Below are 72089 nucleotides of genomic sequence, written 5' to 3'. Positions count from 1 at the left end.
TGCGCGCACGGTAAAACTTACCGTACGCGCACGGTGACGTGCGCGAGCGCAATTCTGATTGGTTGTTAGATGTCAGTAAACATTAGAATCGGTCGAAATCAGGAAGTGTCGGCCACCATTTTGTCTCTCGCAGTCTGAGGTAATGAAAACCAAAGGGGGAAATCGTGAGAAGGGGGCAGGATGGACAGGTCCTGACCCCCTAGCCTTTGTCAGGGGGTCATTGAAGGACCCCCAAGGGTAAAAAAAAACCTACTTTTTTCGCAAAAAATCGCGGGGTGCGCGCACCGTACGAGCACGGCACAAACAATGCATCGTGGGCGCTTGGTGCGCAAAGCGCACCAAGCACCCACAGCACGCGCACGGTGCGCGCACAGTGAAAAAACTTTAAAAAAAAAAAGAAATACATAACTTAGCATTTAAAAAAACGTACAAATTCACTGAAAAAACCATAGGTTTCACACACGTTATAGTTAGGAATTAGCATTTAAAAAACCTTGCAAATTCAATTAAAAAACCATAGGTTTCACACATGTTATAGTTAGCTGGACATTTCACTCGTGAAAAACCATTGAAATTCCCCCGTTATAGTTAGTGCAGGCAACTATAACTCACGCGACCGCAATCCTCTGCTGATGACGTCAGATATTACATCACTGATGACATATGTGTCTTTCTGAAAAAAAAATATTTGTAATATATGTATAGCTAAAAATTAATGGAAGAAGACATGGGTAAATAAGTGTCTAAATACAGTGATGTAATATCTGACGTCATCAGCAGAGGATTGCGGTCGCGTGAGTTATAGTTGCCTGCACTAACTATAACGGGGGAATTTCAATGGTTTTTCACGAGTGAAATGTCCAGCTAACTATAACATGTGTGAAACCTATGGTTTTTTAAGTGAATTTGCAAGGTTTTTTAAATGCTAATTCCTAACCATAACGTGTGTGAAACCTATGGTTTTTTCAGTGAATATATATATATATATATATATATATATATATATATATATATATATATATATATATTACCTACTGGCGGTCGCCAGTAGGGTAGGTAGTTATAGATAGGACCTAGTTTCCATAGGAAACTCATTTTTTGTTTTCGCAATAACTATGGCGCCGGTTGACGAATCTTCGCGAAATTTTCAAAACTTATGACCCGTTAAGGTCAGCTCCTATCCTGAAAGTTTCAGGGTGATTCGGGAAGCGGGGGCCGAGAAAAAAGGGGGGGCCCAAAACGTGTTTTCTTCATGTTATTTTCCATATGAAACTTTAGACACGGTTACAGCCAAAACTGCTGAACGGAATTACACCAAATTTGGCAAAAAGGTAGCCCTTGGTTCAGAAAGAGACCTTTTTTTAAATGGTGTAAATCCGTTCAGTAGTTGCTGAGAAAATAAAAAAATAAAAGTTTTGATATCTATGGCCGCGGTGGATCCGCGCACCCTGCCGATCACGAGCTGCAATCTAATTGGCTGTCAATACTTCAAACCAGGAAGTGTTGGCAGCCATCTTGTGCCTCTGTAGAACCGAGGCACAAGAAATCAGGGAAACAAATGCAGAAAAAAGAAAAGAGGGCAGGGTAGAAACACCCTGAACCCCTAGGCCTGCTCAGGTGGTCCCACAAGAACCCCCAGGGCCAGGTCCTGGGGGATGGGGTCCCCGGGGCCAACAAAATAGGAAAGGAAGGGGTCCACACAGCTCCCTTTTAAAAAAAAAAAAGACCGGCATCGCGCCAGAGGCCCCGCCCCGTCCCTGCAGCACTCTGCAAACGTGCCCCCAGATGTGTTGTAAGATGGGGAACTAATTCCCCTTGAATACTGGGGGTCCCTGGGGGCCAACTAGCCCACCAGGAACCTCCAGTATGCACCAGGGAGCTGGTTGCAGAGAGGTGTTCAGAGGCCATGCCCCTTTTTGCACCTCTCTGCAACGCAGCTCTGTGGTGCTTACTGGAGGTACCTCGTGGGCTAGGTGGCCCCCAGGGGCCCTCAGGGTTGAAGGGGACTTTATCCCTCAACTTAAAACATGCCATGGGGCACGTTAGCACAGTGGTGAAGGGAGGGGGTGGGTCCTGAGGTGCCATGTGTGCAAACACGCCCTGTGGCACGTTTAAAGTTGGGGAATTAATTCCCTTTCAATCCTGAGGGCCCCTGGGGGCCAACTAGCCCACCAGGTGCTTCCAGTAAGCGCCACTGCACTGCGTTGCAGAGAGGTGGTGTAGGTCATGCTCCTTTTTACACCTCTCTGCAACGCAGCTCTGTGGCGCTTACTGGAGGTACCTGGTGGGCTAGTTGGACCCCAGGGACCTTCAGGATTCAAGGGGACTTAATCCCCCAACTTAAAATGTGACACGGTGCGCATTTGCACAGTGGTGAAGGGAGGGGGCGGGGCCTGAGGTGACATGTGTGCAAACACGCCCTATGGTGCATTTTAAGTTGGGGAATTAATTCCTCTTTAATTCTGAGGGTCCCTGGGGGCCGACAACCCCACCAGGTACCTCCAGTAAGCGCCACTGCGCTGCATTGCAGAGAGGTGGGCCAGGTCACGACCCTTTTTACACCTCTCTGCAATGTAGCTCTGTGGCACTTACTGGCGGTACCTGGTTGGCTAGTTGGACCCCAAGGACCGTCAGGATTCAAGGGGACTTAATCTCCCAACTTAAAATGGCCACAGGGCGTGTTTGCACACATGTCACCTCAGGCCCCCCCTCCCTTCACCACTGTGCAAACGCACCCCGTAGTGCGTTTTAAGAGGTACTTTTAATCTCCCTGCCCTATTATGTGCTAGGGCCTTACAGAGGAGGTCATGCTAATCACAGAGTACCCTAACGCATAGTCTTCCCTAGTGTATGTAGGTGTTTTCACTGTATTCTAAGTGTCTTTCAGCATAGCACTGGCTCTAGGCCTGGTTAGTCAGAGTCAGTTACCACCAGTACCCGTCTGAAAAAGTTGTGGGCACAAGATGATTTTGGAACAAGGCCTCTTTCTGCTCCTCTGTTGGTTCTTTCTGCATTTCTTTTGCTTCTTTCTGTGCGTTTTATCTTCTTTCTTCAAATGTCCTACCTCTGTAGGCATAGTTAGAAACTAGCATTTGAAAAACCTTTAAAATTCACTGAAAAAACCATAGGTTTCAGGCACGTTATAGTTAGAAATTAGCATTTAAAAAACCTTTGAAATTCACTGAAAAAAACATAGGTTTCAGGCACGTTATAGTTAGAAATTAGCATTTAAAAAAACCTTAGAAATTCGCTGAAAAAACCATAGGTTTTAGGGAAAGTTATTGTTAGTTGGACATTTCACTCATACAAAACCAGCGAAATTCCCTCGTTATAGTTAGTTCAGCTAGATATAACTCGCGCCCCCGCAATGCACTGCTGGTGACTCCACATATTACATCACTCATGACATGGTCAATGACATCACTGATGTCATCACTGATGTCATCTCAAATGACATCACTGATGACATCATCCATGTGGTAAATTGATGCATCTTTACACACCCTAATATAACCTTTGATACATCCACTCTAAATTACAGACTGCCATTCTCAAAACCATAGGCACTCCAACAGCAATAACTACATACACACTCACTGATTCTTAGGTTTACACACATATCCACTCACTCACCCATACAGTCACTCATACTTATGGTCTCTCAGTACAGAACTATCATATGCACTCATACACCTATATAAACACTCACACACCACCACTCATCTATAGAGGTACTCACACACCTACTCAGTCATGCAAATAATTAATCACACTGCCATTTACTAACCTATACAGTTGTACACTCACCAGCTCAATCACTCATACAAATACTAGCACATTGTTACGCTCTTATACAATCACTGATACAAGCCCACACTGATCCATACAGCCACTCTCACAATCACACACTCTCACTTATAGCCATTTATATACGCCAACACACAAATATACTGCCTTTCTCATATGTAGTTACTCACACATGTACCACTGAGATATACTTTCACTCACTAACACACCCATACACACACTCACCCACCCATACAGTCCATCACAGATGCACTCTTGAAACAATGCACCCAGTGAATCACCCACTCACACATCTATGCACAGAGTCACACACACCGCACTAGGGGTGGGCGGAATTTGCGAAATTCACTTTCGCAAACTATCGCGAAAATGTTTAAAATCTCCGCAAACACGCGGAAGTATCGTGAAGACGCGAAAGTTTTTTTTGCCCGTTCGCGGTATTTTCTGCATGATCACTGCTCGCCAACTTACCCATGCGGTTGCTCACGGGTGCGGCCATCTTGTTTTCACTTGTCCCACCCGCTCGCATTCAATATGATGTGCCCGCGTCCTCACGCTCTCGCTCGCGGTGGAGAATGACGTGTTCGAGATCTCAAGCATCTCATACTCTTGCGGTGCATGATCGCGAGAAGAAAGACGTGATCGCGCGACGAATGACGTGATCGCGTGACAAATGACGTTAATGTGGGCGTGAACTGTCGCGAGACAGAGCAAATGGCTACCAACAATCCAACATCTCGTGGAGAACGCGACCGGATCGGGAAAACTTGTCGGCGGACGCGGGAATTCAGGTAAGGCGATCGGGCGCACGTGAGAATGTATTTTTTTACAGCACGAGCAAGGAAAAAAATTTCCGGTAAGATGCGGATTGCGGATATTTTTACATTTTCGCGCTCTCCGCGGAACGCAAACATTTCAAATTATCGCAATTTCCGCGAGCGGAACGGAATTTTCACCCAGGCCTACACCCCACCCACATAAACACTCGGGCACCCATACAGATACTCAGACTGCCAATCAATAACCCATATAGACACTTATGTAGCTATTCACAAACTCATGTAGCCGCTTACACACCAACAGACAGACGGATACACACATTCACGCAGTTTAGTCACTAACCCATGCATTTAGTAAGACACATTTAATCACTTACTTAGAAAGTCAGTCACGCACCTACTAAATCCTCCATTCAGACACTTATACACCCACTCATTCTTTAATACACCTTGGCATATATATATATATTACCTATTTAAACTTTAAAGAAGAACAGTCACTGGATGATGTAATCAGTGATGTCATCAGTGATGTCATCAGTGATGTCATCAGTGATGTCACTGACCATGTCATGAATGATGTAATATGTGACATCATCAGCAGTGCATTGCGGGGGCGCGAGTTATAGTTAGCTGAACTAACTATAATGGTTGGAATTTCTCTAGTTTTGTACGAGTGAAATGTCCAACTAACTATAACTTTCCATAAAACCTATGTTTTTTTCAGTGAATATATATATATTCACCGAAAAAACCATAGGTTTCATGCCAGATATAGTTAGGAATCAGCATTTAAAAAACCTTAGAAATTCACAGAAAAAACCATAGGTTTTAGGGGTGTTATAGTTAGCTGGACATTTCACTCGTACAAAACCATTGAAATTCCTCCGATATAGTTAGTTGTACTAACTACATTTCGCGTGCCCGCAATCCACTGCTGATGATGTCACATATTACATCATTCATGACATGGTCAGTGACATCACTGATGACATCTCAAATGACATCACTAATGACATCACTGATGACATCATCCAGTGAATGTGGTGTGGTTCGTTATTTAAATATGTATTATCTATATAGAAATTTGCATTGAAGAATGAGTGGATATATAAATATATAAATATCTGGATGGAGGATTTAGTAGCAGTGTGATTGACTGTTTACTTGACTAATTTATAGTGTCTCACTAAATATATTGGATAGTGACTAAACTGTGTGAATATCTGTATCACTTTGTCAGTTGTTGTGTAAACTGCTTCTCCAGTTGGTTACTAGCGATGTGAAAGTCTATATTAGTTATTGATTAGTTAACTGAGTATTTATATGGGAGAGTGAATGTGTGTGTGGTTCAGTGGGGGGTGTGTGACAGCCCAAAGTTGTGTGAATAGTTGATTCAGTAGGTATCTGAAGCTAAAACTACATGTTATAACAGTTGTTTGGGTGAGTGAATATCTTTATGGGTGTGGTGATAAGCAAATATATGTCTCAATGGTACATGTCCAACAAACTAGAAAAATAAAAGCCACTGTATGTGTCAGTTGTATATAAATAAGTATACATAAGACTCAGTGATTATATGAGTGACTGTATGGATAACTGTATACTTGTAATAGTGATTTTATAACACACTCGGTATGAGTTACTATCTATATGAATCGATGAAGTGGTGTTTGTATAAGTGTGTAGCTAAGTAAATGTAAGTATGAACCATTGTTTGCATAAGTGAGTAGGATGACTTCATAAGTGATTAGGATGTTGCTGGTGTGTAATGTCGATATAGGTGTATAAGTATATTTGATAGTGTTCTATTGATCTTTGACAGCATGTATGAGTGAATCTATAGGTAAGTGATTAGATGTGTGTATAGATCTAGGAATCACTGAGTGGGTGTTTAGAAACTTGTATTGGTGTGTCAATGGATTCAAATATGGCACTCTATTATACAGTGAGTGATGAAAGGTTATACTAGTGTATGATGAGGTGTATCTGATTGTCACGTGGATGTTGTCATCAGTGATGTCATCAGTGATGTCATTTGAGATGTCATCAGTGATGTCACTGACCACGTCATGAATGATGTAATATGTGACATCATCAGCAGTGGATTGCGGGCGCGCGAGATGTAGTTAGCACAACTAACTATATCGGAGGAATTTCAATGGTTTTGTACGAGTGAAATGTCCAGCTAACTATAACACCCCTAAAACCTATGGTTTTTTCTGTGAATTTCTAAGGTTTTTTAAATGCTAATTCCTAACTATATCAGGCATGAAACCTATGTTTTTTCCAGTGAATTTCAAAGGTTTTTTAAATGCTAATTCCTAACTATATCAGGTCTGAAACCTATGGTTTTTTCAGTGAATTTCAAAGGTTTTTTAAATGCTAATTCCTAACTATATACAACCAAAAGAAGTACCAAAGCTGTTCCTTTGAGCAAATGAGACGAACCAAGGGGTGTACAAATGACCGGTGTGAATAACACTAAGTCGGATATGGGAGCCCTCATACAACCGTCTGGATGTTGTGCCTCACGCACCCATCGGGATGTAAAGCATCATCATCGGGCTGCTCCTACGTCGAGTCGGCTGGTGCAATACCCGACGGGCTCTTTTGGGGAGCGCTCTTATGGAGATCTTTTTATCCAGACAGCCGTTAGGTGAGGTGGGAGTAGAGGGCTCTATTGTAATGTAGATGAAAATGTATAGTGGGGAAATATTAAAATAGGTAAGGGAGTGCTGTCTCAATCAATTTATTATGAAGCCTCCTTACCTAGTTAAAAATTATGTGAGGTGAAGTGTAGATGCCTAGAATTATGTGCTAGGTTGTCAACACTGCCTCATCTGGGGTCAACATGTTTCTCGCTCTAACTGAGAATTACTCTAGCGATTCATCAGGACCTATTATATTCTATCTACATATAAGCTGTACATCAAATTTATAGTCAGCATTCTTATAGATTTTACCTGCAGCTCGGTCTACCTATAAAAGAAGGAAGGAAGACCTGGATGATTAATGAATGCATGAACACAGTATATTGTAGTTACAAGGTGCGTCTCGTGAGCAAGATTTGTGCAACTGTAGTGACGGTGCACACTAAGCGTGGTGATAAAAACAAAAACAAAAACACACAAGCCATGTGATGTGATCACTCCATAATGTGTCGTTTGGTTCAAAACAGTCTTTTAAAACACATAACAAAAACGTGCTCTGCGCACTTACCCTATCAGATTCATAGGATAGCGCACTGCAGTTCCTGGTAGGCAACGCAAGGGGTTCCTTGCGTTCTGTAATAGTATATTAGAAGGGCGCTGACAGAATGGCATAGTAAACAATAAATCTCCAGGGTAGTATAGACCCCTTCTCTTATATTCTGGCACATACAGTATAACTTATCTAAACCTCCCCACAACTGGCCATCGCAACAAAACACAACAACAAAGCTTAAGTGTAGAACCTTGTCATGGTGAAATATAAAACCCTTTCTCTAGTTTTGGTCACATAAGAGGTAATGCTTCCTTATAGCTTCTCACCAGAAGTATCATCATAACAAAGCCTTTCGATGTGGTTCTTATATCAGGTAACCCTTAGCCATGGGAAAATAAAGAGCATAAGTGAACTTACTGACAGGCCGAGTCCGCGTCTCCGGTCGACCTACCCCGCTCTACCAGGACTGGGAGGTGGAGTGTCGCGTATCGCGGGGATTCAAATAGGATGTTCTCCTGTGTCGGGCGGAAGTGGAGGTCGGCGCCATTTGGCGGTGATTGGTTTTGCGCTGAAGGCTCATGATGGTCGCCATCTTGGGTGAGTATTTTATTGTTGTTAGTGATAGCGCAATTCAACACGAGTCAGTGATTAACCGGTATTAAATATTTTGATGATTCGGTCAACACTCCAGGCTTTGCCTTACCGGGGACAATTGCTACATAAACGGGTTGACACTGCAACTCAACAACCCGTTTATTTCGTTAATAAATCATCTAAAAATAAAAATAAAAAAACTAATATTCAGGGGGAAGAGAAGAGTGCGTCGTCCCTTAGCCCAAATCCATAGTTCTCGATGAGAGGGCAATATATGCAGGGGAAAAGGGCACCTTGGCGTGGCATTAGGAGTGGTAGGTCTAACACGGTCGCGTAGAGGTGTGATATAGCACTAATGGTCACTGTAGCAATGTGGGTGTGACTCAGGGTGGTTTTAGGGAGGACCATGGGATCGCTTCGTTAAGACCAGTGGTGTGGGACCCCAATCTGTACACCCACCTTTGTTCTTTCACCAATAGGGCATCTTTGGTAATGTTGGGAAAGGATTCCAAAATTAACCATGTAAATGAGTCTGGTGTGTGTCCCATTTCTTGGAAATGCATGCACATTCTGGTGTTGGTTCTTTTGCAGCGAAAGTTGCTGCGGTGTTCCGTAATGCGTGTTTTTATTGGGCGGGTTGTCATACCAATATATTGCAATCTGCAGGGGCATACAATAAGATACAAGCAGTTTGCTGTATTGCAGTTGGTATGGCGACGTAATTCCCACTTGAAGCTATTGTTGAATTGGACTGACTTGTGTGTTGTAGTTAGGGGGCACACAGAGCAGGATCCACAAGGGTAATGCCCACTGACAGGTGGTAGGTTCCATAGTAGTCTTTGGTTGGGGGTCCCCTGTGTACGTGGGCGGGTGTGAATCAGTGTATCCCTCAAGTTTTTTGTGCGTTTGAACGAGAACCTGGGAGCTTCAATGTTCATTGTGCCCGTATTAAGTATGTTCCAGTGTTTTTTGATGGATTTAGTGATCTCATTGGAAGCTGGAGTGAATGAGATAACACAGGTAAGGACATCGGTAAGGTTTTGTGTTTTAGGTACCAACAGTGCTTCCCGATGGTTATTGCGTGCTCTCTTATTGGCTAAGGCAATATGTTTCTCTGGATATTCACGCGCTCTCAGGTAGTTAGCCAATTTTTTTGCTTCCAACCTATAGTCAGATAGATTACTGCAATTACGTCTCACCCTAAGAAATTGTCCGACAGGCAAGTTATCTTTCAAACTCCGTGGATGGTGGCTGGAGTAGAGTAACAAGCTGTTCCGATCTGTCGGTTTCTTGTATAGAGATGTGGTAAGAGTACATCTGTTTAGACCAATATTCAGGTCGAGGAAAGGAATGTTCTTTTCAGAGACCGTGTGAGTGAACTTAAGGTGTGGATCAAGGGTATTGATCCAGCCGCAGAATTCAATACTGTACAAAAGGGGGTGGTGATGGACGGAGCATCAGAACCAATCAAACACTCACACCCAGTCAACAGATCTGGGTTTGATCCATCACCATTCTTTAGCCCACTCTGCCACCCCAGTTTAGACATGACCATATGCAAATCAGTCTGACCCTGTGCCTCATGGGAACAGTCCAGCCCGAACTGCCAAGCCATGCCTTCCCTGGACCGGAAACAAGCTTCCTGGGACCGGTTTCTGGCATTTCAGCCGTCTTCAGCCAGGCTTGCTTGAATCCAGTGGCAAAGTGAGCAAGGGACTCACGTCTGAGCATACCCTGCCAACTTATGGCGAACAAAGCGGTACAAAAGGGGGTGGTGATGGACGGAGCATCAGAACCAATCAAACACTCACACCCAGTCAACAGATCTGGGTTTGATCCATCACCATTCTTTAGCCCACTCTGCCACCCCAGTTTAGACATGACCATATGCAAATCAGTCTGACCCTGTGCCTCATGGGAACAGTCCAGCCCGAACTGCCAAGCCATGCCTTCCCTGGACCGGAAACAAGCTTCCTGGGACCGGTTTCTGGCATTTCAGCCGTCTTCAGCCAGGCTTGCTTGAATCCAGTGGCAAAGTGAGCAAGGGACTCACGTCTGAGCATACCCTGCCAACTTATGGCGAACAAAGCGGTACAAAAGGGGGTGGTGATGGACGGAGCATCAGAACCAATCAAACACTCACACCCAGTCAACAGATCTGGGTTTGATCCATCACCATTCTTTAGCCCACTCTGCCACCCCAGTTTAGACATGACCATATGCAAATCAGTCTGACCATGTGCCTCATGGGAACAGTCCAGCCCGAACTGCCAAGCTATGCCTTCCCTGGACCGGAAACAAGCTTCCTGGGACCGGTTTCTGGCATTTCAGCCGTCTTCAGCCAGGCTTGCTTGAATCCAGTGGCAAAGTGAGCAAGGGACTCACGTCTGAGCATACCCTGCCAACTTATGGCGAACAAAGCGGTACAAAACGGGGTGGTGATGGACGGAGCATCAGAACCAATCAAACACTCACACCCAGTCAACAGATCTGGGTTTGATCCATCACCATTCTTTAGCCCACTCTGCCACCCCAGTTTAGACATGACCATATGCAAATCAGTCTGACCCTGTGCCTCATGGGAACAGTCCAGCCCGAACTGCCAAGCCATGCCTTCCCTGGACCCGAAACAAGCTTCCTGGGACCGGTTTCTGGCATTTCAGCCGTCTTCAGCCAGGCTTGCTTGAATCCAGTGGCAAAGTGAGCAAGGGACTCACGTCTGAGCATACCCTGCCAACTTATGGCGAACAAAGCGGTACAAAACGGGGTGGTGATGGACGGAGCATCAGAACCAATCAAACACTCACACCCAGTCAACAGATCTGGGTTTGATCCATCACCATTCTTTAGCCCACTCTGCCACCCCAGTTTAGACATGACCATATGCAAATCAGTCTGACCCTGTGCCTCATGGGAACAGTCCAGCCCGAACTGCCAAGCCATGCCTTCCCTGGACCGGAAACAAGCTTCCTGGGACCGGTTTCTGGCATTTCAGCCGTCTTCAGCCAGGCTTGCTTGAATCCAGTGGCAAAGTGAGCAAGGGACTCACGTCTGAGCATACCCTGCCAACTTATGGCGAACAAAGCGGTACAAAACGGGGTGGTGATGGACGGAGCATCAGAACCAATCAAACACTCACACCCAGTCAACAGATCTGGATTTGATCGATCACCATTCTTTAGCCCACTGGATTCAAGCGGGCCTGGCTGACGACGGCTGAGATGCCAGAAACCGGTCCTAGGAAGCTTGTTTCCGGTCCAGGGAAGGCATGGCTTGCCAGTTTGGGCTGGACTGTTCCCATGAGGCACAGGGTCAGACTGATTTGCATATGGCCATGTCTGAACTGGGGTGGCAGAGTGGGCCAAAGAACGGTGATGGATCAAACCCAGATCTGCTGACTGGGTGTGAGTGTTTGATTGGTTCTGATGCTCCGTCCATCACCACCCCCTTTTGTACCGCTTTGTTCGTCATAAGTTGGCAGGGTATGCTCAGACGTGAGTCCCTTGCTCATTTTGCCACTGGATTCAAGCGGGCCTGGCTGACGACGGCTGAGATGCCAGAAACCGGTCCTAGGAAGCTTGTTTCCGGTCCAGTGAAGGCATGGCTTGCCAGTTTGGGCTGGACTGTTCCCATGAGGCACAGGGTCAGACTGATTTGCATATGGCCATGTCTGAACTGGGGTGGCAGAGTGGGCCAAAGAACGGTGATGGATCAAACCCAGATCTGCTGACTGGGTGTGAGTGTTTGATTGGTTCTGATGCTCCGTCCATCACCACCCCCTTTTGTACCGCTTTGTTCGCCATAAGTTGGCAGGGTATGCTCGAGACGTGAGTCCCTTGCTCACTTTGCCACTGGATTCAAGCGGGCCTGGCTGACGACGGCTGAGATGCCAGAAACCGGTCCTAGGAAGCTTGTTTCCGGTCCAGGGAAGGCATGGCTTGCCAGTTTGGGCTGGACTGTTCCCATGAGGCACAGGGTCAGACTGATTTGCATATGGCCATGTCTGAACTGGGGTGGCAGAGTGGGCCAAAGAACGGTGATGGATCAAACCCAGATCTGCTGACTGGGTGTGAGTGTTTGATTGGTTCTGATGCTCCGTCCATCACCACCCCCTTTTGTACCGCAGAATTCAATACTGGCTGACATCTCTCCTTTCCATAGTATCAGGATGTCGTCAATGAACCTCTTCCAAAGATATATGTCGGCAAAGAATGGATTTGAGTTATGGAAAATATTGCGAGTCTCAAAGTCAGACTTGTAAAGACATGCTAGACTCGGCGCAAATGTGCTGCCCATACAAGTGCCTTGTGTTTGTTTGTAAATTTGGCCTTTGAATTCAAAAAAATTTTCTGTTAGGGCTAATGTTGCGCAATCCATGATGAAGCTAATAGGGGTGTTATGATCCCAGGGGTCATGATTGAGTACACTTTCCACCACGTCAAGTGTAGCCGTCTGGGGTATGTTAGTGTATAGGGCCTGTACATCTAGGGTTACCAGTAATTTAATCTCATCCGTGGAGGGTAACCCTATCAACAGTCGAAGCAGGTCTGAGGTATCTTGTATATAAGATTGGGTTTTTTTGACAAATGGTTGGAAAAAATGATCGCAGAATTGCGAGAGAGGTTCAAGGACTGAGTCAATTCCCGATACTATTGGCCTGCCAGGTACGGGGGAGATCCCTTTATGGATTTTTGGAAGGGTGTAGAAATATGGGGTCCGAGGGTTCTTTTTTATAAAGAAAGCGGCTTCTTTCTTGCTTATCCAACCTTGGCTCTCAGCTGAGAAAACCAAGGCTGTGATAGTGGTCAATAGTCGCTGCGTGGGGTTGTGAGTGACTGGAGTATAGTAGTCCCGGTCACTTAGTTCTCGTCTACATTCCAGTTCGTAGTCAGTCGTGGCCATAATGACTGTCGCCCCTCCTTTATCTGCCTGTTTTATGGTGATAGATGTGTCACTGGATATATTTTTGATAGCCTCAGTTTCTGCATTGGACATGTTGTTATAATGCCTTGACATTGTCATATTAGACAGATCTTTAAGTACTGCCTGTTCAAAGGTAATGACCTCAGGTGGGACCATGCTTGTGTTGGGGGTGAAAGTAGATTTGTTGTGTAATCCACTGTCTGTCCGTTGGGTAGTTACCGTGTCTTGGAAGAACGATTTTAGTCTGACCTTACGAAAAACTGTTGAATTTCACATTGCTGTTTGAACAGGTCTATCTTTGGAGTTGGTACAAAGCCTAGGCCTCTCTGTAATACCCTATGCTCAATTTCGGTGAGGTTCCTTTGGGAAAGATTGACTACTAAGTCTTCTTTTTGTTGTTGGTGTAGCTCTGGGTTTCCATGGTTTTCGGGGTATCCTCCCACTGGATTCTCGTTCCTTGTGGGGTTGACTGATTGTTTTTTCTTCTTTGCCGCGCCCTCTGCCCCAACCTCTGGTTAAAAAAGGCTGGTTGTACACCGGGGAGTAGAATTGGGGTGGGCCTTGTGGTGGTATAGGATATTGTGGTGGACCATGGGGGTGTATGGGGTATGCCAAAACGCAGGATTCTGGAAAGGACCCATCTGAAAGTTTTGGTAGGTTTGGTGATTTCCTTTGCGGAATGTGTTGTAGTTCGCTGATTCGGAACTAGAGTTGCTGTTACTTGAAGACCCTCGTCTGGAGGAGTTGGAGCCTGAATCTCCTGAATTGTTTGAGCTAGGTGGTATAAAGTCTTTTTTCAGGTAGGGATAGACTTTTTCTTTATCGAAACTGCTCACATCTTTCTGTAGTTTCTTAACTTTTTGTTTCATTAAGTACTCGCGATGTTCAGCCATTTCATTATTAATTTCTGAGAGTTTCGTCTTATAAAGTGTAGATACGGTTGCGCTTTTTAATGCGCTTTCTGCCAATTGGATTCTCGCCAAAAGTGCCTCTGCTAGTCTTTTAGCAGTGCTGATAATCAAGATAAGGAGGTCTCTGGTACATTTCCAGGAAACCTGGGACCAGTCAACTTTGAAAGTGCCATCCTCTAAAAAGATACGACGGAAGATTTTAACTATTAACCCATTTGGGGCAATATTAGCCCTCAAATATTCAGTCATGAGGGCTCCGTGGAGGGTGATCTTGACCCATTCTCTTTTCATTGAGGATAGGGATTGCCAGTCTTCCGACTGGCTCCCTGTGGCTGATCCTCCATCGGCTCCCAGGATAGAGGGGGCGCTCAGGATCTCATCGGCAAAGGCTTCACCAAAACTTAGCCCTTGGCCCTCCATTATTGTAGATTATAATAGTAGGTATATGCCCATGAGTCTATGGTGGATGTAATCGTATGGAGTGGTCTAAAACGGTAGCTCTTGTGTGACCGCAACCAGTTGTTGCAGCTTAGATATGGAGAACACGAAAGAACATTAAAAAAGGGGGATATACACAGGTTAACCCACCAGAGAAAGCCCCACGGATATGGATCCGTACATGAGATTCAACGAGAAAAAAGGGGGGGCGGAAAGGGCTTTGGAAAGAAGGTCCAGCTAGGTGAGCCCTACAATATACAACCAAAAGAAGTACCAAAGCTGTTCCTTTGAGCAAATGAGACTAACCAAGAGGTGTACAAATGACCGGTGTGAATAACACTAAGTCGGATATGGGAGCCCTCATACAACCGTCTGGATGTTGTGCCTCACGCACCCATCGGGATGTAAAGCATCATCATCGGGCTGCTCCTACGTCGAGTCGGCTGGTGCAATACCCGACGGGCTCTTTTGGGGAGTGCTCTTATGGAGATCTTTTTATCCAGACAGCCGTTAGGTGAGGTGGGAGTAGAGGGCTCTATTGTAATGTAGATGAAAATGTATAGTGGGGAATTTTCTCGTTAATTCCTAACTATAACATGTCTCAAACCTATGTTTTTTTCAGTGAATTTCAAAGGTTTTGTAAATGACAATTTCTAAATGTATTAATTGTTATAATTTTTTTTGATACTGGTTAACTACATTTTCTAAACTATTTATTTTTAGATATTTTATTTTTTAAATTACATTATAATTACATTATACATTACATTACAAAACATACTTTCTCAGAATGAATTACTTTAGTTTAAATACTTTGCAAATAGTCGATAGACTTTTAAGTGCAGTAGTTACAGTTATTGCAATTGGCAACACAATTTCAAACACAATGCACCATTGAGCTCAATGTGAATTTCTAGTTAAATGCAATTAGTTGCTTTATGGATTACTTTTCTGACCACAGGACTGGATCCTAGATTCAGTCCTTAGACATCTCCTGTAAACAGTTGAGTAAAAGCGTTTTGGTTACAGTAGTGATTTTTAAGCAATAATATTGTATTTTAAAAGTTGATACAGACATTTTTTCACATAGAATCACCAATGTTATCCTATGGCAGGAAATTCACTTAGCAGGTAAGTAGTGTTATCGTCACTTTTTCTTACTCGGTGGAGGATCCTGGATCCAGCACTGGTGCATCTCCTGTAAATAGTTGAAAGAATGCGTTTAAGTCATACAGGCGATTTTTAAGGAATATTTTTAGTTTGTGAAAATAGACACTTAGAAACTTTTCTGCTGACAACCAGACAATGGATTCCTATAGAAGGAAATACAAGTTACTGGTAAGTACGGTTAGAATTACTTTTCAGGGTCAGTGCTGGGCTAAAAGATGCAGCACTGAGGTCTCTCCTGATAACAAGTGAGTAAATCGGAATTCGTAGTTCTGCTGATTTTATCAGAATATTTTAAAGGTCCAAAACTCAACACTTAGAAGAATTTTCAAGTGAAACCAGTCAATGTTACCCTATGGAAGGAAATTCACTTAGCAGGTAAGTAGTGTGATCGTCACTTTTTCTTACTCAGTGGTGAATCCTGGATCCAGCACTGGTGCATCTCCTGTAAACAGTTGAAAGAATGTGTTTAAGTCATACAGGCGATTTTTAAGGAATATTTTTAGTTTGTGAAAATAGACACAGAATCTTTTCTGCTGAAAACCAGACAATGGATTCCTATGGAAGGAAATACAAGTTACTGGTAAGTCTGGTTAGAATTATTTTTCAGGGTCCGTGCTGGGCTAAAAGATGCAGCACTGGGTTCTCTCCTGATAACAGGTGAGTAAATCCGAATTCGTTCTTCGGATAATTTTAGGTGAAAATTTCAAAGTTCCAAAACTCCACACTTAGAAGAATTTCCAAGTGAAACCAGTCAATGTTAGCCTATGGAAGGAAATTCAAGTTACTGGTAAGTATGGTTAGAATTACTTTTCAGGATCAGTACTGGGCTCAAAGATGCAGCACTGAGGTCTCTCCTGATAACAGGTGAGTAAATCGAAATTCGTAGTACATCCAGTAAGCGCCCAGAGCTGCGTAGCAGAGAGTTGTCAAAAGGGGCACGGCCTGCAACACCTCTCTGCAACGCAGCGCAGTGGTGCTTCCTGGAAGCATCTGGTGGGCTACTTGGCCCCCATGGTCCCTCAGGTTTGAAGTGGAATTTTTTCCCTAACTTAAAACGCGCCACAGAGCGTGTTTGCACACATCACGTAAGGCCCCGTCCCCTTGCTTCACCACTGTGTAAACGCGCCCAGTCACGTTCTAAGTTGAGAGATTAAGTCCCCTTCAATCCTAAGGGTGCCTAGGGTCAAACTAGCCCACTAGGTACCTCCAGTAAGCACCACAGAGCTGCGTATTGCAGAGAGGTGCAAAAAGAGGCGTGGCCTCTGAACACCTGTCTGCAACGCAACTCCCAGGGGAAATACTGGAGATACCTATTTGGCCCTCAGGGACCCTCAGTATTGAAAGAGAATTAATTCCCCAACTTAAAACGTGCCACGGTGCGTGTTTGCACAGTGGTGAAGGAAGGGGGCGTGGCCTGAGGTGACATGTCTGCAAACATGCCCTGTGGCGCATTTTAAGTTAGAGAATTAATTTCTCCTCAATCCTGTGGGCCCCTGGGGGCCAACTAGCCCACAATGTACCTCCAGTATGCGCCAGGAGGCTGTGCTGCAGAGAGGTGTTCAGAGGCCACGCCCCTTTTTACAAAACTCTGCAACGCAGCTCCGTGGTGCCTACTGGAGGTACCTGGTGGGCTAGTTGGCCCCCAGGGACCCTCAGAATTGACAAGGAATTCATTTCCCAACTTAAACCGTGCTACAGGGTGTGTTTGCACACATGTGCACTCAGGCCCCGCCCCCTCCCTTCACCACTGTGCAAACGCACCCTGTGGCGAGTTTTAAGTTGGGAGATTAACTCCTCTTGAATACTGAGGGTCCCTGGAGTCCAACTAGCCCACCAGCTACCTCCACTAAGCCCCACAGAGCTGCGTTGCAGAGAGGTGTAAAAAGGGGCGTGGTCTCAGAACACCTCTCTGCAATGCAGCCCCCTGCGCATACTGTTGGTTCCTGGTGGGCTAGTTGGCCCCCAGGGACCCCTAGTATTCAAGGGGAATTCGTTCCCTTCTGCAAACGCGCCAGGAGGCGCGTTTGCAGAGTGCAGCAAGGAGGGGGCTTGGCCTCCAGCGCGATGCCGGTATTTCTTTTTTCTTTATTTAAGAAGGAGGGCTGCGTAGCCCCCCATCTTTTTCTCATTTTTGCACCCTGGGGACCCCATCCCCCAGGGCCTGCCAACAAATTTTTTTAAAAAAATGTAAAATATTGGGAAGGGGGCTGCCTTGCCCCCCTCCTTATGGCCCCGGGGACCCCAGCCCCGCTGGTTGGTGGTCCCCGGGGCTGAAGGGCCCCCCATAACAATTAAAACATTGCCCCTGGGATTTGGCCCACCCGGGGGCTAAATAGCAACAAAGCGCTTAGTTTTTTTTTTTCTGCCGAAATTCACGCTGGGTGCTTTTTTTGGCCCTGGTGGTCCTTGTGGGACCCCCTGAGCAGGCCTTGGGGGTCAGGGTGTTTCTACCCTGCCCCCTCTTTGCGTTTTGCGCATTTGTTTCTTAGGTTTCTTGTTCTATCGAGGCACAAGATGGCTGCCAACACTTCCTGATTTGGAGTGTTGACAGCCAATTAGAATACAGCTCGTGCACGGCAGGGTGCGCTTAGGCTGCGCTTAGGGTACGCGGACCCTCTGAGGCCATAGATATGCTTTCAAATGTCATTTTCTCAGGAACTACTGAACGGATTTACACCATTTAAGCAAAAGGCACGAGTCTGAAGTAAGGACTACCGCTTTGCCAAATTTGGTGTAATTCTGTTCAGCAGTTCGGGCTGTAGCTGGTCCTATGGGAAATTGCATGGGGAAAACGTGTTTTGCGACCCCCCTTTATTCTCGGCCCCCACTTGACAAATCACCGTGACACTTTCAGGATAGGAGCGGACCGGAGCTTGCCAAAAGTTTAGAAAATTTCTCGAAGATTCGTCAATCGGCGCCAAAGTTATTCCAAATAGAATGTTGCGGATTTCCTATGAAAAATAGGTCCTAACTAAATCATAGGTTTCACACACGTTATAGTTAGGAATTAGCATTTAAAAAACCTTGCAAATTCACTGAAAAAAACATAGGTTTCACACATGTTATAGTTAGCTGGACATTTCACTCGTAAAAAACCATTGAAATTCCCCCGTTATAGTTAGTTCAGCTAACTATAACTCGCGCGACCGCAATCCACTGCTGATGACGTTGCATATTACATCACTCATGACATGGTCAGTGACATCACTGATGACATCACTGATGACATCTCAAATGACATCACTGATGACATCATCCAGTGAATATGTGTCTTTCTGAAAAAAAAATATTTTTTATATATGTATATCTAAAGGTTAATGGAAGAATAAATGGGTAAATAAGTGTCTAAATGGATGTTTTTTTTGTAAAATTAATTGTATAACTGACTTATTAACAGTATCTTAGTGAATACAGTGATGTAATATGCGACGTCATCAGCAGTGGACTTTTGTTTTAAACAGTGTGACGTCTCTAGGGTGATTGGGGGTGCTACGGAGGGAGTGTGAAGTTCAATTGTGCCGTTTCGAATCAATCTGGTATTTGTAAAGTGCAAACTACTCACTCGTACGGCTCTGCAGGCGCTGGGGGCCGGAATGGAAATTAGGTGAGGTATTGCTCAGAGTCACATGGTGCTATCCTGAGCTGTCGCTAGAGCCAGTGATCAAAGCGAGAGCTCTGTGCTCCAAAGTCAGATGGTCTGGCCACTGCGCCACAGCTGTGTGGAGAATACATTTTGGCAAGGGTCCGGGAGTTGCCGTTACCTGGCCCTAAAATAGCGGGCCTAAGTTGTCAGTTAGAAGGGAGCTCTAAAAAGAGCCCTTGTATTTATTAGTTGGAGCTACATATAAGTGCGGATGCACAGCTTTAGGTTATGCATAAAAACTCGATTTCTGTGATCTGTGAAGTGTACTCCATCACTTCTGTAGATATCAGCCATATCAAACCGTATGTTGTTGTTGTAGATCGACCCCATCCTATGGTCTCTGAGGTATGCAGACACAGCTTTGTTGACATTCTTCCTAGATTTTTCAATCTGAGGACAAAATTGGTTCGACCATTTCCCCTTCTATCTTTGGCATATATTGGAATATGCAAAGACAGTTTGAGGCAAAAGCAACCTCAATTGTCGAAAGGTGTCCTTCATTAGCATTTCCAAACCTACCCCAGTCAATGTGCCTAGGTTGTTTCCACCACAATGCACAATCATGAGGTCAGGGTGTTGGAGATGCAAACAGGTTTTAACCAAAGGCAACAATTGGTGCCACTTCAATCCTCTCTGTGCAAACCATTTAATGTCCACATTTTGTAAACCTAGGTCTAAGTCAATACGTCTCTGTTCTGCATACCTCTTGCACCAGAAACATAGCTATGTCCTACGATCCACACTAGCATTTTGAAGGTATGGCTGGAAGGTATGGAAAGATGTCTGTAGCTCATGCAGTTTCTTCGTAGAGTAAGAGATATGTTTAAAGATGGAGAAAAATCTTTTTTTTCCACAGAAAACGATAATTGATTGGAAGATAAGAAGCCTTGGGTACTAAAAACTAGGGTGCATATTAGTTGTGTGAAAAAATGTTTGTCATTGGTTAATAAAGAGCAGTCTAAACGTGGAGTACATACGATAGGATGAAATGTGTACAGCTCAACCAGACGTGCTACTTGCATTTGGAAGGTACATTTGGAACTTAAAACAATGGTGAACTTTGAACCCGCAGGTGCTGTTAAATGTTCGAGAATATGCTGAAAAAAAAACGTTATGTTTAAAACAAATCCTGAATTTTTAACCTGCAGCTGCCGTAGAATGTTCCAGAAAGTGTGGTGATAAAATAGATTGAACTTCTGACCTGTATGTGGTGCGGAATATTGAGTAGCTTTTCATGTGGAAAATTCAAAAACAACCAATGGAGATAAGTTTTGGAATGTCGATGAAGGAATGAAGTATTCTGATTTGTTCTTTACATGTATTTATATGTGGAGCGACAGAGAAATTGTGCCATTACTGGTTCCATTATTGATGAAAGTGGTGCATTGCATGTACTGTGTGACAAAGAAAGAATTGCATGTGCGTGTGACATTTGAAATATGTATACCAACTACAAAGGTGAGGTAGAAATGAACAAGGTGTGTTATGTGTTCTGTAGTAGTGATTAAGTATTTGAGGTGATATTTTTAAGTTTGAATGTATTTTTTATTTCAAAATAATATACTGCTAGTAAAGTAAAGTATACATGGATTGTGCATATATATGCTTTTACAGTGTTCCCCTGATGAAGGTACCTGCACCGAAATGCATTGGGAAGTGTTTGATGCTGTCTTGAAAATTGAAGATTGGAATTCGAAAATAAAGCAGAACACAGCGTGTTGAACTGTGACCATTCCGTCCTATGGGTTCTTTCGAGTTTGGAATGCTCGTTGATATTTTAATCAGTTTAATGTTCACATTCAAACATTTAAAAACTGAAGAATATATGAATGTTTACTTCATTTCTTTTATTCTACTTTGAGTATACTATTTTGTTGACACTATTTTTGTTTGATGAAATTCAAGATGTGGTATAAGTAACAAAGCACCATATTGGGCATGTGAACAGTTCGCCCTTGCGCTCAAACAGGTTCTGTTTGACTTTGTGACATATGGTATATGTTTTACCAGCAAATTTGCATATTTTAATATGTTGTGCTGATGAGCGTTTCGGGAGACATCTTTTGAAATTAATCCTCTGTATGGCTATAGTGGTGCTTCCAGGTTTGCTGGGGCTCTTTGTTTTATTGTGTAAAGTTACGCAAGGGAGGGTGTGGAGGTAGTGTAGTGGTACTGGGACTATTTATAAACCGCCGTATGGTATGGTTTATGTTTTACTTGCAAAATTGCAGGTTTCAATACCTTTTGAGCGTTCCGGCAGACACCTGTTGAAATTAAGTCTATATATTACTATAGTGGCGCTAACGGGAGTGCTGGGGCTCGTTGTTTGATTTCGTAAGGTTAAGCCAGGGCAGGGGTGAGGGTGGGAGAGTTGGGTATGTTGCTGATTATAACACGGACATTTGTAACGTGCACATGTGTAGCTAGTAAACATAATGTAGTGCCACTGGGTCCATTTATAAAGCGCTCTATGGCATGGTATATGTTTATGTTTTATCCGGAAATTTGCATGTTTTAATACCTTTTGTTGCTGAGCGTTCTGGCAGACACTTGTTGAAATTAAGTCCTTGTATTACTATAGTGGCTCTACCAGGTTTGCTTTGGCTCTTTCTTTGATTTTGGAAGGTTAAGCAAGGATGGGGATGAGGGTGGGGTGGTGGCACTCGGCCCATTTATGAACCGCTTTATGGTATGGTATATGTTTTACTCACAAATTTGCATGTTTTAATACCTTTTGGTGATGAGTGTTCCAGCAGACAGCTACGCAAATCACACAACATTTCTGTGGATAACAAATCTTCGTGCTGATAGACACTCTTGCACTGTGGTAGAAGGCTGCCAGCGTTGAATGGCAAATTATGAAACTTGGTGCCATTGTAGACTTAAATGGAAGCTTGGACCATTTCTTTGTTACTATGGTGCAGTCAGTGCTTTAAGTGGGAAAAACAAACTGGGGGTGCTCAAAAAGGGGCGGGGCAAACATCTTAAAGGGGTGTGGGCTATCCAAGTAGGGGCGTGGTCTAAATCAAGATAACTAGCATTGTGTGCTTAAGAAAATCCCCTCCAATTATCCTACCTTCGGAAAACACACTCTTTAAAGGATTTCCCTTCCTCCTACAACGTGGCTCACCTAGCATGATGTCTCCACTTCTTAGTAGTGAGCAAAATGAGCATGCGCACATCGATGTGCATGCTCTCACTGCAGTTCAAAAAAAAAAAAAGAAAACTGACTACCTTTGCGGGGGCCAAAAATAGAGCCCGATAGAGACCCTTTTCGAGGCCTCCTGAAAATAACTGCCAGTGCTCAGACCCGGCCCCCTTAAAGCCCTGCATCCATCCATCCTAAGCACTGCGCCATCCAACCATCTTTCAGTTCATCCATACATTCCTACCTACATACATACATACATCTGTCTCTGCACTTATCCTAAGCATCTTTCAGCCCACTCGCCTATGGTAAGCACTGTGCCATCCATCCAGCCATATGCCCATATATCCATACATACATCTGCCGCAGAACCAATCCTAAGCATCTATGAGCCCACCCGTCTATCCTAAGTACTGGTCCATGCATCCATTCATCCTTCCATCCATTCATACATCCATACATCCATCCATCTAGCTATCCATTCATCCATCTGTCCATCCATCCACTCGCACTTTATTTAACTATCTGTCCTTATTTTCATGCATCCTCTGCCCCAATCCTAAATACCGCGTATTATACTTATCCACCCAGCCTCTTAAGGGGCCGAAAAGGCTGGCGATAAGGATTGACAGGCAGATGTTTCTGGTCACGAACTAGAGAGCTTTGAGTTGCTCTTCATGGACCATAGTTCACCACCCTTCTCTGGTGGTGTTTTAAACAAAGGTTGATCCAGCGAAAGAAATGTAAAGCAGCTCTTCAGTGTAGGACGTTAATTTAGAAACATAACATTTTGTCCATTTCTCTATGGGAACACTGCTTTAAACTGGCCGTGACTGACATATACTGAATACCTGTAGTTTTTACATTTGAGAGAGTATACCAGACACCTAATTTGGGGTGATGAGAACCTGCACTTCTATATTTCCATGTGAAGCACAGTATAGGAATATAAAGGTAATTCCAAAGCTACTATCTTCATATTAAAGAGGGGGTGTGATAACTGTGTGAGCCAGGCAAAGCGTGTGTTTTCGTAGCACTAAAACAAGACACTGTGAAAGGTCAGTGCAGGGTCGTGCTGGAGTTGCCTGCCTGTGGTTGTTTCCAAAGGTGCAACCAGAGTGAAATTTCGGGGGAGGCTAATTCTTTCAGCAATAGGCAGAGTGGGGATGTAGGGGTTCTAAAAAGGGGTGAAAAATAACAGAGCCTCATTTACAAGCAAATGGTCTTTGGAAGACCTGTGAAGTTTTCGGGTGCGGCTCTGTGTGTGTCCCTGGGAAGCTGTCTCAGGGAGTTCGGGGCAATGGGCGTTGCACATCTGGTGGTCTCTCTGATAATCATGCCACGATGTTGTTGCTCCTGCGCTGCAAAAAGAGAAGGGAAATCCTGAGAGAAAACGGCTCTCTTTAAAGGATTTCCCTACTCTTACAACGCGACTCACCTGGCATGATGTCTCCACTTCTCAGTAGTGAGCAATGTGCATGCTCTCATTGTCTCACTGCAGTCCAATAAAAAAAAAAGGAATGGACTAACTTTGCGAAGCCCAAATATAGAGCCCCATAGAGACCTGTTTCGAGGTCCCCAAAAATAAACTGCCGGTGCTCAGACCCCCACAGACCCCCTCCCACTTAAAGCTTTGGGTGCAGTGTTATGTTTGCGAAGTTATAGCTAAAATTGTTAAGCTAATAATGGTAGTGTTGTTTGGTTGATAATATCATCCTAAGTACATAGATTACAATTTTTAAAAATACTATCTATACTATCTATAAAGTTGTCTGCGGTGGGTTGCAGAGGGAGTGCTGTGGGATGTGGGGTGCGGCGGAGAGGTGAAACGTACAAGGTAGTTCAGTTACATAGAAATTGTAAAGGTGTATATAAATAATTAAATAAATACTTGCTGTATGTTCTATGGCACTACCCGTCATCCTACTGCTCTCCTGCCCTGCTCCATCACATTGCAGCACTGCCTCTGGAAGCCGTCAGTAGAACTAATGTAATTGTATGTCATTATTTTAACATATTGAACAGATGTAAAAAATAATTGAATCTATTTTTTCAGAAAATTATTTCATTTGGATTAAAATTTGAAAATGCCTATAAGAACTGAAAAAAAAGGAAAGAGAAAAATATATATATTTGAACAAAAGGAAAGATTTTCAATTAGAAACAAATGAGAGTACTACACAAACAGTTTCTTCTGGTAAAAACACTAGACAATTTCAGAAAAAAAATATTACGATCATTTAATGAAAATAACATCACACAAAGCAAAAAGAAGAATTTTTTAATTAAGGAGAAGCAGACATCAATTTCAAATACCAGGAAAAGAAAACATGATAAAGAAACAGTATCTGTTACCCGGAGACAAAAACAATTTCAAGAAATTCATCAGAGACTTTTTTTCGAACTAGAGTGATTCAGAATTTAATGAAAACATGAGGCAAATATAAAAATAAAGTGCTGCAATTCAAACAGAAGCAGCGTTTTGAAAGTATAGTGGATACTGCTTTCACTTTAAAACAGAAGTTATTCATTGTGATTTTGAAGAGGATCAAAGTGTTGGATAAAATAATCAAAGTGTTGAAAGAGAAAAGTAGAAGAAAAAGACTTGTGAACAGAACCAACTTTTGCAAAATCTTTAGTGGACATTGGAAACATACTTCTACTAGTGAGCCTTTTTTTAATGAGGAACTTTATTTCCAGGAAAATAGTTTACCATTTGCAGTTGATACTGGAGGTCGTTGCTACGAAGTTCAGGATGGTTGTCACCTTCCAAATGAGGAAATGGTTGGTAAAAGTGCAGAAGAGTTAATAGCTGAAGAAGTGCAAGGCAAACGTATACAAGCTCCTGTGTATAAGTGGGGTTGTAGCAGTATTTGTAGTATTCAACAGGAATCTATTGATATAATGCGAAATTTGCTATGAGAATATACACAGAAAAGTATTAAACAGAAGATGAAGTTGTTACAAGGACTAGATCCATGTAATGTAACAAAATATACTGAGAAGCATGGGCATTCTCTGGCTTGTCTTTTAAGAAAAGCAGAAGTTTGTAAGGAAACTGTACTATGCAAAAAGTCCTGCATTATGTTTAATTGAACTGAATACAGGTCTTTTACATGGTTCTTCATCAGATGTTCAAAAAAAGTGTGATGATATTGATATGCAATATTTTGGTTCAGAAGAGCAGTCCATAGAAAGTGAAAGTTTGACAATTACAGATGTTGAAGGAGATGGGAAAGTGATTAGCACTGATCAGTTTAAAGAAGAAATTGGAAAGTTTAATGTACTGTGCTGAGAAATACCAAACTATGTTTGTGTTTGTTGTCGATGTACTCATTATAAAAGTCAAACTAGGAATGTTGATTTGTATTTGAAAAGTGAAAAGGAGAACAATGGTAAGTGGGAAGAATTTGCAACTTATTTATTGGTGGAAGGTCGTTTTGAGTTAGGTAGTGATCATCGTATATGTAAATATTGTAACAACAAATTAGAAGAGAACAAAATGACTGCTAGAGGAGCACATACTAACTTAGAATTAGTAGCTATTCCGGAGGAACTGGCAGAATTGAATACATATGAGTTGGTTCTAATTCAATCTGTTCATCCTTTTCAAACTATAATTCAGATGGAGCCTAAAACAGGTTAACTGCCACTAACAGACTTGCAAAGAGGGCTGGAAGGAAGAGTAGTGTACTTACCTTTAGATTTTAAGAATAAATATTGATACTACTGCTGGAGAGAAAGAGGAAAATGAGGCAGTAGTCATTCGAGTAAATGATGTACCAACAAAGAGTCGGAAAATATGGCAAGAATTTGTGGATGTTAATAAATTTGAAAAGGCTCCCTTATATCTTATAGAGAACAATATTTATTACAAAACTGTAAATGTGGATGAACAGGTAATAAGTTTAGAAGATGAATCTGAAATTTCAAGTGGTCAAATAGAGAAAGTGGACAAGTCAAGGACTGAAGAGATTTGTGAACATTACACAATATGTTCTTTGCATTCAAAAGAAGTAATAGGAAGCAGCATTGAGTTATTTCAAATGAAAAAAGCACAGGGAACTCCAATGAGGTTATGGGAGAAAAGCTTGGAAGCTCGTTGTTTTCCACAGCTGTTTCCTACTGGAGATGGTGGACGATATGATGACCGACCTGTAGGGATTCCAGCTTCAGAATAATGGTCAACAATATTATATTCTGAAGATCCTATATTTCGACAGTGCATTCCATACATATTTCACCTTTTGTTTGAAAGTGATCTGTCTTCTCTGTCGTATGCAGTGAACCACATACTTAAAACTGGAGTTCATAAATCACTTCTTTCTGCGAAAGAATTTGTGGAGAAAGTTCAAGAAACAGATGAAAATTTAGAACCACAGTTAATCGATTTGTTGGCATGTCAACGTAGAACAAATGAGTATTGGTATCGTCGTCATGGAGAACTCAAGTGTATGTTACAGAACTTAGGTACACCAACATGGTTTGTCACACTTAGCTGTGCAGAGTATGCATGGGAAGATTTGCTTCAGTTTCTAAGAAAAGTGAATTCAAATATAAAAAATGTTGATATAAAGACTCCTAGTGAACTGTGTTCATTGGATCCTGCAAATGTGTGCAGATATTTTAATCATAGGTTGCAAGCTATGATGTCTTTTATCTGCAATAAAAAGAATCCACCTTTTGGAGAAGTTACCGATTTCTTTTGGAGAAAGGAGTACCAAGCAAGAGGTGCACCTCATTATACATATGCTACTATGGATCAAGGATGCACCTAAATTTGGAACTGATTCAGATAAAACAGTATTGTCTTTCATCAGACAGTATGTGACATGTGAGATTCCAAGAGAAGAAGGAGATAGAAACTTGAGACAGCAAGTTTTACGTTTCCAAACTCACCGTTGTGGAAAGTACTGCAGAAGAAAATACAAGTCTAAAGGAAAATTTTACACAAAATGTCGGTTTGGTTTTCCACGTCCAGTCATTTATAAAGGAAGAGTAAATTCTTTTTTTTCTTCTGTAAGGCACACAATACCTCGGAAATCTCCAAAGAATACCTACAACCTAAAAAGAACAGAAGTGTCAAAGTATATCAATGACTACAATCCAGTCATTTTAAAAATGTAGAATGCGAACATGGACATCCAGTATGTTGCAGATAACTCAATTGCTGTTGCACGTTATGTTACATTGTACATAACAAAATCAGAAAAAACAGAGATGAAACAAATGTGGGAAGAAATTGCCCAAGAGAAAAGCCTTAGCAAAAAATTTACAGCTTTACTTTGAAAATGCTTTCCCACCGAGAAATTGGATCCTATGAATGTTCAGACCGCTTATGCTCTTCAAGTTTATATTCAAAGTCACGAGGAATCATTTGGGTAAGTTTAGGTCTTGCCTGCTCACGGAATAGAGTGTTGAAATCATTAGAAGAAATTGAATACTTAGCAGCAAATGAACCAGACAGTACAGACATTCTTAAAACTAATATGTCATTACAGCTTCAAAAGAAATGTTAAACAGAATTTAAACGAAGGAAAATATGCAGTAGTTGGATGTCATGGTTGTTTAGTAAAACTTGCAAAGGGCAATCTTATAAACTGAAAGAAACTCAGTCGTGAAACTCCAGATAAGCGAGAATTTAGCTATTTAGCACTTCTCTAACTCATTAAACCATGGCGTAGCGAAAGTGAATTACTTGGAGACTTTGACTGCTATGAAGATTCTTTTAATACATGTAAAGATAGCATTGCATGTACAATTTTCCCTACCTATTTAAAAATGTTTGAATGATGAAGTTGAACAGGAAAAGAATATTACAGCTGAAATTGCTAATGAAAGTTCTCAAGATAGTTAAAGTAGTGGTCCATGTAGTCAAGATCCTCTTGGACAACCAATACTGGAAAATGAAGCAGCGATAGCTATGCATGAAGTCGAAATTGCAATGCAACAGGCACACAAGGAGAATATTACCTTGGAAAACTTAGTAAACAAGTAAATGTTGAACAGAAAGAAATATATGTACAAGTGAGAGAACAGTGAGAGAACAGATAGAACATGGTTTGTTGCATGAAAAAAAGAATGTGTGTGTTCATCTTTTAAACCTCTTCTGATGTACATCAGTGCTAAACTGGGACAGGTAAAACATTTTAAATTAAAGTTTTGACCAGTTATCTACCAAAAACTACTGGTTCACATTTATGTTGTGTGGTGACAGCTCCAACTGGATTAGCTGCACAAAATGTTAAAGGAGTTACTTTGCATAGATTACTGATGTTACCAGTTGAGCATAATAATACATTACAATATCAGACGTTGTCTGGAGAAGCTTCGTATGAAATGTCAAGAGTGCTGAAGAAAATGAAACTATTAATTATTGATGAGGTGAGCATGGTCTCAAACTTAATGCTTGCTTTTGTACACTTAAGAATGCAACAGGTATTAAAAACAGATTATGACGTTCTCTTTGGAGGAAAACATTTAATTGTATTTGGAGATCTGCTACAACTAACCCCTGTAAAAGGAGAACTAGTGTTTAAAACTCTTCTACATGAAGACACTAAGAAATCTCTGGGAAGTATTGGAAATGTGAATCTGTGGATACATTTTCAATATAAAGAACTCCCTCAGAATATGTGACAAGCAAGAGATGAAGATTATGCAAATATTCTAAAAGATGTAAGAATTGGTGTTCTAAGCAAACATGGTAAACAAGCTTTTCAATGTCATTTACTAAAGAACTTGTTTACAAATGAAAACACACCAGCAGAAGTAATGTACAAGAAAATGAAAGAAAAAAAGTCTATAGTTTGCTTAATGCCTACAGTGGAAGAGTATTATACATTTAATAGAGAGCTTATGAAATTGGAAAATCAAGAAATAGTTCACATTGAAGCTATTGATGAACTTGAGCACCAAGGAATAACAATTCTTCTTTCAGAAAAACTACAGACTAAATTAGATTCTTTGGAAAAGTCTGTATCAAAAACTGCTGGCTTAGAAAAAAATTAGATGTATGTTTAAACTGTCGGGTAATTTTGAGGTGTAAGCTGAATGTAGAAGAAGGTTTAGTGAATGGAGCAATGGGGGAAGTTGTTGATTTTGTGAAATATCAAAATAGAAATGGAATTGAATTCTTGAAGGTTAAATTTGATCAGATTACAGAGGTAAGACAGATTGTGCGTTGTGCTGTCTGTTTTTTGCTTGTAAAAGACTTGTATGTTCGTAGAAAACAGTTTCCCTTCTGTTTAGCATATGCAATAACTATTCATAAATCTCAAGGTTTAAGTGTAGATAATGCTTTGGTAAATGTAGGAAGAACTGTGTTTAAAGAGAGAATGGTTTATGTTGCATTATCTCGAGTTAGAACGTTGTCTGGTTTGTATTTAATTGATTTTGATGAGAACAAGGTTAGTGCTGATGTTAATTGTGCAGGAGAATATAATCGGTTGAGAAGGCTTTATGCTCCAAGTTTAGGTGAATATCCTATTTATGAAAAACGTGTTGTGTGTTCAAAACACAAACATGTTGAAGAATCAACTATGGATGAAGAGCAGAAACAAAATCAAGAGTAAAGAAAAGATGTAAAGAAGCAGAAAATACAAACAAGTGATGATATTGTTGGATACCAATTAGAAAATGCTTCTGGTGTCAACTGCTATGGTAATTTTATTCTAAACATTATATTTTATCTTGAAGATGTTTATGGTTAAATTATGGAAAGTCAGGAAAAAAGATAATGTTCGGCATCTTATAGTTTATTTCAAGAATTGAGAACTGATAGAAGTAAGATACATTCTACTTCTGGTATTCGCCAACTGTTGGATACATGTACTGGATCTTTAACATTCAGTGCTAATATACAACAAGATGCACAAGAATTTCTGATGGTTATGCTTGGAGTACTAGAAGATGAAGGAATTCAGATTGAAAGTAGGGGTGGGTGGAATTTGCGAAAGCGACTTTCGCAAATTATCGCGAAAATGTTAAGCATCTCCGCAAACACGCGGAAATATCGCGAAGATGCGGAAGTTTTTTTCCATGCCCGTTCGCGGTGTTTTCTGCGTGGTCGTGGCTCGCCAACGTACCCATGCGGTTGCTCGCGGGCGCCGCCATCTTGTTTTCACTCTTCTCGCGGTGCATGATCGCGAGAAGAAAGACGTGATCACGCGACGCATGACGTTACTGCGGGCGCGAACTGTCGCGAGACAGCGCAAATGGCTACCAACAATCCAACATCTTGTGGAGAACGCGACCGGATCGAGAAAACTTGTCGGCGATTCAGGTAAGGCAATCACGCGCGAGAATGTATTATTTTACAGCGCGAGCAAGAAACAAATTATCGCTAAGCTGCGGAATGCGGAAATTTTGACATTTTCGCACTCTCCGCGGAACACGAAAATGTCAAATTATCGCAATTTCCGCGAGCGGAACGGAAATTTAGCCCAGGCGTAATTGAAAGTTTATTTGGACTCAGTTACAAATGGGAACATAAATGTGAACAGTGTTCATTAACTTCAAGCACTATAGTTGACAGAGAACGATTTCTATATTTAAAAATACCTGACTGCAAATCTGTACCATTTTCCAAATTAGTAAAAGAAGCTGATCACGAGATGATCTGTTCTTGTTGTAAATCAACAATGCTATCTACACTATGCTTACAAAGATACGGAAAATATTTGATTATAATGCCGCAACGCCGTAGACCAAATAAAAGTAAAGTGGAAACCAAAATTAAATATTTTGTTGCTAGTCAAGTCTCTATTTCTGGAAGAACTTTTGCAACAGTTGCTATTGTTCTCCATGCTGGAAGTACTACCACAAGTGGACATTATACAGTTTATTTAAGGTGTAATAATGGTTGGAGTCACTGCAACGATACACACTTGGAAATGAAACCGAGATTGCCTTATGAATTACCCAAGTCATACTTGATATTTCTGAAAAAAAGATTTTAGATACATCATTCAGCCTAGTGGGAAGGTGTAAAGATACTTTGAGGAATACATACTGGATGATTTCAAAGCGAAATTTCTGATACATTATTTGGCGTATTGGGAAAATGTGAACAGAAACTACAAAGTAAAGGTCAGATTTGAAGATTGGAAATAGTATTGGATGTGTTATTTGTGTTGATTTTGTATTATATTTGCGAGAATTAGGGATTTGTTTTTTTTTAACAATCTAGTTGATTGTTTTTTTCCCTGCTGTTTATGATGAAACTACATTGACATCAATGTGAATAGTGAAGTTAAGTAGAAGCTGATGACAGCAGAAAAAGGGAGAAAAATTGTTTTCTAAATGTTAAATTATTTTGTATTATTTAAAAACTCACTGTAATTTGTGAAATATATTACATTACATAGCTGTTTTGCAGTTTAATTTATGTAGTTGAAAGTTAGAAAAAACAGTACTAATGACAAATAGCAGAATAGTAGTTCGATATTTAAAAAATCCTTAGAAAATCACTAAAAAAACATAGGTTTCAGGGATGTTATAGCTAGAAATTAGCATTTAAAAAACCTTAGAAATTCACTGAAACAACCATAGGTTTCAGGGACGTTATAGTTAGAAAGTAGCATTTAAAAAACCTTAGAAATTCACTGGAAAACCATAGGTTTCAGAGACGTTATAGTTACTTGGACATTTGACTCATATAAAACCAGAGAAATTCGCCCGTTATAGTTAGTTGAGCTAACTATAACTCGCACGCCCGCAATGCACTGGTGATGATGTCACATATTATATCACTCATGACATGGTCAGGGACATCACTCATGACAACACTGATGACATCTCAAATGACATCACTGATGACATCATCCAGTGAATGTGTGTTTCTGTAAAGTATTTTTCTTATATATATATGCCAAGGTCTATGGAAGAATGAGTGGATGTAGAAGTATCTGAATGGATTATTTAGTAGATGCGTGACTGACTGTAATAAGTCATTCGGTGAATTTCTAAGATTTTTTAAATGCTAATTTCTAACTATAATGCCCCTGAAACCTATGGTTTTTTCAGTGAATATATATATATATATTTTATATATATATATATATATATATATTATATTACCTACTGGCGGTCGCAAGTAGGTAGTTATAGTTAGGACCGTGTTTCCATAGGAAATCTCAAAATTCTATTTTGAATAACTTTGGCGCCGGTTGACGAATCCTCGCAAAATTATCAAAACTAATGGGGCGCTCCGCTCAGCTCCTACCCTGAAAGTTTCGGGGTGATTCGTCAAGCGGGGGCAGAGAAAAAGGGGGGGTCCCAAAACGCGTTTTCCCCATGGATTTTTCCATAGGGACTTTAGTCGCAGCTACAGCCCGAACGGCTGAACAGAATTATGTGAAATTTGGCAGAGAGGTAGCCATAAGGTCCATGAAGTGCCTTTTGCAGGTTTGGTGTAAATCCGTTCAGTATTTCCTGAGAAATTAGCATTTAAATCAATATATATATCTGTAAGCGCGCAGCGTGCGCGCACTGAGCAAGTCCTATGCGCGCACCCTGCCGTGCGCGAGCGCACTTCTGATTGGTTGTTAGATGTCAGTAAACATTTGAATCGGTGGAAATCAGGAAGCGGCGGCCGCCATTTTGTCTCTCGCATAAAGAGGGGGTGATAAACAAAGGGGGAGAACGTGAAAAGGGGGCAGAGTGGGGAGATATTGACCCACTAGGCATTGTAAGGGGGTCACAGTAGGACCTTGTAGGGCAAAAAAAAGATTTATATTTTGAAAAAAAATATCACTGAGTGCGCGCACCCAGCGCGCACCCGAAATTTTTTTTTATAAAAAAAAAGAATAAAAAATCGCATTTAAGGTATTAGATATAAGGTGGCTCTAAAAAGAGCCCTTGTGTTTATTGTGTGTTTTTTGGTACCTACAAGTAAGTACCGATGCAGAGTCTAAAGTTCAAGAGGAAGACTCTGTTGCCTTCATCAGTGAAGTGTACACCATCTCCTCTATAAATGTCTTGCATGTTGTAACGCAAGTTGTTGTGGTATATAGAACCCATACCATAGTCTCTGAGGAAAGCAGAAATAGATTTGTCGACGTGCTTCCTTGCTTTGTCAATCTGTGGAGAAAATTGTTTGGACCAGTTCCACTTTTGCCTTTGGCATATATTAGAATATACAAAGGCAGTTTGTGGAAAAAGCGACATCAATTGCACAAAGGTGTCCTTAATAAGCATTTCCAGACCTACCCCAGTTAAAGTGCCTAGGTCATTACCACCACAGTGCACAATAAAAAGGTTAGGCTGTGGGAGATGTAGAAAGGTTTTCACCAAAGGCATTAATTGGTGCCACTTTAACCCTCTCTGACCAATCCATTTAATGTCTACATTTGGCAAAGCAAGGTCTCTTACCATACCTCTTTTTTCTGCAAACTTTTCACTCCAGAAGACATAGCTGTGACCTACAATCCACACTGTGAACATCTTCCAAGGAGATCTGGATGCACTCAGGAGGTGTCTTTCAGTAGAAAGGCAATATGAAATGAAAGACAGTTGAAATATGGAGGCACACATACTTTTTTTTATAAAAAGAACTCATTGGCAGATTCAAACCATTTTACAGTTAAAACTAGGCTGTATGTTTACATTTTTAAAAGCATGTTTTGTATTGGTTCAGAAAAATGTGTTACCACAGAACATTACTATGGATTTGCTGTTAGGTTTGAAAAGTCAAGCACTCTTGCTCTTTGGATATGAAACATTGTCTGCTGAACTTCTGACCTCTCTCCTCACAGCAGTGTTCCATGAGCTGTTGCTATGGAAGCAGGCAGAAGTAAAGTTGGGGGAAGGGTACATTTGGAAAGGGGTTGAAGTTTTCAACCAATAGAAATGTGTGATTTCATTTGAAAAAAAAGTGGGAAGCACTGAGATTTGTAATTAACATGTATATGTGTGAAAAAAGAGAGGGAAACTGTGCCATTAACTGGTTCTGCTGAGAGGAGAGAGGTGTTCAGCTCAGAGATTCTGGTCTGATAAACTGCTGTGTGACTGCCACATTTCTTTCACAACTAACTAATTTTAAAGGTGAGTTATGAGTTTGAGAGGGGGGTGTTTGTGGTTAATTTAGATATAAAAAAAAATTGTGATTATTTGTTTAAAGTTGTGATTTACATTTTCTGTTTTGGGAGATATTTAACTGTCTTGAATATGTAAAATATTATGGAGTATGTTTTCACCATAAGTTAATGTGTACTGGTAACAATGAGGAATACTGTTTTGTGCCTACCATCAAACCATGAGTCTGTGTGCAGAGAAGAATTGTTGACAATTTGTGTTGCTGTTGAAAAGTAAGAAAAGCAGTTGAAAGAAAAGGACAGCTTCTTTTTAATTGTGATGGTTAGGATTTAGCAGAAATCACTTTGAAAGAAAAGAGAGGAAAATGGCAACACATTTGAAATTAGCATTAGTTCTGTAAGAATTGCAGTCCCAGGAAAGGGGCAGCCTGTGTTTTGTGCCTACCAACACAGCATGAGTCTGTGTGCATATAGGAATTGTTGTCTGAGATTTAATTTGTGAAGTTGTTGTTCTGTAAGGATTGCAGACCCAGGAAAGGGGCAGCCTGTGTTTTGTGCCTACCAACACAGCATGAGTCTGTGTGCATATAGGAATTGTTGTCTGAGATGTAATTTGTGTTGCAGTTGTTCTGTAAAACATGCACTTGCAGGAAAGGGACAGCTTGTTTTCTTCAAATGTGGTGGTTAGCACTCAGCAGAACACACTAAAACGCAAATGAGAGGCAAAAGCTAAAACATTTGAAACCAACAGGGTAGATTTTCCTTTCAAAATAGCAAAGGCACAGGTAGTTGCCATATGTTCAAAACTGAAAATAACCCTTAGCACACATGCATTGTTACATACATCCCAGCAGTCTTCATGCAGTTTTGGAAGTCTCTTTGCTCATCTGTCTTGCACCAGACAATACACAGTCTCCAGAAACACACTCTTCGCACACACGCAGCAGCTTCTCCAACACTCCCATGCGTAGTACTCAGCTCTGTGTGGTGTTTCAGATAGCAGTGTGTAACGCAAACACATTCAACGTCACCAAGGCCTCATTTTCTTTGATCTAGTCTAATCACTCACCCTGTAACACATGGTCATGGTCTCAAGGAGCTGTTAGGACATATGCTGTTTTCTGCCTCTGTAAATGATAAGGAAAATGTGTCAGGCTGTAACAGTAATTTGGTACTATCCAGGAACACTGATTTGTGCCTAAAAACACAGCATGAGTTTGTGTGCATAAAGGAATTGTGGGCAGAGATTTAATTTGTGAAGTTGTTGTTCTGAAAGAATTGCAGTCCCAGGAAAGGGTCAGCCTGTGTTATGTGCTTAAAATGACGGCATGAGTCTGTGTGCGCACAGGAATTGTGGGCAGAGATTTAATTTATGAAATTGTTGTTCAGTAAGAATTGCAGTTCCAGGAAAGGGGCAGCCTGTGTTATGTGCCTAAAATGATGGCATGAGTCTGTGTGCGCACAGGAATTGTGGGCAGAGATTTAATTTGTGAAGTTGTTGTTGTGAAAGAATTGCAGTCCCAGGAAAGGGGCAGCCTGTTTTCTAAACTCAAATTATCCCTTAGCACACATGCACTGTTACATACATCCCTGCAGTCTTCATGCAGTTCTGGAAGTCTCCTTGCTCATCTCTCTTGCACCAGAGAATACACAGTCTCCAGAAACACACTCTTGGCGCACATGCAGCAGCTTCTCCAACACTCCCATGCGTAGTACTCAGCTCTGTGTGATGTTTCAGATAGCAGTGTATAACGCAAACACATAAAAACATCATCAAGACCTCATTTTCTTTGCTCTAGTCTAATCACTCACCCAGGTTGCAGATGCTCATGGTATGAAGTAGCTGTTAGGAAATGTGCTCTTTTCTGTCTCTGTAAACTATAAGGAAAATGTGTCAGGCTGTAACAGCAATTATCACTTGCTCTACCACAATAGTAAATGTGCATTTAAATTGCCAATCAAATATTGTTTTCTGCCTAGAATCACACCATGAGGCTGTGTGCGCACAGGAATTGTGGGCAGAGATTTAAAGTGTGTTGCAGTTGTTCTGAAAGACTTGCACTTGCAGGAAAGGGGCAGTTTGTTTTTTTTCAACTGTGGTGGTTAGCACTCTGCACAAATCAGTAAATCACAAATGAGAGGCAAATGGTAAAACATTTGAAATTAATGAAAAGCTTAAAAAATATTTTAATGAATTATAATTACAAAAAGGAATTTTTTTTAAGTTTCTTGCAGGTATTGCTGAGCAACAGTGAAAAAATAAAAAAATGCCTTTAAGGACAAGAAAGAGGAAAGAAAAGCAACAACAAGTATATCTGGACAAAACTGGGAAAAAAAATAGGAGGAAAAGCTTGTGATGGAAAAAAGAAAAACTCTACTGGTAAGAAAACTAAAGTTTTCTTTATAAATATCTTCAAAAAAACAGAAAATGGCAAAAATAAATGTAAAACAAACAGTGTTTTATGTACAAAGCAACAACAGAGTCAACAGCAAAAAATAAAAGCTAATGTACAATCAGAAGTAAGTAAAACTGATTTAACACGAAAATTAGATTTTAAAAACATTCGTCGAAAAATGTTTCAGAGAAGAGTGATGTTAAATTTGCTAAAGGATGTGAAAAAATATAAGAAAAAATCAAAATGTATTAAGAATTTTTTTTTTATAGAAAATATTGTAAGTAAGGCTTTGGAAATAAAAAGAAAACTTTTTATTCTAATTTTGAATAGGATGCGTAGATTAGATAAATTAGTCAATGCAATGAAGTCACAAAGCAAAAGGAAAAGAGAAGTGAAAAAAAGTAACTTTTGTAAAGTGTTCTTGGGAGAATGGAAGCACAGTTCAAGTACTGAACCATTTTTTAATGAAGAGAGTTATCTTCAAAGTAATAGTTTGTTGCATGCAGTTGACACCAATGGTAGAGCATATGAAGTTAAGGATGGTTGTGTGATGGAAAAAGAGAAAATGGTCCCAAGAAATGAGGAAGAAGTAATGGCTGCTGAGGCTATGGGGAGACGTCCAAACGCCCCAGTGTACACTTGGAACTGTAGTAGTATTTGTACTGTGCGTCAGGAATCTATTGATAAATTACGTGACTTTCTACGAGAATATAGTAAAAAGAGTGTAAAACAGAAGATGAAGGTGCTTCAAACACTAGATCCATGCAGAGTGAGAGAGAATACTGGTTTGCAAGGACATTCTCTGGCTTGTCTATCTAGAAAAGTGTGTAAAAGTGTTTTTCATCATTTTAGGATGCTGGCTGTTCCTCATACTGAAATGAGAAAGTTTGTGAGAACATTGTATTATGCTAAAAGTCCAGCAGTAAAGTTAAATGAGTTAAATAATGCTCTGTTCCGTGGATCTGTATCAGATGTAGTGAAGGTTACCGATGAGATTCAGTTTTGTTACTTCGGTCCAGAACAAGAAAGTGCAGAAAAGGACACAGTTAATGAGGAAAATGAGGAACAGAATGTAGAACTCATTATTACTAAAAATTTTGAGGATGAAATGACAAAATGTACTATCATCTCTAATGAAAGACCAAATATTACTTGTATTTGTTGCCGCAGAAGCCATTATAAAATTCAAACAAGGAATGTTGATCTGTATAAAAAAAGTGAAAATGAAGATAATTATAAGTGGAAGGATTTTGCAACATATATATTTCTGGAAAATTGTTTTGAATTGGGTGAAGATCAGCGTATTTGTAAATACTGTTATAATAAGTTAGAAGAAAATAGAATGCCGACCAGAGCTGTACATAATAATTTAGAATTGGATGCTATTCCTGCCGAACTTTCTGATTTAAATACATATGAGTCTATACTCATTCAATGTGTTCATCCGTTCCAGACCATAGTACGTATGGAGCCCAAAACTGGTAAATTACCTCCTTCAGATTTACTGAGAGGTTTAAAAGGAAGAGTGGTGTATTTGCCCTTGGATTTGAAAAACAATATGGAAACTATTGATGCAGATACTTTGGAAACTGAACCATTAGTTATTCTGGTTAATGGTGTACCTACAAAGAATAAGAAGATTTGGCAGGAGCTGGTAGATGTACGGAAAGTACAAAGAGCAAATTTATATTTGAAAAGGAATAATAAATGGTATGAATCAATTTATATAGATGAAGAAGAAGAAGATTTACAAGAAGACACAGAAACACCAACTGGACAAATTGAAAAAGTGGACAAGTCAAAAGAAGAAGAAATTTATGAACATTTTAGCATACATCCTCTTCATTCAAAAGAAGTTATGGGAGACACTATTGATCTGTTTCAGATGAAGAAAGCAAAAGGAACTCCCATGAGTGTATGGGAGAAGAGCTTGGAAGCTCGATGTTTTCCTCAGCTGTTTCCTACAGGAAAAGGTGGACGATACGATGAACGCCCAGAACAGATTCCAGCTTCTGAGTATCGGACTACAAGACTATATGCTGAAGATTCAAGATTTCGTCAAAGTATTCCTTATTTGTTTCATCTTTTATTTGAAAGCGACTTGTCTGCATTATCTTATGCAGTAAATCACATTTTAAAAAGTGGAGTACAGCTACATAATGTGTCTGCTAAGGATTTTATGGAGAAAGTGCAGCACCGAGATGATCATTTGGAAACACAAATGATCAATCTGATGGCTTGTCAGCGTGGGACAAATGAATATTGGTACCGACGCCATGGAGAATTAAAATGCATGTTACGGAATTTAGGAACTCCTACATGGTTTGTAACCCTAAGCTGTGCCGAGTACGCTTGGGATGATTTATTGGATTTTCTACGAGAGGCAAATTCAAACATTAAAAACATTGAATACAAGACAGCAGGAGAACTGTGCTCATTGGATCCGGTTAATGTTTGCAGATTTTTCAATCATAGATTTGAGGCTATGATGTCCTTCATCTGCAATAAAAAAAATCCACCTCTTGGAGAAGTTGTGGATTTCTTTTGGAGAAAAGAGTACCAGGCAAGAGGTGCTCCTCATATTCATATGCTGTTGTGGATCAAGGATGCTCCAAAATTTGGAACAGATGCTGATGAAGCAGTGTTATCTTTCATTGAAGAATATGCAACATGTGCTATACCTAAAAGCACAGAAGAGAAAAAGTTAAAAGAGCAAGTTTTACGTTTCCAAAGTCATCGGTGTGGAAAATACTGTCGACGGAAGTACAAGACCAAAGATAAATTCTACACAAAGTGTCGATTTGGATTTCCTAGACCTGTTCTTTCAAAAGGAAGAGTCAACAGTTTTATGTCAGCTGTGCGACATACTATAACCAGAAAATCTCCCAAAAATACATACAACCTAAGAAGAAAAGAAGAGTCAAAATTTATAAATGACTACAACCCAGTCATTTTAACCATGTGGAATGCTAACATGGATATTCAGTATGTGGCAGACAATTCTATTGCTGTTGCTCGGTATGTCACATCTTACATCACTAAATCTGAGAAAACAGAATTGAAGGAAATGTGGGAAGAGATTTCTCACGAAAAGACTGTCAGTAAGAAGCTGTACAGTTTCAGTTTAAAGATGTTATCGCATCGAGAAATTGGATCCTACGAATGCTCAGATAGGTTATCATCTGCAAGTCTTTACTCGAAATCCAGAAGAATAATTTGGGTCAGTTTAGGCCTTGCAGGAATGCGAAATCGGGTACTGAAATCTGTTGGAGAAATTGAATATTTGGCCGAGAATGACCCAGAAAGTACAGATATTTTGAAAACAAACATGTTGGACACATATTACCCAAAAAGAAGTCATCATCTTGAGAACATGTGTCTCTATGAAGTGCTGCAGAACTACATTTTTTCACGGAAAGCCACAGAAGACATCAACAATGGAAAATATAAAGTCATTGGTGAGGAAGGATGTTTGGTGAAGCAAACAAAAGGAAGTTTGATAAATCACAGGAAGCTGAGTTGCGACACTACTGACAAAAAGGAATTTTACTACTTGGCTATTTTACAGATGTTTAAACCATGGCGTTCAGAGGACGAACTACTGGGAGAATTTCAAAGCTATGAAGATTCTTTTAATGCTAGCAAAGACAGCATAGAATGCAGTACTTTCACAACTTATGTCCAAATGTTAAATGAAGAAAATTAACAGGAAGCAAAAATTGCAGCTGAAGTAGCTAGAGACAGTTCTCAAGACAGCCAAAGTTCAGGAACACTTAGTCAAGATCCCCTAGGACAACCAATCATAGAAAATGAAGCTGCAGTAGCCATGACTGAAGTAGAAACGGCTATGAATCAAGCACAGGAAGATTCAATAGACTTACTAAATCTGGAACAACAACTGAATGAAGAACAAAAACAAATGTATGAAGAAGTCACCAAAAAAATTGATCATGGATTACTACATGAAAAAAAACAGTGCTCATGCACATCATTTGAACCAATCAGGATGTATGTGAGTGGACAAGCTGGAACTGGTAAAAGTTTCTTAATAAAAGTCATCAGAAGCTACCTACAGCAAAAAACAGCTTCAAATTTGTCTTGTGTGGTAACTGCTCCAACTGGGTTAGCAGCCTATAACATATAAGGAATTACCTTACATCGCTTGCTAATGTTACCAGTGGAGCATGAGAACAAAATAGAATACCACAAGCTAACTGGAGAAGCATGCTTCGAAGTTTCAAGAGTGTTGAAGAAGATGCAAGTTCTCATTATTGATGAGGTGAGCATGGTCTCAAACTTAATGCTTGCCTTTGTGCATTTAAGAATGCAACAAATTCTAAAGAGAGACTATGACGTGTTATTTGGAGGTAAACACGTCATAGTTTTAGGAGATCTTTTACAGCTCACTCCAGTTAAAGGACAACCCGTGTTTAATACTGTCACACATGAAGATACAAAGAAGTCATTAGGAAGCATTGGTAATGCAAATATTTGGTCGTTTTTTGAGTACAAAGAACTCACTACCAATATGAGACAAGCAAACGATGAAGATTATGCAAGTATTCTGAAAGATATCAGAATTGGACTACTCACAGAAGTTGGCAAAAAAGCATTACAGAGTAGGATGCTACATAATTTATTTCCAAATGAAGAAATAGTTGCAGAGAAAATATACAAGAACATTGCTGAAAAAAATACTGTAATCTGCTTAATGCCAACACTACGTGAGTGCTCAATATTCAATGAGGAACTTTTGAAATTGGAAAAGGAAGAGATTAAGAAAATGGAAGCAGAGGACAAAATTCAGCATGAAAGAATTACTATTACATTAACAGGCAAACTGAAAAATAAATTGGATTCACTAGAGAAGAACATTTCCAAAACAGCTGGATTAGAAAAAAATCTATATGTTTGCATGAATTGTCGAGTGATTTTAAGGAGAAATTTGGATGTAGAAAAAGGTTTAGTGAATGGAGCTATGGGAAGAGTTGCAGGTTTTATTAATTACCAGAAAAAAGATGGAATTGAATGTTTAAAAATAAAATTTGATCGGATAGAAGAAGTTAAAGACATTTGTCGTTGTTCAGTTCGTTTCATGCTTGTGAAAGACTTATATGTGCGTAGAAAGCAGTTTCCATTTTCTCTAGCATATGCTGTAACTATTCACAAGTCTCAAGGATTGACTGTAGATAGTGCTTTTGTAAACATTGGTTCTACTGTGTTCAAAGAAGGTATGGCATATGTTGCTCTGTCACGAGTAAAAACATTATCTGGTTTATTTATGATAGACTTTGATGACTCAAAAGTTAGTGCTGATACAAACTGTGTAAAGGAGTATAATAGATTAAGAAGAACCTATGCTCCTCATTTAGGTCAGTATCCTGTGATTGAAAAACATGTTGTTTCTCGGAAAAGGAGGTTTGAAAATATCTGTAATGTGGATGAACAGAACAAAAAAAAAGGACAGTGATGTGATAGCAAGGAAAAAGAAAAAGGACAGTGTTGAAGAGGTTGTTGGTTGCCATTTTGAAAATAGCTCTGGTGTCAACTTCTATGCAAATGTAGTGCTGAATGTTGTATTTTATCTTGAAAAGTTGCAAGAACAGATAATAGTAAATCATGGAAAAAGATTGTGTTCTCTGCTGAGTCTCCTTTATGAGAAGCTGAGTAATGATAAAACTAAAATAGAAAGTGCTTCTGATGTTAGAAATCTTTTAGATGTATGTTCTGGATCTACACAGTTTAAAGAAAATGTCCAGCAAGATGCACAGGAATTCTTAATATATATACTGAGCGTACTTGAAGATGAAGGAATAGAAGTAGAAAACTTATTTGGTGTCTCTTACAAATGGGAACATTGCTGTGAAAACTGTATGAACACATGCAGTAGTAATGTTGATTCAGAAAGGTTCATATTTTTACCATTACCACAAAGTAAATCAGTAACTTCTAGTAAATTAGTTAAAGATGCCAATCACAACATGGAATGTTCTGAATGTAAATCTGACATGTTTTCCACGTTGTTTTTACAGAAATATGGTCAGTATGTAATTTTAATGATGCAACGTTGTAGAGCTGATGGTTCAAAATTGGATACTTTAATAAAGAAGTTTATAGTACAACAATTATCAATTTCTGGAAAAACTTTTGTTACAGTTGCAATAATTTTTCATGAAGGACCTACTGTAACTTCTGGACATTACACAGTTTATCTTAAATGTGAAAAAGGCTGGACACTGTGTAATGATTCCCAATTGATTTTCAAGCAACGTTTGCCTTATGATTTACCCAATTCTTACTTAATTTGTTGAAACCTAAATTTTGAAAACTAAAAACTGCATCTGAAGAAAACATTTTTTTGTAATTTTAAAGGATTATAATTGAAGATATCACTTAAAAAGGATTTTGAAATTACTATTTAGCCTAAAGGAAAAGTAATAAAAACAATTGTGGACTCCTTTGACAGAAATTATTTTGGCATGTGTGCTTTTGCGACAAGGTTTAAAGACGGTTTATCTAGAAAAATTTTATTCATCTAGAAAAGTATTTGTAATATATATGTAATATTTCTAACAAGGTATATTTTAGTGAGGATAGTTTTTGGTTTTTTTTTAAACAATCTTTCAGATTGTTTTTTTTTTGCCCGCTGTTAAATGATGAATACAATTGTTTTCACTATTTTAAGTGAAAATTAAAAAATTCTGAAAACAGCAAAAAAAGGGCAAAAAATTGCTTTGTAAAATATGTAAAAACATGTAATGCTTTTTGAAATGTATGTATGATTGAATATTAATACATTTTTTCTTTTTTTGCAGAACTAGAAAGAAAAATTAAAAAACGAAATTCTTGCAAAATACTAATTTTTTTAAAAAAAATAAGTGAAAAATATTTGTATTTCTCAATCCTCCCTTTTCATGCTTCCATTTCTTCACCTCTCTTTGTACATTAATTTAAAAAAAATAAAAAAAATTTTTTTAAAAACATCCTAGGGTGTGCGCAGGGTGTGCGCACCCCAAAAAAAAAAAAAAAAAATTCCCCAAAAATATTTGGGGGTTTACTTTTTAAGTGGCTCTTAAAAGAGCCCTTGAGTTAATGTAGGGAAACAGGAAGAGAAAAACGAAAAAAATGAAAAAACATCTATGGCCTACTGCACTCATGCGCATCAAATTTTCTCTGAATGAGATCAAGACTGGTCTCACCCACAGAAATAAGTCGACCGCAATCAGTGCAGCGTGTGGACAACCTCGCCAAACAAGGTGGACCAAAAAGAGGTGTGGAAGAAGGCAAAGGCACCACTGCAGAAGAAGTGCTCGCCTGAGCTGCCGAAGATGTGCTCGGCTGAGCTGCTGCAGATGTCGTCGGCTGAGCAGGTGGAGGGTTTGTTCCAGAAGCTCGACGAAAAGATACTTGATGCATTGCCTCAACATGCCTCGTCGATGTGTGTATGCTAAAAGAATACTTCTTGTTAGCATTCCCACGTGATAAGACTTTTTGACACAATGTACAAGTAACTTTCGGTGCATTTACCTTTTTTTGTCCCTCTGGGAAAGTAAAAAACTGCCATATAAAGCTGTCTTTCTGCTTCCTGTTCCTCTGCCTCTCAAGAGTGTCCTGGTCAGTGTCTGAAGATGGTTGCTGTTCAGCCATTGTCTCTCAACAACAGAATAGCTCCTTCTCCAAAGGAATCAGAACTAATAATGAGGGGAGTAGGTGTGGTTTGGGAAGAATCTGGAACTGAAAGTACTTCAAACCAATCAAAAGTGATGATTCTTGATCACATGACTTGCCATGAGGGGATTGGGTGTGGTGTTGAAACAATCAGAAACTGAAAGTAATGTTAACCAATTAGAAGTGTTGTTTTATTATGCATATAACCCGAGGTGCGCGCACTGAGCAAGCTCCGAGCGCGCACCTTGTGATTACACATGTGCGAACGCGTAGAAGCGCATGTGCATACGTCATATGCGCGTACGTAACGCGCATACGTTGCACATGCGTATACGCGAACGTAAACGCGCGTAATTTAAGAGTATGCGGAAGTGAACCGCGTGGAGCGCGTACAACGCACGCACGCATGCGTACGTATGCATACGTACGTACGCATGCGTACTGGGTGCGCGCTCCCAGCGCGCACTAAAACATATGTATGCGTACGTAAATAACGTACGACGGTATTCATAAAAAACTTACGAAAACGTCCTAGGTGCGCGCTCTGAGCGCGCACCCCAAGAATTTATATAAAAAAAAAAAATGGAGAAAAATTAATTGCAAAAATTAAATAAACTGTTCAACTTTATCCTAATTGAAAGTTAAAAAAAGAGCAAAAACAAATAAAAGGATACAGATAATATATAAATGAGTACATAGGAAATTTTTTTTTATAAAAAAAAAATAATATATAATTTAATAATTCAAAAATTAGCATTTAAAAAACCATACAAATTCACTGAAAAAACTATAGGTTTCACACACGTTATAGTTAGGAATTAGCATTTAAAAAACCTTGCAAATTCACTGAAAAAACCATAGGTTTCACACACTTTATAGTTAGCTGGACATTTCTCTCGTAAAAAACCAATGAAATTCCCCCGTTATAGTTAGTACAGCTAACTATAACTTGCGCGACCGCAATCCACTGCTGATGATGTCACATATTACATCACTCATGACATGGTCAGTGACATCACTCATGACATCACTGATGACATCTCAAATGACATCACTGATGATGTCACTGTTGAAGACATCAATGTGATAAATTACCACATCTTCTCACACCCTTATAAAACCAATGATATACCAACTGAAAATTACACTGTTCCATTCTCAAATCCATAAATAATGCAAAACTAATAACTGCATACCCAAAAAATAACTTTTACATTTTCATTCACCTCCACACACTCACCTGTACAGTCACTCATAGTTACATTCAGTCCATAAAAAAGTATCATATGAATTTATACATATATTTATATAGACACTCACACACTAACAATCATCCATAGAGGTACTCTCACACCTAGTCATTCATACAAATAATCACACTGCCATTTACTCATTAATGCAGTTATACACACTCAAGTTCACTCACTCACAAAAATAGTATCATATTCTTATGCTCAATTAGAATCATTGACACAAGCACACATTCATCCATACAGTCACTGTCACAATCACACACTCTCACATCTAACCACTTATATACTCTTACACACATATATAATGCCTTTATTTAGTTAGTCACAAATGTACCACTGAGATATACACATTAAAACCATAACACAGCCATACATACACTCACTCAACCATACAGTCCTTCAGAGATGCACTTTTAATAACATCCAGTCATAGAATCACACACTCACTCATCTATGCACACTCACACACACTTTACCCACACAAACACGTAGGAACTCATACAGAAACTGAGACAAGCAATCAATAACCCATATAGACACTTATATATTTATTCACAAAACCATGCCACGACTTATACACCAACACACAGACACATATAAAACATTTATACAGTTTAAGCACTAGTCTGAAGTAAGATGCAGTTAAAGGACTCACTTGTCGAGTCAGTTACACAACACAGAAAATCATCCCTTTACACACTTGTACACCCACTCATTCTTTAACAGGCCTTTCTCTATATTTATAAATTTTTTTGCAAATTAAACGTTCACTGGATGACATCATCAGTGACATCATCAGTGATGTCATTTGAGATGTCATCAGTGATGTCATGAGTGATGTCACTGACCATGTCATGAGTGATGTAATATGTGACGTCATCAGCAGTGGATTGCGGTCGCGCAAGTTATAGTTAGCTGTACTAACTATAACGGGGGAATTTCATTGGTTTTTTACGAGAGAAATGTCCAGCTAACTATAACGTGTGTGAAACCTATGGTTTTTTTAGTGAATATATATATATATACATACAAATAAACAGCAATTCTCCTTTTCTTTTATTTCTTGAGCGATGGCATCCATGCGTTCTGGCTGTCAAGCAGCCTTAATCACGATGCTGGTCGCCATTTTTTTTAAACATTAAGTATGTTTCAATACATTCATAAAAACAAACTAAGAACTATCCCATTGCACGTCTCAGCCTCTGGAATACATTTCACGGGGGCCATTTTGTAATGTTTGAAACCCAATGCTAACTTAAAGTGCAAACTATAAAGTGCATGCGTCCTCTGTCCTTCTCCTCAATTCTTTATTATTCTTAATTTTAAAAAACCAGATCTTTTGAATAGTCAGCTCAGCTTATTCATCATTAATATAAACAGGTAAACAAGTCTTCCTCAACATTCAGCCCATTGGGGTCCATGCTGTCCATTTCTAATATGAAGTAGGTTTCCAATTTGCAAAGTTCTTTCTCTCTATCGCCTCCCCTTCTCTTCTTCGGAGCCTCAGCTATACAGCTGTACCTCAACATATCGATAGAAACCTTGCTATACTGTACCGCAAATTTCAGATTTATACTATTGTCATTCAGGTCATCAATAAACAAGTCAATATTTTTGGTAGTGCCCTGCCACAGCACAAAAATATCATCAATAATTCTGACCCAAACCAATATGTTTTCTATCCAGTGTTCCAGCCTGTGACCTCTGAGCACCTGCTCCTCCCACCAGCCTAGATGGAGATTGGCATAACTGGGGGCGAAGCAGGTGCCCATGGCTGTCCCTTGTTCCAGCTGGTAAAGATCAGACCCAAACAAAAAAATATTTTTTGTCAAACACCAGTTCATCATTTCTGAGATAATGTTGTTATGTTGCATGAATCTCATAGGTCTTGTTCTTAGGAAGTATTCCGTGGCCCTTAATCCACCTGTATGTCGTATACTTTTTTACAATGTGGTTATGTCCAGTGTCAATAATACCATGTGTTTACCCCATTGCACATCATAAATATGTTTTAAAAAGTCTGCTGAATCTCTAATGTATGAAGTTAGAGTCTTAACAATAGGATTCAAGAAAAAGGCAATGTACCTGGAGGCATTCTCAAATATACTTCCACACGAAGAGATGATGGGTCTTCCTGGTGGTTCCTTTCCATCCTTGTGCACTTTCGGCAACATATAAAAGGCTGGAATAATTGGATGCCTCTGCTTAATACATTTGAATTCGTCCCAACTCTATAGTTCTTGTTTGTACCAATATTCCAACATTTCAAGGAAACCATCATTTACTTCTCCATATTCCAGCCTAGTTACTTTCTTGTAGTACTCAATGTTGTTTAATTGCTTCAAGGCTTCTTTGCAATATAAGTCTCGGCCCCAGAGCACAACATTGCCCCCTTATCCGAGGGCTTCACCAGGGTATCTTCATTTTGTTTTAACTTGGCTACTGCTGTTTGGATTCGAGCATCCTTATAACTAGTCCTCTGTTCTTGTTTGCTTGTTTGTTGATACAGACGTCTCAGTAGCACTTACATTTTCTGAAAAGACATCCAAATTGTCCCTAGGCATTTGGGGAATGTAACGTTACTTGGGACGAAAAGGGGTTCGATCAGAGTCCATTAATTGTGGAATCAAAAAATCATTAGAATTTAATTGATTCTCTACTCCGGTTAGATCAGGTTCCATATCCTCATTCTGTAATGCCCACAGTTCCTCCAATGTAGGTATATCCATTACCGTTAAAGCGTTCCTCTCGGTCAGAAACTCCTCAACCCAGGGCATTGGACTATTTTTAAGGTCCTTGTGTAATTTAGACAGTTTTAGTTTTTGGACGAATTTATACAAATCCATCCTACAATTGGCGTAGTTGAATTAATTATTTCCGCAATACGAGAGGCCTAGCTCCAAGACTAGTCTATCGTCTTCTAATAACACCGTATGAATTATCGTATTGCTTGGGGTCATTTCTTTGATACCTGCTTGACATCGGAGCGCATTGACCTGTTTGTTGGCCCTCCTGCAGCTATTTCGGTATCCTTCACCCCCTCTCCACTGTCTCCTTTTCCTCGTCCTCCTCGTCCTCTGCCCCTCCCCCGACCTCTCATTGCCTGATGGTAGGTAATTTAGTACAGTTATAAAAAACGTAATTATTCAGTTACATTCAACCTAGTATTTATTATTATCTTGTGGTATCCTCCTGCTCAACTTCTGATCCTGTATCAGAGCTAACTTCACTTTGTGAAGTATCTTGATGAAATGTACTTCCCCTTTGAACATTTTGTCTCCGTACTGGGTCAAATCTCTTAGCGAACTTATAGATACGACCATTTTCATAGTCCAAGCCATCATGCAAAAATGTTGTTGCCTTTCTATCCTTAATCATTTTTTCATACTTTTCCAATCTATTTTTCAAGTCTCCTTTAAATGTATTCATTCTAGTTTGATCTGCATTCTTTTCCAAGATAGTGGCGAGTGCCTTAATTTGTATCACCACTTCCTTTCTTTCAATTTCTGCATACTTTGTTAGCATCTTAACCATATTCATGGAGCTATTGGCGCTGTTCTTTGCCCACTCGCGCAAAAGTTCTGGGTTGGGGTTCTCATACGTTGGTGTTATCATTCTGCGTAGGCCTCTTGGGATCCTACCCACTTGTATATATTGTTTTATTGATGCCTCTTCCCACCATCGAGAAATATCACGTTTTTTTAATTTCTCTTACTCGTGCGAAAGTTTACCTACTTCATTGCCAGTTGAACACAGATGTTCCCCACTCTCCGTACTTGTTAAGGTTCTTGTTTCCTCAAATAGCTTAAGAGCTTCCTGCTCCCTTGCTGAGCATTCATCATCCCTCATTGTACTCTTGTTGTCAGTTTTCCTTCATCACCACGTAACTTTTCCTCGCCCCCCTTCCCTCTGTATAGGAGAGCTCGTCAAGTTGTTTACCCGGCTCCCGTTACCGCTTCTCTTTTCAGCTTCTCAGTTCCACATAGTACGAGTACCTCCGCAATGACCAGTCCTCTGATTCCGGTCCCGCGACTCCTCGCCTATGAATCCGTCACTGTCTGAGCTGTTCACCGCAGGTTCACGGGGGGAACGCCTGTCTCCTTTCTCCTTTCGTCTTTGTTGATCGGTTAGCTGGCATGCTTCCAAAACACCGGCGGTGTTGGCTATGAGACGCCCGCCGCGTCTTTTATGTGCATAAACTGCAATTCTCTGCTTCCAAGGAAAATCAACCAGCACTCCAAAGGATTGTATCTGCTCAACTTTTATTTCTTGAGCGATGGCATCCACGCATTCCGGCTGTCAAGCAGCCTTGATCACGATGCAGATTGCCATTTTTTCAAAATTAAGTACATTTCAATGCATTCATGAAAACAAACAAAGGACTATCCCATTGCATGTCTCAGCCTTTGGAATACATTTCACAGGGCCATTTTGTAATGTTTTAAACTCAATGTTAACTCTATACCTTATCATGCAAGTGTATTTTAAAAGGCAATGATAAAAACAACAAAGATCTATACAGCGTATTTCATCACTGTTTTATGACTTCAATACGTTATTAAATCATTTGCAAAGAATATAAACTTGGAATTTGCAACAGAGTTGGCTAATTCAGTATATTTGGTCAACCCTTGATTTAATGGCCAGTACAGCTTTGTTAAAGTGCTAGTGCTCAACTTTCACAGTGTTCCCATACAGTACTACTTTACTATATACTATATATATAGTGAAGATTTAATGCGGCGTGCCTCGTCGCGAAGATGCCCCGCTGCTAACGCGGCCCGCAGTGCCTCTTGTTGGGCTCTTGAAGGACTTGAGAGACCGAATTTTGTGGAAAAACATTGCAGTGCAACAAACTGCTTCCCCGGAGGCAAACCCACTATGGATTTTAATATGCAAAGGAATCCTGACAGCACCCACTGTGGATATAAGACCAGTACTCCCAAGACCACAAGGCATTGGGGCACACAGCCCATCTGGGCGGGCCCACAGGATGTTTAAATAGTTCTGCAAAGGCTGCTGGGATTTTCATTGCAGAGCCAGTGATCAAGGGCAACACGCCCGAAATGCGTATGGCGCCTTGCTGATGGTGCGAGCATAAGTGTATTGCAGTCTACATTAAAGAAGGTATGAACTCCCAAGTGTGTTGGCGTCTTCACAAAGGTAACTTTGGTGTGTGAAGATTTAATGCGGCGTGCCTCGTCGCGAAGATGCCCCGCTGCTAACGCGGCCCGCAGTGCCTCTTATGTTGGGCTCTTGAAGGACTTGAGAGACCGAATTTTGTGGAAAAACATTGCAGTGCAACAAACTGCTTCCCCGGAGGCAAACCCACTATGGATTTTAATATGCAAAGGAATCCTGACAGCACCCACTGTGGATATAAGAACAGAACTCCCAAGACCACAAGGCATTGGGGCACACAGCCCATCTGGGCGGGCCCACAGGATGTTTAAAAAGTTCTGCAAAGGCTGCTGGGATTTTCATTGCAGAGCCAGTGATCAAGGGCAACACGCCCGAAACGCGTATGGCGCCTTGCTGATGGTGCGAGCATAAGTGTATTGCAGTCTAGATTAAAGAAGGTATGAACTCCCAAGTGTGTTGGCGTCTTCACAAAGGTAACTTTTGGTGTGTGAATATATATATATGTATATATATATATATATATATATATATATATATATATATATATATATATACATATACATATATTACCTACTGGCGGTCGCCAGTAGGTAGTTATAGTTAGGACCCTGTTTCCATAGGAAAACCGCAACATTCTATTTGGAATAACTTTGGCGCCGGTCGACGAATCCTCGCGAAATTTTCAAAACTAATGGGGCGCTACGCTCCGCTCCTACCCTGAAAGTCTCGGGGGGATTCATCAAGCGGGGGCTGAGAAAAAAGGGGGGTCCCAAAACGCGTTTTTCCCATGCATTTTTCCATAGGACCTTTAGACACAGCTACAGCCCGAACGGCTGAACAGAGTTACTTGAAATTTGGCAGAGAGGTAGTCCTCAGGTCAAGGAAGTGCCTTTTGTAGGTCTGGTGTAAATCTGTTCAGTAGTTCCTGAGAAAATAGCATTTCTGACGTCATCAGCAGCGGATTGCGGTCGAGTGAGTTATAGTTGCCTGCACTAACTATAACGGGGAATTTCATTGGTTTTTTACGAGGGAAATGCCCAGCTAACTATAACATGTGTGAAACCTATGGTTTTTTAAGTGAATTTGCAAGGTTTTTTAAATGCTAATTCCTAACTATAACGTGTGTGAAACCTATTGTTTTTTCAGTGAATATATATTCACTGAAAAAACCATAGGTTTCATGCACGTTATAGTTAGGAATTGGCATTTAAAAAACCTTAGAAATTCACTGAAAAAAACATAGGTTTCAGGGGTGTTATAGTTAGCTGGACATTTCACTCGTACAAAACCCTAGAAATTCCCCCGTTATAGTTAGTTCAGCTAACTATAACTCGCGCCCCCGCAATACACTGCTGATGACGCCACATATTACATCACTCATGACTTGGTCAGTGACATCACTGATGACATCACTGATTGTGTAGAACCAGGACACACATCCAAAAGATTACAAACATCTGAAACAGATTGTATTTTACTTGTATCAAATCTTTTTTGCCGATTCTGCATAATTTGTTCTTGCAAACCTTCAAGATAAAAAACAACATTGACCACTATATTAGCATAGCAGTTGACACCTGAACTATTTTCAAACTGATAACCAACAATCTCATCAATAGTGTCCTTTTTCTTTTTACTTGCAATCACAACATTATCTTGTTATTTTCCCTTCTCCACACCTTCAGTGCAGATATTCTCAAACCTTCTTTTTCGACCAACCACACGCTTTTCAAATACAGGATATTGACCTAAATTGGGAGCATACACCCTTCTTAACCTATTATACTCTTTTACACAGTTTGCATCTGCAGTAACCTTTGTCTCATCAAAATCAATCAGAAACAAACCAGATAATGTTCTGACTCACGACAAAGCAACATATGCCATACCCTCTTTAAATACGGTAGATCCAATGTTCACCAATGCACTGTTTACACTTAATCAGTGAGATTTATGAATAGTCACTGCATATGCCAGAGAAAATGAAAATTGTTTCCTACGGACATATAAATCTTTAACAAGCAAAAAACGAACTGAACAACGACCAATTTCTTTAACTTCTTCAATCTGATCAAATTTAATTTTTAAAAATTAAATTCCTTCTTTTTTCTGATAATTAACAAAATCCACCACTTTACCCATTGCTCCATTAACTTAACCTTTCTCTACATCCAAATTACGCCTTAAAATTACCTGACAGTTTACACATGCATATAGTGTCTTTTCCAAACCAGCTGTTTTAGATATTTTTTTTTGTAAAGAATCCAGTTTTGTTTTCAACTTTCCCATCAAAATAATAGTGATTCCTTCATGCTCTATTTTATCGATGGCTTCCATTTTTATAATTTCTTCATTTTCCAGTTTCAATAGTTCTTCGTTGAATATAGAACACTCACGCAGTGTTGGCATTAAGCAGATCACTGATTTATTTTCTGCAATGTTCATGTACACTTTCTCATTTGGAAACAAATTGCAAAGTAATCGACTCTCCAAAGCTTGCTTGCCATGTTCTGTCAGAATTCCAATTCTTATATCTTGAAGAATACTTCCATATTCAGCATCATTTGCCTGTTGCATATTTGCTGTCAGTTCTTTGTATTCAAAATAAGTCCAAATGTTCACATTACCAACACTACCAAGAGACTTTCTGGTATCTTCATGTGCAAGTGTTTTAAATACCGGTTGCCCTTTTACCGGAGTCAGTTGCAGTAGATCTCCAAAAACTATGACGTATTTTGCCCCAAATAACACGTCATACTCTGTTTTAAGAATTTGCTGCATTCTTAAAGGCACAAAGGCAAGCATCAAGTAACTTCACAACACGCTTCTCCAAATAGCTTGTGGTATTCCAATTTTTTCTCATACTCTAATGGTAGCATTAGTAAACGATGTAAAGTAATTCCTTTAATGTTGTGTGCTGCCAACCCAGTTGGAGCAGTGACAACACAAGACAAATGCGACTCAGTTGTTGTCTGCAGATAACTTGTAATTACTTTAATTAAGAAGCTTTTTCCTGTTCCAGCTTGACCACTCACATACATTCTGATTGGTTGAAATTATGTACATGAGCACCCTTTCTTTTCATGAAGTAATCCATGGTCAATCTGCTCTTTCACTTGTTGATATATTTGTTTCTGTTTAACATTTAGTTGTTCTTCCAAGTTTCCTAACTGTATTACATCTTCTTGAGCTTGATACATTGCTGTTTCCACCTCATTCATGTCAATCGCTGCTTCATTTTCAACAATTGGTTCTCCTAGTGGATCTTGACTCAGTACAGCAGAACTTTGACTCTCTTGAGAACTGTCTCAAGCAATCTCAGCTGCAATTGTAGCTTCTTGATCAATTTCATCATTCAACATTTTCACATAATTTGCAAAAGCACTGCATTGTATGCTATCTTTACAAGTATTAAATGAATCTTCATAGCTGGGAAAATCTCCAAGTAATTCCAGTTCTGAACGCCACGGTTTGAACGTTCGCAATAGGGCTAAATAGTAAAATTCCCTTTTGTCAGCAGTGTCGCAACTCAGTTTCCTGTGATTAATTAAATTTCCTTTCCTTTGTTTCACCAGACATCCTTCGGAACCAATCACTGCATATTTTCCATCATTGATGTTCTCTGTAGTATTCCGTTTAAAAGTATAGTTTTGCAGCACTTCATAGAGACAAATGTTTTCAAGATGATGACTTCTGTTTGGGTAATATGTGTCCAACATATTTGTTTTCAAAATATCTGTACTTTCTGGTTCTTTTTCTGCTAAATATTCAATTTCTTGAACAGATTTCAGTACCCGATTTCGCATTGCTGCAAGACCTAGACTCACCCAAAAGATTCTTCTACTTTTGGAATATAGACTTGCAGATGATAACCAATCTGAGCATTCATATGCTTCAATTTTACGATGCGATAACATCTTCAAACTGAAACTGTATAATTTCTTACTTAGAGTCTTCTCCTGAGAAATCTCTTCCCACATTTCTTTCAATTCCGTCTTTTCTGATTTAGTAATGTAGGACGTTACATATCGAGCAACAGCAATGGAATTGTCCGCAACATACTGAATATCCATGTTAGTGTTCCACATGGATAAAATAACTGAATTGTAGTCATTCATGTATTTTGATTCTTCGCTTCTTCTTAAGTTGTAGGTATTTTTTGGAGACTTTCTTGTGATGGTATGTTGCATAGCTGACATAAAACTGTTCACTCTTCCTTTGGATAATACAGGATATGAAAATCCAAAACGACATTTGGAGTAGAACTTATCATTTGACTTGTACTTTTGTCGACAGTATTTTCCACACCTATGCCTTTGGAATCGTAAGACTTGTTGTTTTAAGTTTTTATCTTCTCTGCTATTTGGTACAGCACATGTGGCATAATCTTCAATGAAAGACAAAACAGTTTCATCTGAATCTGTTCCAAATTTGGGGGCGTCCTTGATCCATAACAACATATGTATATGAGGAGCACCTCTTGCTTGATACTCCTTTCTCCAAAAGAAACCCACACCTTCTCCAAGAGGAGGAATCTTTTTATTGCAGATGAAAGACATCATAGCGTCAAATTTATGATTGAAATATCTGCATACATTAATAGGATCCAAAGAGTTCTCCAGGTGTCTTGTATTCAATATTTTTTGTATTGGAATTTGCCTCTCGAAGAAATTCAAGTAAATCATCCCAAGCATACTCAGCACAGCTTAGTGTAACAAACCATGTAGGAGTTCCCAAGTTCCGTGGCATACATTTCAGTTCTCCATGACCAATATTCATTAGTCCCACGCTGACATGCCATCACATTAATCAACTGAGATTCTAAATGATCATCTCTCTGATGCACTTTATCCATAAAATCCTTTGCAGTTACATTTTGCAGATGCATTCTAGTTTTTAAAATGTGATTTACTGCATATGAAAGTCCAGACAAGTAACTTTCAAACAGAAGATGAAAAATATAAGGGATACATTGTCGAAATCTTGGATCTTCTGCATATAATCTTGTTGTCCTATATTCAGATGCAGGAATCTGCACAGGACGTTCATCATAGCGTCCACCTTTTCCGGTTGGAAACAACTGCGGGAAACAACGAGCTTCCAAACTCTCTTCCCATACACTCATGGGACTTCCTCTTGCTTTTTTCATTTGGAACAACTCAATCGTATTCCCTATCACCTCTTTGGAATGAAATGGATGTACACTGTAATGTTCATAGATTTCTTCACATCTGGACATCTCCACTTTTTCAATGTGTCCACTTAATGTTTCACTATCTTCTGCTAAATCTATTTCTTCTTCTCCAACAAACACATTTCTATAGTACTCATTATTTTTTAACAGATACAATGATGCCTTTTGCACTTTTCTAACATCCACTAACTCTTTCCAGATTTTCTTATTCTTAGTAGGAACACCATTAACTAGAATGACTAGTGGTTCATTTTTTGCATGGTCTACACCAATAGTTTCAATATTTTTCCTTAAATCTAATGGTAAATACACAACTCTTCCTTTCAATCCTCTTTGTAATTCTGATGGAGGTAATTTACCTGTTTTAGGCTCCATACGAACAATAGCCTGAAACGGGTGCACACATTAAATGAGAATAGACTCATACGTATTTAAATCTATCAGCTCTGGAGGAATAGCAACCAACTCTAGATTATTATGCTCTAGCAGGCATTTTATTATCATCTAATTTGTTATAACAATATTTGCAAATACGCTGCTCAGATCCCAAATCAAAACAATCCTCTACCAACAAATAAGTTGCAAATTCCTTCCACTTATCATTATCTTCTATTTCACTTTTTAAATACAGATTGACACCCCTAGTCTGATTTTTATATTGACTTCGCCGACAACAAATACAAGAAACATTTGGTCTTTCACCTGAAATTACCTTAAACCTTGTGATTTCATCCTCAAACTTTTTTGTAATCACGGGTTCTACAGTGTCTTCAACATTTTGTTCTACTAATGTGTCAGTTTCTGCACTCTCTTGCTGAGGACCAAAGTAACAAAACTCAATATCATCACAAACCTTCTTCACATCTGATACTCACCCACACAAAAGAGCACTGTTCAACTCATTTAACTTTAGTGCTGGACTTTTTGCATAATACCATCTTCTCACTAACTTCCTCATTTGAGTATGAAGTACTGCCTACATCCTGAAATGGTGAAAAACACTTTGACAAACTTTCCTAGAAAGACAAGCCAGAGAATGACCTTGCAAACCAGTAGTTATTCTCACTCTGCAAGGGTCTAGTCCTTGCAACACCTTAATCTTTTGTTTAACACTTATGCGCGTAAAAAACTACCTAATTTATCAATAGATTCTTGTCGTACACTACAAATACTACTGCAATCCCAAGTGTACACATGGTGTTTAGGACGTCTCCCTGGAACTTCATCAGCTATCACTTCTTCTGCATTTCTTTCAACCATTTTTTCTTTGTTAATTGGACAACCATCTCTAACCTCACAACCTCGACCCCTGGTGTCAACTGCATACAATAATTTATTGCTCTGTAAATAACTCTCTTCTTTAAAGAAAGGCTCTGAAATGGAACTGTGTTTCCATTCTCCCCAAAAAAATTACAATTTTTTTTTCTATTAATTACTCTTTTCCTCCTACTTTTGGCCTTCGTTAAATGGATTGATGTATCTGGTGATCGAATTCTGTTTAATACTAAAATGAATAGTTTCCTTTTTACTTCAAAAGCCTTTTCAACAATGGTTTCAATATGCTTCTTCTTTTTATAAAATAGAGCTCTCTTTTTATATTTCTTCACATCTTTCAGCAAATTATGTACTACTCTTTTGTAAAATATTTTTTTGCGTATTTCCTTATACTGATTTTGCCTTCTTTTACCATACTTTGTCTCTTTTGACTGTCCTTTTGCTTTTTTGCTTTTCCTCTTATTTTGAATTCTAGTTGAAGCATTCTCAGATGTTTCAGCATTCTGTACATTCTGTTTGGTCCTACAAACATTTTTAATAAATTGCTTTGTGATCTTACCAGAAGATTTTTTCTTTTTAGCCACATTATGTTGTTCATTCAATACTTGTGGTTGATGTTTCTTCAAGTAAATCTCCTGTCTCTGTTCTTTTCTTTTTCTTTTTTTTTCTGGCATGATTTCTCTATTTTAATGGTGAAGAACAGTATCTGTAAAAAATAATCACAAATAAATGTATATTAATAACTTTCAAATGTATACTATTCTATTACTGTACAAACACATTTTATATAAATACTGACTAAGAAACTATGGCCCTGAAGCACAAGTGTGATGATGGTTAAAATACTACATGCATAGTGCATACTACTTTGAAGCAGTTCATGCCCTAAAGCCTGCCTCACTAAAAGACTACAACCTAACTGACTGAATTATTACAGTACTGTAAGGATAGACACTGGGTGAGTGACAGGGTGTTTGCTAGCAGTGTATGGATACTGACTGGGATATTGATGGTGTGAAAGACAAGTGTGTAGGTAATTAGAGACCTACATGCATAGTGGATACGTGTTTGAATCCATCCATATGTTAAGGCCTGTCTCAGTTCAATCGTACTTGGATACTGACTGAATGTTTTAAGTATTGCATGGAGAGTGCCTGGGTGAATTTATAAGTATTTGTATTTTGGTGCAGTAAATACATTAGTACATGGTGCTGAATAAGTCACGGGAGAAGTATAAAGGAAGTGACAGGGTGTTTGCGGGAACTGTATGAATACTGTCTCGGATATTGAAGGTGTGAAAGACAAGTGTGTAGGTGGCTACAGACCTACATGCATAGTGGATAGACGTTTGAAACAGTCCATAGAGTAACCCTTGGATCACTGCAAAACTACCTAAGTACTGACTTAATCATTAGAGTACTACAAACAGAGTGACTGGGTGAATCTTTTTATGTTTTTGGGTTCTGGTGCAGTGAATAGATTAGTACTTAGTGCCAAATGAGTCAACGGAGGTGTGCAATTGAAGTGACAGAGTGTTTATTGGAGTTTATAGATACTGACTGGGAAATTGAAGGTCTGAAAGACAATTGTGTTGGTACTTAGAGACCTCCATGCAGAGTGGAAACAATCCATGTTCTAAGGCCTGCCTCACGCCATTAGTACTTAGGTACTGACTGAATGATTAGACTATTGCAAGAAGCGTGCCTGGGTGAATTTATAAGTGTTTCAGTTTTGGCGCAGTGAATGCATTACTACATGGTGCTGAATAAGTCACTGGAAGAGTGCATGGGGAGTGACAGGGTGTTTGCCGGAAGTACATGGATACTGACTGGGGAATTCAAGCTGTTAAAGACAAGTGTATAGTATGTTGGAAGACTGCATGCATACTGCATAGACATTCGAAGCAGTCTATGTGGTAATGCATGGTTCACTACATGTGTACCTGGGACTTGACTGAATCATTAGACTACTGCTAGGAGAGTGCCTGGGTAAATCTTTTAAGTTTTTCAGTTTGGGCGCAGTGAATAGATTAGTACATGGTACTGGATCAGTCACTGGAGGAGTGCAAGATGAGTGACAGGGTGTTTTTTGAAGTATCTAGATACTGACTAGTTAATTAAAGAAGTGAAAGACAAGTGTGTAGGTGACTAGAGGCCTGCATGCATACTGGAGAGACGTTTAAACAGTCCATGAGCTAAGAACTCAGACACTGCATGATTACCTGGGTACTGACTAAATCATTACAATACTGCAAGGAGAGTGCCTGGGTTAATCTTTTTAAGTTTTTGTGTTTTGGTGCAGTAAATAGATCACTACATAGTGCCAGATGAGTCAGTAGAGGTGTGGAAGTGGACTGAAAGAGTGTTTACTGGAGTTTATAGATAGTGACTAGTTAATTGAAAAAGTGAAAGATTGTCTCTTTTGACTGTCCTTTTGCTTTTTTGCTTTTCCTCTTATTTTGAATTCTAGTTGAAGCATTCTCAGATGTTTCAGCATTCTGTACATTCTGTTTGGTCCTACAAACATTTTTAATAAATTGCTTTGTGATCTTACCAGAAGATTTTTTCTTTTTAGCCACATTATGTTGTTCATTCAATACTTGTGGTTGATGTTTCTTCAAGTAAATCTCCTGTCTCTGTTCTTTTCTTTTTCTTTTTTTTTCTGGCATGATTTCTCTATTTTAATGGTGAAGAACAGTATCTGTAAAAAATAATCACAAATAAATGTATATTAATAACTTTCAAATGTATACTATTCTATTACTGTACAAACACATTTTATATAAATACTGACTAAGAAACTATGGCCCTGAAGCACAAGTGTGATGATGGTTAAAATACTACATGCATAGTGCATACTACTTTGAAGCAGTTCATGCCCTAAAGCCTGCCTCACTAAAAGACTACAACCTAACTGACTGAATTATTACAGTACTGTAAGGATAGACACTGGGTGAGTGACAGGGTGTTTGCTAGCAGTGTATGGATACTGACTGGGATATTGATGGTGTGAAAGACAAGTGTGTAGGTAATTAGAGACCTACATGCATAGTGGATACGTGTTTGAATCCATCCATATGTTAAGGCCTGTCTCAGTTCAATCGTACTTGGATACTGACTGAATGTTTTAAGTATTGCATGGAGAGTGCCTGGGTGAATTTATAAGTATTTGTATTTTGGTGCAGTAAATACATTAGTACATGGTGCTGAATAAGTCACGGGAGAAGTATAAAGGAAGTGACAGGGTGTTTGCGGGAACTGTATGAATACTGTCTCGGATATTGAAGGTGTGAAAGACAAGTGTGTAGGTGGCTACAGACCTACATGCATAGTGGATAGACGTTTGAAACAGTCCATAGAGTAACCCTTGGATCACTGCAAAACTACCTAAGTACTGACTTAATCATTAGAGTACTACAAACAGAGTGACTGGGTGAATCTTTTTATGTTTTTGGGTTCTGGTGCAGTGAATAGATTAGTACTTAGTGCCAAATGAGTCAACGGAGGTGTGCAATTGAAGTGACAGAGTGTTTATTGGAGTTTATAGATACTGACTGGGAAATTGAAGGTCTGAAAGACAATTGTGTTGGTACTTAGAGACCTCCATGCAGAGTGGAAACAATCCATGTTCTAAGGCCTGCCTCACGCCATTAGTACTTAGGTACTGACTGAATGATTAGACTATTGCAAGAAGCGTGCCTGGGTGAATTTATAAGTGTTTCAGTTTTGGCGCAGTGAATGCATTACTACATGGTGCTGAATAAGTCACTGGAAGAGTGCATGGGGAGTGACAGGGTGTTTGCCGGAAGTACATGGATACTGACTGGGGAATTCAAGCTGTTAAAGACAAGTGTATAGTATGTTGGAAGACTGCATGCATACTGCATAGACATTCGAAGCAGTCTATGTGGTAATGCATGGTTCACTACATGTGTACCTGGGACTTGACTGAATCATTAGACTACTGCTAGGAGAGTGCCTGGGTAAATCTTTTAAGTTTTTCAGTTTGGGCGCAGTGAATAGATTAGTACATGGTACTGGATCAGTCACTGGAGGAGTGCAAGATGAGTGACAGGGTGTTTTTTGAAGTATCTAGATACTGACTAGTTAATTAAAGAAGTGAAAGACAAGTGTGTAGGTGACTAGAGGCCTGCATGCATACTGGAGAGACGTTTAAACAGTCCATGAGCTAAGAACTCAGACACTGCATGATTACCTGGGTACTGACTAAATCATTACAATACTGCAAGGAGAGTGCCTGGGTTAATCTTTTTAAGTTTTTGTGTTTTGGTGCAGTAAATAGATCACTACATAGTGCCAGATGAGTCAGTAGAGGTGTGGAAGTGGACTGAAAGAGTGTTTACTGGAGTTTATAGATAGTGACTAGTTAATTGAAAAAGTGAAAGATTGTCTCTTTTGACTGTCCTTTTGCTTTTTTGCTTTTCCTCTTATTTTGAATTCTAGTTGAAGCATTCTCAGATGTTTCAGCATTCTGTACATTCTGTTTGGTCCTACAAACATTTTTAATAAATTGCTTTGTGATCTTACCAGAAGATTTTTTCTTTTTAGCCACATTATGTTGTTCATTCAATACTTGTGGTTGATGTTTCTTCAAGTAAATCTCCTGTCTCTGTTCTTTTCTTTTTCTTTTTTTTTCTGGCATGATTTCTCTATTTTAATGGTGAAGAACAGTATCTGTAAAAAATAATCACAAATAAATGTATATTAATAACTTTCAAATGTATACTATTCTATTACTGTACAAACACATTTTATATAAATACTGACTAAGAAACTATGGCCCTGAAGCACAAGTGTGATGATGGTTAAAATACTACATGCATAGTGCATACTACTTTGAAGCAGTTCATGCCCTAAAGCCTGCCTCACTAAAAGACTACAACCTAACTGACTGAATTATTACAGTACTGTAAGGATAGACACTGGGTGAGTGACAGGGTGTTTGCTAGCAGTGTATGGATACTGACTGGGATATTGATGGTGTGAAAGACAAGTGTGTAGGTAATTAGAGACCTACATGCATAGTGGATACGTGTTTGAATCCATCCATATGTTAAGGCCTGTCTCAGTTCAATCGTACTTGGATACTGACTGAATGTTTTAAGTATTGCATGGAGAGTGCCTGGGTGAATTTATAAGTATTTGTATTTTGGTGCAGTAAATACATTAGTACATGGTGCTGAATAAGTCACGGGAGAAGTATAAAGGAAGTGACAGGGTGTTTGCGGGAACGGTATGAATACTGTCTCGGATATTGAAGGTGTGAAAGACAAGTGTGTAGGTGGCTACAGACCTACATGCATAGTGGATAGACGTTTGAAACAGTCCATAGAGTAACCCTTGGATCACTGCAAAACTACCTAAGTACTGACTTAATCATTAGAGTACTACAAACAGAGTGACTGGGTGAATCTTTTTATGTTTTTGGGTTCTGGTGCAGTGAATAGATTAGTACTTAGTGCCAAATAAGTCAACGGAGGTGTGCAATTGAAGTGACAGAGTGTTTATTGGAGTTTATAGATACTGACTGGGAAATTGAAGGTCTGAAAGACAATTGTGTTGGTACTTAGAGACCTCCATGCAGAGTGGAAACAATCCATGTTCTAAGGCCTGCCTCACGCCATTAGTACTTAGGTACTGACTGAATGATTAGACTATTGCAAGAAGCGTGCCTGGGTGAATTTATAAGTGTTTCAGTTTTGGCGCAGTGAATGCATTACTACATGGTGCTGAATAAGTCACTGGAAGAGTGCATGGGGAGTGACAGGGTGTTTGCCGGAAGTACATGGATACTGACTGGGGAATTCAAGCTGTTAAAGACAAGTGTATAGTATGTTGGAAGACTGCATGCATACTGCATAGACATTCGAAGCAGTCTATGTGGTAATGCATGGTTCACTACATGTGTACCTGGGACTTGACTGAATCATTAGACTACTGCTAGGAGAGTGCCTGGGTAAATCTTTTAAGTTTTTCAGTTTGGGCGCAGTGAATAGATTAGTACATGGTACTGGATCAGTCACTGGAGGAGTGCAAGATGAGTGACAGGGTGTTTTTTGAAGTATCTAGATACTGACTAGTTAATTAAAGAAGTGAAAGACAAGTGTGTAGGTGACTAGAGGCCTGCATGCATACTGGAGAGACGTTTAAACAGTCCATGAGCTAAGAACTCAGACACTGCATGATTACCTGGGTACTGACTAAATCATTACACTACTGCAAGGAGAGTGCCTGGGTTAATCTTTTTAAGTTTTTGTGTTTTGGTGCAGCAAATAGATCACTACATAGTGCCAGATGAGTCAGTAGAGGTGTGGAAGTGGACTGAAAGAGTGTTTACTGGAGTTTATAGATAGTGACTAGTTAATTGAAAAAGTGAAAGATAAATGTGTAGGTGACTAGAGGCCTGCATGCATACTGGACAGACGTTTGAAGCACTCCATGGGCTAAGGCGTGGGTTACTGCATGAGTACCTGGGTACTGACTGAATCATTAGAGTACTGCAAGGAGAGTGCCTGGATAAATCTTTTACATTTTTGGGTTTTGGCACAGTGAATAGATTAGTACATGCTGCTGAATGAGTCGCTGGAGGTGTGCAAGGGGAGTGACAGGGTGTTTATTGGAGTATATAGATACTGACTGGGCAAATGAAGGTGTGAAAGACAATTGTGTAGGTGGTTAGAGGCCTGCATGCATAGTGGATAGTCATTTAAAGTAGTCCATGTGCTAAAACCGGGTTCACTACATAAGTACCTGGGTACTGACTGAATCATTAGAGAAGTAGAAGGGGAGTGCCTCAGTGAATTTATAAGTGTTTGGCTTTTGGCGCAGTAAATGGATTAGTACATGGTGCTGAATGGGTCACTGGAGAAGTGTAAGGGGAGTGACAGTGTGTTTGCGGAAACTGTATAAATATTGACTGGGATATTGAAGGTGTGAAAGACAAGTGTGTAGGTGGTTAGAGGCCTGCATGCATACTAGACAGACATTTGAAGCAGTCCATTATCTAAGGCCTGGGTCACTGCATGAGTACCTGAGTACTGACTGAATCATTAGAGTACTGCAAGGAGAGTGCCTGCACAAATCTTTTACGTTTTTGGGTTTTGGCGCAGTGAATAGATTAGTACATGGTGCTGGATGAATCACTGGAGGTGTGCAAGGGGAGTGACAGGATGTTTATTAGAGTATATATTATAGATACTGACTGGGCAATTGAAGGTGTGAAAGACAATTGTATAGGTGATTTGAGGCAAGCATGCAGAGTGGATAGACGTTTGAAGTAGTCCATGTGCTAAGTCCGGGTTCACTACATAAGTACCTGGGTGCTAACTGAATCATTAGAGGACTACAAGGAGAGTGCCTTGGTGAATTTATAAATGGTTGGGTTTTGGTGCAGTCAATGGATTAGTACATGGTGCTGAATGAGTCAAAAGAGGAGTGCAAGGGGAGTGACAGGATGTTTGCTGGAAGTGTATGGATAATGACTGGTGAATCGCAGGTATGAAAGACAAGTGTGTAGATGGTGAGAAGACTGCATGCATACTGGACAGACGTTTGAAGCAGTCCATGTGCTAACTAGGCCTGGTCACTGAATGAGCACTTGGGTACTGACTGAATGATTAGAGTACTGCAAGGACACTGCCTGGGTGAATTTATAAGTGTTTGAGTTTTGGCACAGTGAAAGGATTAGTACATGGTGCTGAATCGATCAGTAGAGTAGTACAAAGGCAGTGACAGGGTGTTTCCTGGAAGTGTATGGATATTGACTGGGGGATTGAAGGTGTGATAGACAAGTGTGTAGGTGGTTAGAGGACTACATGCATAGTGAATAGGCGTTTGAAGCAGTCCGTGTGCTAAGGCCTGGCTCACTGTATGAGTACTTGGGTACTGACTAAATGATTAGAGTTAACCCTGGGCGTAGTGGGCGTAGTGGGGCTACGTGGAGCATCGCGTAGTGTGGCCAAATATACGCACACTCGCGCGCTCCATGTAGCCCCACTACGCGCCACCCGCCTCCCACCCACCCTCATTTTAAAATAATTTAAAGTATTTTAAAAGTAAGAGAAAATGCCTTATCTGCGGTGCGGTGTCCCGGGGCTCCTTCTTCCTGGTTCACGGCAACTTCTTCTCACAAATGCACATGCGCGGACGCCCGCGCATGCGCATTTCTCATGAGAAATGCACATGCGCGGGCGTCCACGCATGCGCATTTGTGAGAAGAAGTTGCCGTGAAACAGGAAGAGGGAGCCCCGGGATGCCGCACCGCAGGGAAGGCATTTTACTTACTTTGAAATACTTTAAATAATTTTAAAATGAGGGCGGGCGGGAGGCGGGTGGCGGGCAACTCTGCTCCGCTGTGGCGTGTGCGTAGCGCTGCCTGCTACACCTACTTCGTGAACCGCGAAGCAGGCAGCACAACGTACACTTCGCAGGCGGAGCGGAGCACTACGCCCACCGTTAATTAGAGTACTGCAAGGAGAGTGCCTGGGTGAATTTATAAGTGGTTGGGTTTTGGCGCAGTGAATTAATTAGTATATGGTGCTGAATGGGTCACTAGAGGTGTGCAAGGGGAGTGACAGGGTGTTTGCTGGAAGTGTACAGATACTGACTGGGGAATTGAAGGTGTGAAAGAAAACTGTGTAGATGGTTAGAGGACTGCATGCATAGTTGATACGTGTTTGAATCAATGCATGTGCTAAGGCCTGCCTCACTCCGTTACTACTTGGATATTAACTGAGTGTTTACAGTATTGCAAGGACAGTTCCTGGGTGAATACATAAGCAATGACTACCTTTTAATTCTACCAAAACTTGAGAACAGGAAAGGTTTTTAAGCAGTTATGTGTATGCAAAGATATGTAGTACTCAAATGCTTCTCTCACAGTGGTTCCCAAATGCACACAGACTCACAGTGTGATTCTAGACAACCAACACTATCCCTAGAAGTTTACCAAAACTCATTCACTACTCTGGAAGGGGAAGGGGACTGCACACAATCTACATATTTCAGTAATGCACTTTAGTGTCAAATCATAACTCATTTTATGAATGCATAAGCAATGACTGGCTTCTAATGCTACTAAAACTTGACAACATGACAGGTTTTAAAACAGTTATCTGTCAGCAAATACACGATGTTACCAAATGCTTCTCTCACAATGGTTACCCAAATGCACACAAACTCATAGTGTGATTCTAGACAAGCAACACTATACCTAGGGGTTTACCAAAACTCATTCACTACTCTGGAAGGGGTAAAGGGACTGCACACAATCTACATATTTCAGTACTGCACTTTAGTGTCAAAGCCTAACTCATTTTATGAATGCATAAGCAATGACTGGCTTTTAATGCTACTAAAACTTGACAACATGACAGGTTTTAAAACAGTTATATGTCAGCAAATACACGATGTTACCAAATGCTTCTCTCACAATGGTTACCCAAATGCACACAGACTCACAGTGTGATTCTAGACAAGCAACACTATCCCTAGGAGTTTACCAAAACTCATTCAGTACTCTGGAAGGGGTAAGGGGACTGCACACAATCTATATATTTCAGTACTGCACTTTAGCGTCAAAGCCAGACTCATTTTATCAATGCATAAGCAAAGACTGGCTTCTAATGCTACTAAAACTTGACAACATGGCAGGCTTTAAAACAGTTATCTGTCAGCAAATACACGATGTTACCAAATGCTTCTCTCAAAATCCTTACCCAAATGCACACAGACTCAGAGTGTGATTTTAGACAAGAAACACTATCCTAGGAGTTTACCAAAACTCATTCACTACTGTTTAAGGGGTAAGGGGACTACACACAATCTACATATCTCAGTACTGCACTTTAGAGTCAAAGCCTGACTCATTTTATCAATGCATAAGCAAAGACTGGCTTCTAATGCTACTAAAACTTGACAACATGACAGGTTTTAAAACAGTTATCTGTCAGCAAATACATGATGTTACCAAATGCTTCTCTCACAGTCATTCCCAAATGCACACTGACTCACAGTGTGATTTTAGACAAGCAACACTATCCCTAGGAGTTTACCAAAACTCATTCACTACTGTGTAAGGGGTAAGGGGACTGCACACAATCTATATATTTCAGTACTGCACTTTAGTGTCAAAGCCTGACTCATTTTATCAATGAATAAGCAAAGACTGACTTCTAATGCTACTAAAACATGACAACATGACAGGTTTTAAAACAGTTATCTGTCAGCAAAAACATGATGTTACCAAATGCTTCCCTCACAATGGTTACCCAAATGCACACAGACTTACAGTTTGATTCTAGACAAGCAACACTAACCCTAGGAGTTAACCAAAACACATTTCTCAATCTACGAGTACTACATTTTACTGTAGAAACATGACTCATTTTGTAAATTCATAAACAATGACTGGTTTCTAATTCTGTGTTTGAAGATAGAGAGAGACCCCTTGTCAAATTCAAGGGAATAGGGTACTTTTCCAAGTAGCAGCTAGCAGTCCCTTGAACTCACATATATTAAAAACAATGTAAATTTATGAAGATAGTCACTGTACTCAAAATTAAGTTAATCAACCATGTACATTTATTTTATAAAAACATATTTTTGATCACATTTAAAAACATACCTATATATTCATTACTTTTCCAATATACATCCTAAATCTAATCACATACAATATTTCATGACTGACCTGTATATACAAAGAATTTCAAACTGAATAACACATTTGTCTTACACACATCAAATAATAAAACCTATACACGCCCCTATTTTAAGCCCACATCACAGAGAGAATACAACATGAAAAAGACACTCTACTTTGTCATACAGTATACATCCAATTTAAGACAATTGAGAGGATTAAACACTTGTAAGATCTTGACCCATTTATCCTATCAAGTGGATATCCGTTTCTTTGGATTGTATTTGTTCTATGCGTCGACGCGTTTCGATGGGCTTACTTTCTGCCTCTATCTTTATCAAGACCAATGATCAATGTTTTTTTCTCTCATTCAGTGTTGGATTTATGTTCAACTATGAAAAGAAGAAAATTTTGTTTGATTAATATGTTTAGATGGATTGTCCCTTTTGTCTATTTCCACAACGTTATTGCTGGACTGTACCTTAGCCCTAATGCTGATGTAATAGCATCTTGACACCTGGATCTCCCCAAGTTCTAGACCATTGTCCCTACCACTTTTACTGCTTAATTTCTTTTATAGCTTATGCTAATCTTTCCACTCCATTTTGTGTTAATACTGTCTCTACTCATAGATGTTCTCACCTGAGTATATTGCTCCTAGTTCCTTTTTGGCGCAACCTCTTACAGATGGTTGGATGATACTTCTTGTGTAGCAGCAATTATTAATCCTCCTTCTTCTTTAGGCTATGTATGATCTGAAATGCATTTAAATTCCCTTATTATCGTTACCTTTTTTCTTTTTTCGCTTTATTTAACTGCCTCCCTCTATGCCTTTGCATCGTATGGGTAATGTTAGATTTCCATTCTTACCGATAGATTTGTTTAAAGCTGCTCGTCTTATTCCGGAAACAGGCTACTGTTCTAGCTCTTGTTCGTTTGGCCCCGTTATTGTTGTCGATCTACAATACATATATGTTGCTTTAATATCTCTACTTTATTTCACCTCATAGGCCCACTGATTATTTCGAAAAAGAACTTTTTCGTACCTTTTTCTTCCCCTTTGTGGTATGGCCCGCATGTAATTCTTTTGCTTCGACTTGTAAGCGGATAAAATTGCGACTATTTCGAGGTCCGGAAATTACTGAAGCGTCCTCCCTGTTTTGCACTTCCCTGTTTAAAAATGAAAAGAAGGGAGTTTTTGCAATTAATGTCGATGACCCGTAAGGAGTATACCCCGTTTTTTAGTCTTTCAAAAAACCCTCGTTTTCATTTCCTATTGCAGCGAAAGATTACATCATTTCACTGTTCTTATTTCCCTCGCTATTCTCACCTTAGCAATGCCGGTAACAAGCGTCCATGCGGGGGTCCTTCCTTGATGCGGTCTATAATAGCCGCCATTGTTACCCGATGTCCTCTATTTGTTTTGACAGAGTCCCTTTCTTATTGGTTGTTTTAGTCCTGTGACTTGTCATAAGCCAATCACCACTCCTCATTCGCGTGGCTTGTGGTTATTTATATGCTAGCTCGCTGCTCATACGCTCGTTCCAACCTAATGAGTTATAAGCCGTGGAACCCCATTCGTTGGTTCTAGAGTCCCCGCCTTCCTCTTGTAATCATGTTTCATTCATTCTATTTTTTTAATATTTCGAGGGTAGTTTCAATAAAACTTTACGAATTTCTTAGGTTGTTCCGTTTGACACTACAGAGAAAGAGAAAAAAACCGCTTTTGTTAGTTTTATTCTCACCTACATTTTCCTATTTTCTTCCCTTTCCCGTTGTTTATGACGTGCTCCTGGTTCTCCCTTTCCCTAATGGTAATATGTGTCTACTCTCCCTGCGTAATTACGGACACGTTGTACAGTTTGTCCAAATTGATATTTACGCGGAATCTTTGTCACCTTACAGGATCTTCCACATATTTACACCTATGTAGAAGGGAAGCCAAATGCCCATTCCCGAATCGTGTTGATAACCCATATCGTCATACACTATATATTTAAAAAAAAAAATTTTAATACCAAGATTCTGGACTCCCTGTTAATACAGGTGTTCCTCCGGAAGAGAGGGTCAGAATCATATTGACCGCGCCTACAAGTTTGTAATGATATTTTCAATTCTCACCTGTACTTCCGACCAAAAATACAGATGTTGGTCCAGAGTAATATATTGTATGAACTTAACGCATATGAGTGTATGTGTGGGATCATTCATAGTATCTGCTCATAGATGTTTCAGAGTAGCGGAACCATAAATTAATGCCACAGCTATATCCCTAAGCCATTGTAACACTCAAACTATCTATAGCCAAATCGAGCCTAAGATGTTTCAAAAAAGTCTCTCATCTTGTGATGATACTCATCCAATCTTCCTTGGAATTAAGGCCTCTATCCACTGTGTTCAAATAGCACATGAACCATTGTTCACGTTGTTTTCTCCGGGTATTGGGGTCACCTCCTCTTCTGTTTACTTGTATTTTTTCTAAGATGAACCATTGGAAATCATTGTAATCATGTTTGAGTTTGCTATAATGGTCTGTGAGTGGAGCCTTATCTTTCATGTTCCTGATTGCAGACCTATGTTCACACAGGCGAGTACGGAGCTCCCTGCCTGTCTCCCCTACATAGCCCAATCCACACGGGCAGATGAGGAGATAAACAACATTTTTGCTGCGGCAATTGTTCAGTGTTTTCGCCGATATGATCTTTTGATTATGTGTGATGCTTTTGCCTTCTAAGCATTGGGCACAAGCCAAGCAGGAGCCACATTTGTAATTCCCTTTGGCTCTTTCACCTGCCAGCGTAGTTTGATTTTCGTGAGTCTGTTTGTAAGTCTTCACTAAGGAATTACGAATTGTTTTGTTGCGTCTAAATGAGAAAAGAGGTTTTTCTAATCTGGTTTCTAATTCTACCAAAATATAAAAACAGCACAGTTATCTGTTGGCAAACACATGAAAAACACAAATGCTTATCACAGAATGGTTTCTACATGCACACACACTGTCAATAAGATTGTAGAGAAAAAAACTACTCCCTGCACTTTAGCAGGAGAAACACATTAGTCTGATTAAAATCAAAATAGACCACATACATCCCCTCACAATTAAATAGCTCACCTTTCAAGTTGTTTTGTAGATTAAGAAGTATATCAGTCACACACCAGATTTTCTTATACAGAATCTCTGCACTGTGCACCTGTCAGCAAAACCAAAGAATGGCAAAGTTTCCCTCTCATTTTCCACACATACACATGTAAACATCAAATCACATTCCTTCCCACGCTAATTCAAAATCTAACACACATTTCTATTGGTTAAACCTTTCAACCCATTCCAAATGACATAAATTTGAACCCTACCCCCAATCTGCCTTCTGCCTGCTACCATAGAAACAGGTCATGGAACACTGAACTGAGCACACAGGTCACAAGTTCAGCACACAATGTTGCTAATCAAAACAGCAAGTGTGCTTGACTTTTCAACATATCAGCTTATCATATATAATGTTCCTTTCAATCAGTTTTTGTTAACTAATAAGAATCATGTGTTTAAAAAACAGAAACATACACCCTACCTTTCAATGTAGAAGGTTGTCAAACAACCAATGATTTCTTGTCGTTTTTCAAAACTGCATCTTAGCCACCATTTTAGAAAAATCTTACTTTTCAAACTGCCATTTCATTTACAGAGACCATCTGAGTGTACCCAGACCTCCCTTCAAGATGCTTAGAGTGTGAATTGTGGGACACAGCTATATTTTCTGGAGCCAAAGGTATGCAGAAAACAAAGGCATTCACAAAGACCTAGGTTTGCCAAATGTAGACAATAAATGGATTGGATAGAGAGGGT

Source organism: Triturus cristatus, chromosome 5_1 (assembly GCF_964204655.1).
Source record: "Triturus cristatus chromosome 5_1, aTriCri1.1, whole genome shotgun sequence".
NCBI classification, from domain to species: Eukaryota; Metazoa; Chordata; class Amphibia; order Caudata; family Salamandridae; genus Triturus; species Triturus cristatus.
This window is presented reverse-complemented; position numbering follows the sequence as displayed.